Source organism: Rana temporaria, chromosome 6, assembly GCF_905171775.1.
Source record: "Rana temporaria chromosome 6, aRanTem1.1, whole genome shotgun sequence".
NCBI classification, from domain to species: domain Eukaryota; kingdom Metazoa; phylum Chordata; class Amphibia; order Anura; family Ranidae; genus Rana; species Rana temporaria.
Window position 1 is genome coordinate 37,631,596 of NC_053494.1, and position 72,089 is coordinate 37,703,684.

Here is a 72,089-nt window from a genome sequence, read left to right on the forward strand (position 1 = left end):
GAAACATGGATTCATGAGTATACCTTTCTGAAGAGTAGGCTGTCAGGAAAAATTGTCACTCTATTTTGCATCCGACAAGCTTTGGCCAACAACTAAAAAGCTGCCAGGAACATAATGCCAACCGATTTCCTTTGATTCCTGGTCAAAGTTAGTATTGGCTTGTACAATAGAGCATCCCATGGGTTTTCAGGCCAAAGTTTCATTCAGTAAAGCCATGATCATAGTCTAAATCTGAATCCAAATTGAATTGATTTGGGGCATGTCCACCACTACTCTACTTTGAATTGGCAAAGAAACAGTGTCACTTTAAAGTAAACCTATGCTTACACACTTAGGGCAAAGCAACAGGTTTGCTTTAATCCCCTCATTCCAAGCAGCACACGCTTGCCTTTCCATTGCTCCCCCCACCACTATGTTTAGCTTCAGAAACCATGGGAAATACCTCATACTTTGGGGTTGGAGAAGCATGTAACTTACTAATGTGACCGTGCTGAGTTAGTGGCACTGTTACAAGGAAGTCCATAGCACTCTGAGTTTTCATTTTAGTGACTCCTAGCTTACACAGGACTTTTCTTACACTCCTGGCTACTGAAAGGAGCAAAGGCAGAGCAGAAGGAAGGTAAGTACTGTGTATGCATCTGTGGAGGTCTGCTTGGACAAAACACAGATTAGCTTTAAAGTCTCTTAGAACAAACCATGAGCTTTTCATCCTTCAGTGAACCTTTCTACTTGGCACTTCCAAAGCATAGGGCCAGGGCTTGATATTGGCAGGTACCACCGACATTCTGGCTATAAGGTTGGCTCATGAAGTGTCCAGGTACTGTTCGGCAGAGGAGATCATGTAATACAGAGTTGGTGAGAGCTCTTGTTGATGTTCACCATTTTTGATCCCCAGGGAACAGTCCTAAAGATTCCCAAACTGTTGAAAAAGTATTGATTGTCTGTTGATAGTTTATTTTAGACTAAATGTAATAAAATCTGTTTGATTTTAAATCTGGTAAGAAATAATTGCTTGTGTGCATGTGTAGTATTTAACGTCAAAAAGAAAGCACTCTAAGTTTTACTCTTGTCTGCATGTATTCAGTCCAAATAAGTGGCAACTGGGACAGTTGTCCCAGTCTACTATACTATCCTAACGCAATGTATTCCTGGAGGTTTCAAAATGGTAATGAAAGTCTATAAAGCGCTGGCCGACATCCAGGGCTGAAGCGAGGCTACCTAATCAAAATGAGCTGGGGACTCAAATACTGCAACAGAAGAGGGGAGGAAGGGAAAGGTGCCAAGCGACTACTGGTGTAGCACAGTTTAATGTAACAAATTGAATCGCAACATAAGATAGACTCACAATTAAAATTAAGGTAACAGGCAGTCTGGTGCCATTATAGTCTCTCTGGGGAGTCCAGAGACTGGCAGAGCCGTCGGTCAGCGCGGTCACTTTGCTGAATGCCTCAGAGAAGGAGCTGATGACGCTTTATGCCCAATCTCCTGCAATCACTGTAGAGTAAGCCTGGGGTCCTAATTGCCTCATTTGGCTTATAAAGCAGGTTTCTCTATCTGATGTCACTCCTCCTTCTGGCTGAGTTTCAAAGTTTTCTCTAACTTCCTGTTCTAACTTCCTGATACAGGACTGGTAAAGGAAGGAAACAGGAAGCCAGAGAGGAAGAGTGACATCACAGAAACTTGTTTTTTAAAGCTAAATGAGGCAATCCGGATCCCAAAGTTACTCATCGGCTCCCTCTCTATGGTGTCCACCGGCAGGATCATCCAGCATAGTGGCCCCTGCAGGTGTGCTGACGGCTCCGTCATTCTCTGGACTATACCGACACCAGACCGCCTGTTACCTTACTTTGATTTATGAGTGTATCTTATGTTGTGATTCAATTTGTTACTGTGCTACACCAGTTGTTGCTTGGCTCCTTTCTCACCCTAGTATTTAACGTCTCTTGGAATCTGGTTTGAAAAGAAAACTTTCACGAGCAAGTCTACCTTTTTGGTAGGTACTGGCAGGTTGAAAAACTTCAAATACTTCCTCACCTTCCCCCACCTCTTGTGCTTCGAGCGTAGACTGCGTGGCTTCATTTTTATCAATGTTATAGTTCCCTTGTGTATCTTCCAAGTGGAAAAAATAGAGGATCCTGTACCCAGCAGCTAATGCCTTCCCTTTGGTCCCCTTCCCTCCATTGTGCCACCAGGGCAAAGACAAATCCTCCATGTTCAGAGGAGTATGTGATTGACTCTGCTTTCTCCCATGTGACAGGTCTGGTGTTTTGGCAGTTGGCTTATCAGGCACCCAGTGCTGCCACTTTGGGGTGAGAGCTCAGCTCTTTGTAAGGTCCAAGTCGCTGAGTTGTTTTTCATAAATTGGGGCTCTGTACATCTAATACCTAGTCATTTGTTTTGTTGAATTGTTTAAAATATGGATCAGTACAAGGAGCTGAACAACCCACTGACGTCTTAAGTCACTAGGTGCCTCTCCGCTGATTTATCACCCTAGTTGTTCCAGATTTTCCATTCTACGCCATGGAGTCTCTAAGCTGCCCAGTTTCTATAATAAATCCATATTTTCCAGTGGGCAGACCTTGGAACTCTAAAGGTGATATCTCATCCACAAAGATTAGTTCAAAACCTCAACATCTAGCCAAAACAGAAATGGCAATTTTCAGTGGCTTGACCTGTTAAATGCAGATGAGGATTTCTGTAGGATGCGGCAATTTATAATATATTTAAAAGGCTTGCTAGACAGTACTAAGATGCAAAAGTTATTTCACTATGATTTTTCCTTTTAGTGGCTTGTGTTTGGTGGAGAGAAAGGGGAGGTTAAATCAAATGTATGTCTCTAATTTTTTTTTTGTGTTCTGTCTTTTTCCAGTACACCTCCAGCATGCGAGCAAAGTATTTGGCCACTAACCGCCCAGAAACAGACCCTGCCCACTAAGTGTGGAATCCAACAGTCTTCGGATAGATCTCAACCTGCTGTGTTCCTAAAGTGTGGGTCAATGCGTCTCTAAATAAATGTCGCCAATCCCAGACACCCCCAGCCTTTGAGCCTTGCCTTCAAGCCCCACCTCCTTTTGTGCAAACTGCTTGGAAGAGTCAAACACAAGTGTCTTGGGATATCACAAATTGTTGACCTCAACATGGAATTCAACCTTTGTTTTACACGCAGAAATCTCATTGCAACCTTTTAATCACCTGAATTTGACATCAGGCCCTTCAAATTGCTGTGGTTCGTTGCCATAAAGTCACTTTCGGTTTTTTTTTCGTTTTTTTGTAACTTTTTTTCTTTCTGTCTGAATTTATGAAAAGACGTCACATTTTTTTAATGTCTTTGTCTAAAATGTGCAATTTGTTTTAATAATGCAGCGGAATACATAACATTATTTTTTTTTCTACTCTTATTTTGCGGCTGCCTATTATATTCAGTCAATGTTGTATAATGCAGATATTTTGATGTCAGTGTTATGTATATCCTTTTTAAAACCAAGGACTTGTGATATTGTAAATTATGGGCAAGGAGATGTAAATTGCAGATTAGGCAAAATGTAAAAGAGCATTTAGAGGGTAGTCCTACCCAAAGCAGATTTTGTTTTGACTGGGTCAAGGCTTAATCACCTGTTGGATATTCAGTGCTGCTTAGTACCTGTGCAAGAAGGTCTACTCCAATGCCAGGAAGTATCTGACCCAAACAATGTTTTTATTTTTTGGCCTCTGAATAAGAATACTTGCAAAACTCAAGCTCATGAGAAACCCAAACCTAGCCTTCCACTACAATGCAAAGGGATGGAAGATGTGTTTTTTTTTTTTTCTAAGGTCCTGAACAGTACTGAAGTCCTGTCAGGGAAACCATCCTCCTTAACCTACCTAAAAAGGAATAATGCTAAACAAAATAATTTTTTAAATTTTAAATTTATGATCAGAACAGCTTTCGATTTAAAATACATTTTTGCCATGTTTCCTTCAGACTGCTAATTTCCCATACTAAAATATACTGCAGGCAACCTGTGCTAAACCTAGATAAAAATGGATGATTAAAAATAAGCCACACTTCATCCTAAGAAAAGTGAATTTAGTGCCAATTCTCTTAAGTTCTTGATGGCTATAGGAACTTTTACTTACTTATGTGTAATTGCTGTGATAAGCTCCTTTACATAATTATAGCCCATATATTGGGTTGACCGAAATTATTTCTAATAAATAACCAAAAATTGCAGCTAACCTTAAAGCTCTGTTACCCATTGATGGAGCTACTAGGACATTCCAAAACAAACCGCGTTATTCTATTTTACTTTTCTTTTTCTGTTGGTTTAAGACCAATGTTATTGATTTTTATTCTGATAGGATCCAACTTCTTGCCATAACTGGATCTACTTTACGTTATGGTATTTTAAGATGGACAAGATAAGATTCTTGCTAGTTTCTTCAAACCAAATATCACTTTGGTTTTCAGTCTTAAGCGGAGGATTTAGGCTTTATTTATTTTTTAATTGCCACTTGTTTCGTTTTCTTAGGTTATAATACTTTGACAATGAAAATGACCACTTTAGCCCTTATATTGGGCAGCAAGTTAGTTAGAGGAAAAATCTACCTTAAACTGAAAAATTAGCTATGGGTGGATACTTTTATAATATGAGCGGAGTTGCTTCTTAGCCATATGACTGCAACAAGGAGGTTTTGGCAGCTTGAGCTGTCTGGCTGTCTACTCCCACACAAGTCATTTCTATAGGGCAGAGGAACTCAAGTCTGTTCGGTCCATGGTTACAGTTTTCATTTTGTGGGTCCCCTCACCAGAGCACATGGGAAATCTGGTTAAAGGAAACTGACATAATATGGCAGCTGTTAATGTTGACTTGATTTTTTAACATGTATGGTTCAGGGGTGACGTTCTTATGGTGAGTCACTGACCTGGAACATCTGCTCATTCCTGGTCCATGTTTCCTAAAAGTGGACCTGTGCTTTGTCCATACAAGGAAACGCAACAGATTTGTTTCAATGCTCCCCTTCTGTACAACACAGCACCCTTAATTCCCCAAATATTCTGTTGTAGAGTGAGCAAAAAGTCTTGTTTGCTCCAAATCGTAGTAACAGCTGACCCAAGACTAGGAGTGGGAGGAATAATGTTGGGAAAGGAAAGGTGAGTGTATTCAGGCCGTACACAGGGCCTGACTATTGGGTGGCACCAGCCAGTTAAATGGAAACTGGCCAATATTCAACCCATGTGTACGGTAGCCACTCCAGCTTTTGTTGAAGGGGCATGACCGAAAAAGGTCTGTCCAGTGGTTGACTGCACTGACGGGTCTTTTCTGGCGGGGCTAATGTGTACCAGGCTTTAGTTTCCAGTAAACAAAGCTGGGAAAGCTAGGAATCTCAGCCTTGAAACTCACATGTTTACAAAAAAATAAAAAATTGTCAGCAATGGCAGGCCCCATATTTCTTCCTTTTGAAGGTTACCATTAGTTCACCTGTGTTCCATAGAAGAAAGCCATAATACCCTATGTTTTCCCTCACTTTCTACTATTTGATGGGTGTGAGGCCAGCAGTTAAGCAGAAATCTCTGCAATGCGCCCACATACACCAATCAAAACCATTGAAGCTGAGCTGTCTGTTGTGATGGAGGAGAATTCCTTCTTAATCCATGTGGTGAGTGTAGGACAGAACAGGAAGTGAGGGGAATTGTCTCCCATAGGAACACAGTCGGTGTTTAAACCCTATTCAAAACTAGAAAAGAGTTTTGACGCCATTGGGCACCAAGGAATGATCAATTTCATGTATCTGTATTCCATTAGGTGGGAAGTCCTATGGCTCAACTGCCAAAGATCTATAAACATCAACCTGTTTTATTTTAAGGTGTCCTTGTCTACCTAGAGCCTATTTTTCATGTTTTAGTAGAATTAGTTTTCATAGGCAAATATTTACACCATACATGATGGCGTATATTCCAGCATGTTTCCCTGTGTATCCCTCCATGGTATACCCCTGTATTTCAGATACCATTTTCCAGCTGACGAGTATCTTATGGTATAAACCCCCATGTATATTGTGCAAACATCTTGCATGATGCATGACCACTTTCCTATGTGATTATGGATACTGTACATGGCACTTGAAGCAATGGCCTTATTTAAGGACATCATGCAAAGCTCACTAACAGCCAGTCAAGTTTGATCCCTTTAGTGATATCTGATTTAAAGATTTTACTGTAGGTTACTCCACACTATGGCTTTTTTTGCACGGTTATTAAATAAGGTCACGTCTTTTTTTGCTTGGCTACATGGATAGGGTTAAGAGTTGCATTTAATTTGAAGCCTGTAAATTGATTGCATTGATTAATTCTTAAAGTTTACTACCTCCTGTAACCAACATACTGCATTTACTCCCCTGTCTCTGCTGTATGTAGCTATAGGATTATAATCATTTTTTGTTATTAAGGCGACATACTTGTTTTAAAGTGTTTTAATTTGTATTTTATTGTTTATTGTAAAACCTGTGATTCTTACTGCATTTTAACATTTCACAACTTAACCTAGTGCTGGTGGTGACATTCTGAAAACTTTAGGGGCCAGTACATTTACAGTTTTTAAAAAATAGAGTGGGGGTGGGTTAGACTCTGTCATGTTTTTATTCCGTTCCAATGGGGAGATTTAACCCTCTATTTATCCCTAAGAAAACAATAGCAATCGTCATCAGAGCAAGAAGTGAGGGGAAATCCTTCAATTTGGACTCATATTTCTATGACAACTCTCTACAATGGCAATTCGGTTTAATTTAGACAAGTTCCTAGCATTACTTATATTGTTTTCAGGGAAAGAATTAAAGTGGTGTTCTGGGAAAAAAAATGAAAAGCCAGCAGCTACACATACTGCAGCTGCTGGCTTTTAATGAATGGTCACTTACCTGTCCTGGAGTCCCTTGATGTCGGCATCGCAGCTGATGTTTCCATCAGCTGTCGGGTGCTGCCGCCTCCATTGCGGGTAAGGGTACCCGGCAGTGTAGCCTTTCGGCTTCACGCCGGGAACCCCTACTGTGCATTCGCGAGGCCCCGCTCCTCTCTCCTATTGGCCTGGCGGCCGGTGAAGTTTGAGGACAGAGCCCCTCGGTGACGTCACTGGCCGTGGCTGGACTCCTGGAAGTGGGAAAGGATACCAGTCAAAGACCGGTATCCTGTCCCCCCTCCCTGGAACCCCAGGTTCCACTTTAGGGTGGAACTCTGCTTTAAAGTCTCCCCAACAGGATACAGACAGCAAGAAAATGGGCGGGGGGGAGGAGGAGAGAACAACCCAATTCTACCCCACACAACCCAACCCTATATATATATATATATATATATATATATATATATATATATATATAAATTATACTTTCAGAAATTGGAAAACACTTCACTGGAAGAATTTTAATATAGCATATGCAATTACTTTGTATATGTATATAAGTAATTTTATGCTACTATAAATGATATTTCCAATTCAATCTTTAGCATCCAATAAATTCCGTGACCAAAAAAAAAAAATGTTGTTTTTCATGTAACTATAGCAACAGTATTACTTATAGACTGGTTATCTCTGGAATCCTTGTCCTCTAGTATCTTAATTGTCTGACCGTGTATTTCGGCCTACTTTACAGAACTTGAGGTCAAATTATATGTAGATTTTTGCAAAAAGTATAACATTCCTTGCAATGTCCATCTCTACTTTAGATGTTGGTTGGTGAGAGCAATGCCCGGGCTAAGTGGGTACATCATTTAATGCAACACTCTTTAATGCAAAACTAATCATGGGATTATAGTAAAAGTAGAACCTCCCACTTAATCATCAAAAGCATTGTTTAAATAACAGAAGCAGGTAAGAATCTATAGTAAAGTTTTCTAAATACTTGCAATATATTGTATTTTTCTCAAAAAAATCATTTTCAGTTTAATTCCATATTCCAACAGAATTCCCTTCTTTAATTTGAAACACCTTTAAGTTTACTGGCCCTTAAAGTATGTCATTACCTCTATGCACTAATGATGGAATATAATTTTATACCACAATTAAACTATTTTACCACTTACAGCATGTTTTTTTTCTTTCATTGGAGGAAATACCACTCCTATGTATTATGGATTATTTATTTTTCAGCCCTTAATCTCATGAACATACGTGAACCACAATATGAGGACACCTTGTAAAATCTGGAGTGCACTGAAGCCTCATGATCTACAAAGCATCTATAACTGGAGATTTTAGACTTAAATCACTGGTGCTAAAGATATTGAGTCTAACCATAGCATTGCCGACTGTCAGGTCCCGATCACTCTATGGATTAGCAGTGTGATTTTTTGTACAGTGATTGTCTTACTACATGGGAAATTATATATCATCAACGTATCTGACTTCTCTTCTCTTTCATCATGATGACTTCCTTTTAATAATAAAAGCAGAACTTAAAATTCCACCTGAGAATTCAGATTTTCTGTCTTGCTTCTGTTCTTAATGGTTTGGACCACAAAAAGTAAAACTGAGCCATGTTGACCCACCAAGGCCATCAAAGAAAAATCTATCTGTCATTCATCATAACATCTTTTTTGGAAGCACAATGTTTGCACCTTGATTTTGGCTTCAATATTTTTTTATTTGTGTACTTTATTCATAAAGAGAACAGCTGGGATGAATTGAAAAAAACAAACTTTCAGAAAAGACATCTCCAAAATGTGAATTGTAAATAGCATGTTGGACTTTGTGTCCAGTCTCAAAGACTGCCTTGTTATTGTAAAAGAAGTCCAACTCAAGACACAACAATCTTGAGAATTACTGTTGTGTTTGTATCCTGTGCGTGATATTAATAGGTTTAAATTGCTTGCCATTTATAGAAGCTTTCACTTAAGTCTTGTCTTTTCACATGGATTTTGCTCATAAACTCTTAAAATGCATCAGAAAAAATGAAAAAGGGTTGGAGCTACAACATAGGTCAGGCTACCTTTAGCTGTTGAAGACCTATGTGAGTCTGTGCACATAAAGTTTGGCCAATCAATTTTCTGTCTGCTCGACAGACAAAAAGCATACACGCCATCAGTACTTCAAGCAGACATGTTATTTTTAGTAGAGAGACTGCTGCAAAGGAAGAATATAGGGAACTATAGTCACTGTGCCTTTGTATTTTATAATATTTTTAGAATGGTTTAGAAGAGTGGACATCGGGACTTAAGTGCAGTCTTACAGTATATGCATCATTTCATGGTAGTTCTGTGATGTCAAAGTTGGCCCTATCCTGTCCATTTAACAACGGCCTTCTGATGACAGACTTGGTTTGAACATTTGGCACCCATGCTGTGTGTTTATACTGGAGGATGTTGTGACCATAAAGTACCATGTTGGAGCTAGCCCATCCATGACTCAGTTATTTGATGAATAGGCCTAAAATAAACTTTCTTGATTGGTCAGTTTTCAGCCTGTGTATGTGCACCCAAAGAACTGACTGTGGTGTACTATTGCATAGTTTGTGCCGATATATTTTTGCAGAAAGAATAAATTGGAGAGCGAAACTAAACAAGGTGTAACATCTACCAAACAATAAACTTCTAGCTTTCCTATCTGCAGTTGCATCTTTTATCCCACCTGCTTCTCAGAGACCTAGGGGTGGCAATGGTGCCCAACTCTCCCCTCACCTAGCACTGCCAAGATAATATGTAATAAATTCACATTTTAGTAATGCCTGAACAAACCTGTGTCTAACCTTCTCTACCTTCTTCCATTGCAGCATTGTGTCTACTGCAAAGTAATTGGTCAACTTTAAGAGTAAGTGCCTGAGTGGGAGAACATGGAAAGAGGCTGTCTAATGTCTTAGTTTTTTTGAGACTTTTGTTAGAAAGTTATAGGACCATCAAAAGCCAGAATGGAATGCTGGTGGGTCAACTTTATCAGTGTGCTTGTTTACTTGGTCTTATTGACCCTTTGTAACCAGTTTTCTGTAAAGTGTTTTGTACTGGCCAGTATGACCGACTTGTCTATAAATAATACTTTGTAATAAGTTTTTCAAGCCCCCCCCCCCCAGTGGTGGAAAATGATAGACCCAGCATGGAATGGGGGGGGGGGGTGACTAAACATGAACCCATCAAGAATGGTTAGTTAGGTTTGTCTGCAAGAGTTGAACGATGCTGTCAATAGTCAAAGCTATTACTCCTAATCAGGCAAAAAATTGGCTGATAGGCCTTGAATTGGTCACCTAACAATAGGTTCTATATTATTTTTATGGAGCTCACTATGCAATTCTTAGTCATGTATTTTACAGGTTAGAAGTGTTGGCTATACACTTACACTCCTTTAGGCCCCTTTCTCACTGCCGAGACTTGAAAGTCATAAGATTTTGCCACAATTTCAGGGAATGCCTGTGTAAAAATGAGGTCTATGGACCTCAACTCACATCAAAGTTTGACCAAAGTAGTACAGGGACAACTTTTGAAGTCACACAGATATGAATGGTTATCATTGATGTCCAAAGTCTTACCTCAAATGCCTTACCTGCACACTTAGGCCCCTTTTACACTGTGCAACTTGGGACTGCAAAGTCGGATGAAAAGTCATACCCAATGATTTCCAATGCATACAATTCATATCTGCAACTTCAAGTCGCGGCGACTTCAAAAGTAGTCCCTGCACTACTTTGGTCCACCTTTTGCTGTGATTTGAGGTCCATAGACCTCAAGATTACACAGGCATTGCTTAGAGATGTATCATCACAAGGCTTTCAGGTCACACAAGTGTGAAAGGGGCCTTAAAGTGATTGTATACCTTGTATCCTACTTGCCCTCCACTGTGCGGTTCGGTTTGCACAGTGTGTCCCGAACCTCGTCTTCTGGGGTCCCCCGGCGGCTCTTGCCGCTCCTCCTCGCATCGGTTAACTCCCTGGGAGAAGCGCTCTCCTGGGGGGGTTACATTGCGGGCGAGCTCCCGAGTCCAGCATTTGCGTCCATACACACAGAATGACGGACACGGCTCAGCCCCCCAGCACCCACGTCATTGGATTTGATTAACAGCAGCGGGAGCCAATGGCTGTGCTGCTACCAATCTATCCAATCAAGAGCCAAGAACCCTGGGCAGAGAGGTGGAATGCGTCCACCGTGGGAATTACAGGGCTCAAGTGAGTAAAATGGGGGGCTAGGGGGCAGGTCACTGTCTGAAGTTTTTTTCACCTTAATGCATAGTATGTATTAAGGAGAAAAAAACACAAGAGTTTACAACCCCTTTAACGTTTCCTTATTAATTAAAACGTGAGAGCGGTAAAAGTGTCTGTGTTCAGTAACCTAATTCTAGCCATCATTGTACATGTGCAAACATACAAAGTTCATTGACTGGTGTGGGCAACAATAATTACATGATACTCATTGTTAGAGTGCAGTCTAGTACGCCAACATATTTGCCTCTTGAAGAATGTCAAATGAAGAAAAATAAATGCGAATGCCTGCTGTAGGTTTTACACACAAGTTCAGATATATTATGTTTCTTTTGTACATGTTCTGCATTACAACAGGGCATTGTAACCAAGATTACTCTTGAAGGTGGCAAGGCTTAGTTCCTCAAGACACAGCGTTTTTACAAATCTCTACACCTCGAGTGCGCTGCCATTTTTGTACAAGGCACATTTGCTTGTCCTTTGGGCCTATTGCAGTTAATAGATTTTGCTTTGGTATATTAATTAATGATCGTTTTACCACCACAACTATAGACGGATGTCAGTAGTTAGTAGATGGACCTGATAATGCTTGATAGGCTTAATATCTAACTGGGGACTGTTGCAGACTTCATATAAGCAAAACTCCCAGGCAAACAACTGTGCGCTTGAAATAAATGTGAAAGGTTGTACTTGCCAAGGAATTTGTAATTCTGTCCAGGAGGGGATGCAATTCATTCAACGCTGTCTCCACTATTTTGCAGTTTAGATGTACACCTTACTCTCTCACATCATTACTATTCATTGGATAATGTGTTGCTGATTTATTGCCCAATGGGTATTCAGAAGGGGGAGAAGTGACTTGGGAATATGCAAAAGCTCAGCCAGGTAAATGGGGATGTCACCTGTCTGCCTGTGCTGTTGTTATTTTTTCTGTGTCCCATTGGGGAGATTTACCTTCACTTCCTGTCCCATTGCCATAACTGAAAGTGAGAGGAAATACCAGGAAATTAAGGGAATCTGTGGGGACCCCCAGGTCACCCAAACAAGTGTCTCCATTGGAAGAGTTCCCCTCTATTACTTTTTCTGGGACAACCCAAGATTTGGGATTTTCTTTTCCTTTCACTTTTAATAATAATGGTGAACAGGACAAATGGAGAGGGTGAATTACGCTAACGAGGCCAAAGACCAAATAAAAACTGACAGGCTTTCGATAGGCGGCTCTTTGAACCACAAAAACATGGCTGCAATTGAAAGAGGTTTTTAATAAAACCAGCTACTGGACTTCCTACTTGTACATGAACTACACTAGTGACTGAACAGAATTGGAAATATGTTGGCAGATAAGATAATTCTTATGTGTTTCAACCATGTATTTAGCTGTTTGCCTGGAGTTTGGCTTTAGATATAGCCAGATGCAGCAGTCTGCGTTCATAGTTTTGCAACACAGAGTCAACTAACACTTTGCTGATTGCTCATGCATATTGAGACTTTCCACCTAACTAACCATTGTTGCCTTTGGGGTCAAGGAGTGCTCAGCAGGTGCTATTATAAGCTGCTTATAGGCCAAGATTTTCAGTCACCAGGTCCATTATCAAAAGGATTAATCTTGGAGAAGTTTGGATGCATACATAGATTTGAAAACATTAACAACTGGCCAGCAGGTCAAGTGTGGGCTGGATTGTCTATGGAGGCATATTCCAAAATACTCATGTAAAATTTGTAAATTTCACAAACTGTGGTTTTCTATCATAGAAGCCTATCTTGTGTTAATTTACTGGTGTTCCCAGCATACTTTCGGGCCCTGAAGCCAGACATTAACGCTGACCATTCTTACCAAGTATTTTCTTGAGTAAGGCTGGCCATGCATTCTGCATAATTTTTTTTTTTTTCGTTTTTGGTTGAATGAAAGAAAATGTCTCATGCTGTGGTACTGTATTCTGATAGTAGGGAGCCTTCCCCACGTCAGAATACAGTAATCGGTGTTGCCGGTTGGAACAGGTGGCACAGATCATTCAGAAAAAAACCCTACAGGCTAGTTGTTGCTCCAAAATATATCCCAGTAAAGCCTCGTACACACAATCCAACTTTATGGCCATAATTGTCTGATGGACGCGTTGTGTCGGATAATCCGACAATGTGTATGCTCCATCAGACAATTATTGGCTGAATTAATGACAACAAAAGTTGGCTGTTAATTCTCACCAATTGTTGGGCAATAAATCTGTTACGCTGGTTTATCCGATCGTGTGTACGCAAGTCCGTCCAACTAAAATCCGATGTACAAACATGCATGCTCAGAACCAATGTTAGACATCAGCCAACAATAGCAAAAGTTGCCCAAAGTGTGGCGGTAAAGATCTGAAAACACACGTGGGTTGGTGAATGTTGGCTGAAAATGTGCCGTGTGTATGCAGAACAAGTTCTCGACCAACGCCCTTCGGTCCAAAATCCACGGAAAAGTTGGTTGGAGGTCCAATCGTGTGTACAAGGCTTAAGAGTCTAGTCTGCCCATACATGGAAAAAAATATGGCCAGTCCCTGCTGAACCTGCCAAATTTCGATCCATGTATGGCCAGCTTAACTTATCTTGGGATATAATGTGGCGCTGCGCTTCCACCTTCACCACTGTTTTGTACATGGACGATAATGACTACAATCAAACTCTATTCCTCACCCTTCTCAATAATTCTGTATTGAAAGCCACACACCAGAATGCAGTGCATAGGTCTTAGGGCCCTTTCACACGGGGCGGATCAGTAATGATCCGCCTCCGTGCGTCCGTCAAGCTCAGCGGGGATCCTCCGTAAAATCCCTGCTGAGCCGTCGGCTGACAGGGCGGTCCCCGCACACTGTGCAGGGACCGCCCTGTCTTTCCTCCGCTCTCCCCTATGGGGGGATCGGATGAACATGGACCATATGTCCGTGTTCACCCGATCCGATCCGCCAGACGGAAGAAAAATAGGATTTTCTTCCGTCCGAAAAATCGGATCTTTGCGGAGGCGGGTGATTACAGGTGTCAGCGGATAGTCATCCGCTGACACCCGCAATCACATAGGGACCAATGTATGTCCAGTTTTCATCCGCAACGGATGTATGAAAATGCGGACATACGGTCCGCACATGTGAAAGGGGCCTTACATGCAGTTTAGTGAAATTCCAAAATAAAATACTTGTATTTCCTAGAATTCATGAAGACAGACACAGACGGATTTTGCAAATGCGTCTCACATGTGTTCTAAAAGTGGCATAGCATGCGCCAAGTTCATGTACAAGTTCTAAACAGGTTCTTGAATTTGATGCATACTGTGGAACTTTTGGAATGCATGCGAGAAACTTTTGCAAAATCTGTCTTGGTATCTTATGAAAGTGGATCTAATTAGGACCACCTTTCATTTGGTGTACAAACTGGGTATTTAATTTTGATTTTGGTGCACGATGGCAATGTAGAACTGGAGCAAGTGAGAACTACCTAAATTTGTCGCAGATGTTTTTTATTTGACACAAGAGCAATGAGTGGTAGAAAAGTGGCGCAGCAGCTTTATTGAATCCCCCTGGATCTTTTGAACCTTGTTTTTATTTTTTTAGCAAGATGTTTTTCTCAGTCGTCGTCATGTTTGATTCCTAAAACTCGAGACATCAGAGATGAGTGCACTGCCCTCCACAGCCTAGTCTTCCGAAACTTTGACTCAACGCCAATCAATGTGGTTCCCTGCTGCTATCTATATTCCATCTGGGAAAATTTACAGAAAACGGTTAAAGCCAAGTGACCAGATTGCTTGGTATAGAGTCAAATGAGATGGCATGTGGTCATGCTGATGGCCGAATAAAACCAAAATTTGCTCTTTGGGGTCCGACGAATTTTAAAGTCTTCCTACCAGGATAGACATATGAAAGATTACTTATTTTTAAATATTTTCTCCCTTCTCAAACTTTTACCCTCATCCTTGATTTACTATTTAGTGAGTCTCTTACCGAAGTGGAAATGTGTGATATTGTAATGCTATATCTAGATCAGCGACTTACCAAGTAGAAAGGGAAATGTGAGGGTGACCTTGGACCATGCACCTTTTAAAGGCATTGTACGCTTTTTCAAAGGTTTTTAGCTGGGTTTTAATGTAGTTCTTCCCTGTTCTGTTTTGCCTTGTAATGATGGGCTCATGTGTTGTGGCTGAAGTTTTAGTGCCATGGTTGATCAATTCCCCCATGTCCATGCATTAATCCACCTAATGCCCCTTACACACGATTGGAATTTCCAATGGAAAAAGTCCGACTGACTTTTTCCATCGGAAGTTCTGACCGTGGGTATGCCCCATCTTTTCCATTGGCTATTCCGAGGAATTCCATCGGAGTTTAGATAGAGAACACGTTCTCATTTACTCCGATGGAATTCCGATGTAAGTTTGGCCGGGCAAAAGCCTGATCGTGTGTAGGGGGCTTAACGTGTCCTTATTCCCCAGGGGGAGAAGCAACTTCATGTTCCGGGTGATGTAGCATCCAATGCATACCTAGTCATTTCTCTGTGCTACATCACAAATCAGTGAGTGCTAATGTGATGCATCAAACACATCTCTTCCAGCATGGTAAGCTCTGTTTTTGGCTCTCACCTGCCCCAACCCTAGACTAAGAGACCCAGGGATTGTGAGATATATAGTTTCTTCATAGAAAGTGTCAGTTCTCAGACTACAGACAGATCATGCATTAACCCGTGCAGTGCCATACCACATGCCTCATGTTTTAAACAAATTTCTGAAACTAGAATGTGAAGATTTACCCTACTATAGGCTGTCCGTACAGGGCAACAAATGACACCATGAAACTACGTGATCAACGCAGTCAATATCAGCATGACTAACGTGTTCCTGACAGGTCATTGTGGATGATAGAGGTACACTCAAATCTGAGATGACCATCTAATCAAAACTGACACATTTGTTTGGTTGCACTTACCACCTAGTATGTGTAATGTGAAAATGGGTATATTCATCCAATTCTGGTATCTCCATTGTGGGTGGATGGTGGCGAGTGTAAACATCCAGTGGCTTTTTAGAATTCTTTAGAACATAATCGAAAACTGTGCTAATGTAGGCTAAACCAACATTTTACCCTCCTCAGCAGAACATACTCATTTTATCACCCCATTTAGCTGGCAGGAGCAGGAAAAGCCGCCCTGCATAAGCTATGAGTCGCTTACATCATGGCTTATATTGGGGTATGGATTCTTTATGTGTTAGGCCTTGTACACACGATCGGTTAATCAGAAGACAACGATCTGATGGACTGTTTTCATTGGTCAAAACCGATCGTGTGTGGGCCCCATAGGTTATTTTAACCATCGGTTAAAAAAAGCCAACTTGCTTTAAATTTAATCGGTTAAAAATCCATGCATGCTTAGAATCAAGTCTACGCATGCTCGGAAGCATTGAACATCATTTTTTTCAGCACGTCGTTGTGTTTTACGTCACCGCGTTCTGACACGATCGGTTATTTAACCGATGGTGTGTGGGCGCGACGGATCATCAGTCAGCTTCATCGGTTTACCGATGACACTGGTCCTTCAGACCGTTCTCATCGGATGGACTGATCGTGTGTACGCGGCTTTATAGAACTGGTGATTGCTGATTGGCCCAACCACATGCCTCTATATACTTCGAGGCATCTGGTATTTTATTTGCTCCCAAGGGTTGAATGGAACAATGGGAGAGCAAAGTAAAGATGAGAGATGGGAGTTAAAATAAAACTTGTTACTTTGAACTGTGTTAGTTTTAGTTGTTTTAAGTAGAAAAACTACTTCTTGAGTTCCCAAACCTGTCCCCCCACTCCCCTCCTTACTCCTTAATAAAATTTCAAAAGTTAAATTTGAAAGAGGTGGACCTCTCTAGTGGCTGCTGGAAGTAGGCAGAGATGGGAACCCAGGTGATCATTCCTTGAACCATCCAATTTGAACAGTGTGTGTGGTCCGACCTGCTGCCATATACCCGGACATAAAAAGAATTCTGAATGCTTAAAGCGGGGGTTCACCCTGTTAAAAAAAAAAAAATGTTTTTTTTTTATTAGACCATTACATTCGGCATCGTAGCGCGAGCTACGGTATGCCGGTCTTACATTTTTTATCCCCGTACTCACTGTGCTATCTCTCATTGAAGATTCCGGGGAATGGGCGTTCCTATGGTGAGAGAAGGTGATTGACGGCCGGCCCTGGCACGTCACGCTTCTCCGGAAATAGCCGAAATAGGCTTGGCTATTCACGGCGCATGCGCATAGCCTGTGCGCAGGCGCCGTGAAGAACCGAGACCTACTCCGGCTGTCTTCGGGGAGCGTGACGTGCCAGAGCCGGCCGTCAATCATCCTCCCTCTCCATAGGCACGCCCATTCCCCGCGGGAGTCGGATTCTTCAATGAGAGATAGCACAGTGAGTACTGGGATTAAAAATTTAAGACCGGCATACCGTAGCTCGCGCTACGATGCCGAATGTAATGGTCTAATGATGGAAAGGAGGGTGAACTACCGCTTTAAGAAAATGACAGCCATACTTGTGTTTTAACATTTACTTAGAGCAAACAAAAAACACAATTTTCTAGTTTGTTTCTAACTTTTGTTAAAAAGAAATTGCTTATGTCCTGTTGCATTAACTTCTACAAATGTATTTTGAAAATTGGTTTCTACTTTTGTTAAAATTTCCCTGCACTGAACACTTTTTTTTTTTACTTTCTGCATACTATGAAGACATGTACAGACACCCTTTGTCTCCTCTGTTAACGAATAGCATCCTTGGTTATGATTTTACCCCTTCTGTGCCAAGTGCAAGGGTTCATAGCGATTTTTACTGTGCTTTATTTTGCAAGCAAAAAAAATTACAAATGTTGGATCATAAACTGTAATTTCTGTGGTTTCCATTCAACTTGGATATCATGTTTTAAAATAAAATGTTTGAAAAAAAAACAGGGCTGCATTCATTATTAAATGCTTCAAAATGTTCATTTTGATTGAATACATACTTTAACCACTTAAGCCACGGACAATTTTGTTGCTAAAGGACCAGGCCCCTTGTGCGATTCGGCACTGCGTCGCACAATTGCGACGTGGCTCCCAAACAAAATTGACATCCTTTTTTCCCCACAAATAGAGCTTCCTTCTGGTGGTATTCGATCACCTCTGCGGTTTTTATTTTTTGCGCTATAAACAGAAATAGAGCGACAATTTTGGAAAAAAAAAACGCAATATTGTTTACTTTTTGCTATAATAGCCCCAAAATGTGTATATATATATATATATATATATATATATATATATATATATATATATATATATATATATATATATATATATATATATATATATATATATATATATATATATATGTATATATTAAAAATCAAATGTTTTCCTCAGTTTAGGCCAATACGTATTCTTCTACATATTTTTGGTAAAAAAAATTGCAATAAGCGTTTATTGATTGGTTAGCGTCTACAAAATAAGGGATAGTTTATGGCATTTTTATAAATCTTTTTTTTTTTAACTAGTAATGGTGGCGATCAGCGATTTTTATCATGACTGCAACATTATGGCGGACACAACGGACACTTTTGACACCATTGCCATTTTTACAGCAAACAGTGCTATAAAAATGCACTGATTACTGTAAAAATGGCAGTGAAGGGGTTAACCTGTAGGGGGCGCTGAAGGTGTTGAGTGTGGCCTAAAGAGTGATTCTTACTGTTGGGGGGCGTGGCTTGGCGTGACACGTCACTGATCGTTATTCCCTATGACAGGGAACAGACGATCACTGACAGTGCCACTAGGAAGAACGGGGAAAGGTTTGTTTACACTTGCCTCTTCCTGTTCTTCAGCTCTGTGACCCGATCGCGGGACACCAGCGGCGATCGGGTCCCATGGAGGCGGTCACGGAGTTCCCGACAGGGTCGTGAGTGAGCTGCCGGAAGCGCGTGCGCGACCCACGGCTCGCACATTAAAGGGCACGTACCTGTACGCCAATGTGCGCAGCCGTGCCATTCTGTCGACGTACATCGGCGGTCGACAAGTGGTTAACTGGGTTAGCTTCCGAGCCATTTCACTTTTTAGCTATATGTCTATTATTTAACACTACTTATGATATCAAAATGAGGCATATATTTTTTTCGGTGGGACATATAGGGATTACTTTTGGTAGTGTTTCTAAGCATTCTATGTATTAGGACAGGGATCTCAAACTGGCGGCCCTCCAGCTGTTGCAAAACTACAAGTCCCATCATGCCTCTGCCTGTGGGAGTCATGCTTGCAATGTCTCATAGTTTCGCAATAGCTGGAGGGCCGCCAGTTTGAGACCCCTGTATTAGGATAAAAAGCCTTCTGTGTGCAGCAGTACCCCTTGGCCCCCCTAATACTTATCTGAGCCCCATCTCGATCCAGTGATGTCTTGGCCGTCTGGGACTTTCCCTCCTTATTGGTTACATTGGCTCTTGCTACTGTCATTCAAATTTAGTGAGCCAATGAGGGGGGAAAGGGACGGGCCAAGCCACGGCTCTGGGTCTGAAAGGACATACACAGCAGCGGCTCTGCTCAGGTGACCCCATAGCAAACTACTTGTTGGGGCACTGAGCAGGAGGGAGGGGCCAGGAGTGCCAGCGAGAGACCCGAGAAGAGGAGGATCTGCACAGAGCAGGTTAGTATGACATGTTTGTTATTTTTACATTTAAAAAAACAAGCCTTTAACCACTTAACCCCGGACCATATTGCTGCCCAAAGACCAGAGCACTTTTTGCGATTCGGGACTGCGTCGCTTTAACTGACAATTGCACGGTCGTGCGACGTGGCTCCAAAACAAAATTGGCGTCCTTTTTTCCCCACAAATAGAGCTTTCTTTTGATGGTATTTGATCACCTCTGCGGTTTTTATTTGTTGCGCTATAAACAAAAATAGAGCGACAATTTTGAGAAAAAATCATATTTTTTACTTTTTGCTGTAATAAATATCCCCCAAAAATATATAAAAAAATATTTTTTTTCCTCAGTTTAGGCCGATACGTATTCTTCTACGTATTTTTCATTAAAAAAAAATCGCAATAAGCGTTTATTGATTGGTTTGCGCAAAAGTTATAGCGTTTACAAAATAGGGGGCATTTTTATGGCATTTTTATTAATATATTTGTTTTACTAGTAATGGCGACGATCAGCGATTTTTTTTCGGTACTGCGACATTATGGCGGACACTTCGGACACTTTTGACACATTTTTGGGACCATTGGCATTTTTATAGCGATCAGTGCTATAAAAATGCATTGGATTACTATAAAAATGCCACTGGCAGTGAAGGGGTTAACACTAGGGGGCGGGAAAGGGGTGAAGTATGTCCCTGGGTGTGTTCTTACTGTGGGGGGCGGGTGGCCTCACTAGGGGAAACACTGATCCTCTGTTCACACCCTAGTGGCCGCTCTAAGAGCCGACGTTATACTACGGGCTCTCGCCCAGGGGAGCCGACCAGCCGCCGTAGAATGACGGCGGCTGGTCGGCTACTAGTTAATGTCACTCTGACTCATTTTCTACACCATTTTAAAGCAAAGTAAAAAAAAAAAATTCTTAAAATAAAATGTGGTACCTTTAGATATGAAATCATAATCTTATTATGCAATTTTCCCATTCATTTTGATGCTAAAAAAAAATTTGTAAAAACACTAATTAGGAGCAGAAAGAGGAAGAAATTGATGAGGGCGATCAGTGTTCACATTTTAACAGACATTGCTTAGTAAGAGCTACTTTTGCCAAAATTGGCTGCTAAGGGTAGCTATGATCTACAGAGCAGGACCCTGGCTGTCAAACTGATAGCTATCGGCAGCTTCATGTGTCCCGGAAGGAAGGACTCTGAGGCAAATGAAGTGCACCTTAAAGGGGTTGTAAAGGTAAACGTTTTTTCACCTTAATGCATTCTACCGTCCATTTACTTACCTGACACCACAAAAGTCCCACGCCGTGAACGTGCTGGCATCTTGGTCGGCTTCCCAGCTCATTCATTGGTCAATTGAAGCAGCGCAGTTATTGGCTTGCACTGCTGTCAATTGCAACCAATGACGCACTGCGCCAGGGGGGTGGGGGCCGAGACATACAGTCGGCGGCTATGGCCGTCGGCTGTATCACGGAATCCACACCATGCAAGCTCTCTCGCATGAATGTGTGGAGTTCTTGTGGGGAGGACCAGAGACAGCCACCGAGGGACCCCAGAAGACATGGATCCGGGCCACTCTGTGCAAAACGAGCTGCACAGTGGAGGTAAGTATAACATACAGTATTTGTTATTTTTTCCTTTACAAACCCTTTAAGTGGTTGTTGTTATACATAAAAGTATATCTTAATCATACTGTAGAGACCACAGGCTAGATATTCACATACCCTGGGTTATAGGCTGGTGGCTTCGGGGGAATGGACACTGGCAAATCTTTGCTGGACATAATGGACTTCTATTTCAACAATCTCGGCAGGGGAAGGAGCCAGGACCGCTGGATAAGGAACCCAAAAAGAAGAGGATAGGGGCTGCTCTGTGCAAAACCATTGCACAGAGCAGTAACTGTAAAATTGTTATTTTTGTTTTAAATAGTTCCTTTAGATCAGTGTTTCTCAATTCCAGTCCTCAGGCCCCCCCAACAGGTCAGGTTTTCAGGATTTCCATTATTTTGCACAGGTGATTTGATCAGTTTCACTGCCTTAGTAATCACCACAGCCTTTTCATCTGAGGGAAATCCTGAAAACCTGACCTGTTGGGGGGGCCCGAGGACTGGAATTGAGAAACACTGCTTTAGATTCACTTTAAGAACTGTCTTCAGCATAAAGAAGATCAAGGAGTGCTGGAAGTAGATGTTAATTGTGTGGCCTCCACAGAGCCCTGATCTCAACATCATTGAGTCTGTCTGGGATTACATGAAGAGAAAGGAGGAGGAATTTCTCTGACGACCACCAAGGAAGGGGGAATTTCTCCACTGACCACCAATGTAATGGGGGCATCTCTCCACTGACCACCGATGTAATGGGGCATCTCTTCACTGACCACCAAGGAAAGGGGGAATTTCTCTACTGACCACCGATGTAAAGAAGCATCTCTCCACTGACCACTGATGTAATGGGGGCATCTCTCCACTGACCACCGATGTAATGGGGCATCTCTCCACTGACCACCGATGTAATGGGGCATCTCTCCACTGACCACCAAGGAAAGGTGGAATTCCTCTACTGACCACCGATGTAATGGGGGCATCTCTTCACTGACCACTGATGTAATGGGGGCATCTCTTCACTGACCACTGATGTAATGGGGGCATCTCTCCACTGACCACCGATGTAATGGGGCATCTCTCCACTGGCCACCGATGTAAAGGAGCATCTCTTCACTGACCACCGATGTAATGGGGGCATCTCTCCACTGACCACCGATGTTATGGGGCATCTCTCCACTGACTACCAAGGAAAGGGGGAATTTCTCTACTGACCACCGATGTAAAGGAGCATCTCTTCACTGACCACCAATGTAAGTCTGTGGGATTTCTCTTCTGTTCAGTTACTTTCCATTTTGCTAATTATTAAAAATAAACTATTAACACTTTTATTTCTGAAAGCATTATTAATGTACAGCATTGTTTCACACCTGCCTAAAACTTTTGCACAGTACTGTACATCTACACAGTAATAATAATAATAAATTAGGCATAAATAATCTGATTCTTGTATAATGCCAATTCCAACTGTTCCATGTTTCTGTTCCATGTGCACACTAAGAAATGCATTAAAAATCCAGCAGATGGCAGTACATGCATAGAAATCCATGTGCTCAAAGCCGATTTAAACAACATTGTTTTTGAAATTGGGACCAAAGTTTCTATTTATTTTTGCAAATATTAAAATATTTTACAAATGTTTAAGTATAATTAATAGGGTGGTAATAAAATGTGTAAACATTTTTTTTTTAATTATGCTTTATTATTCCAAATATTTTTCTGCGTTGTTAGAACACGGCTACATTTCATTGCATGCTGCGTTACGTTGTTGGTTCAAGGTGGGGCTTAGAGTGTATTTTTTTTTTTTGCAGCCAAATTGGCATTATGCCTGCCTAATATTTGTCACCTGCCACTCACAAACTTTAAAAAAAAGTTTAAAATTGCTGCTTACCCTTTTACTTGCTCATAAAATCCTAACAAGCTTTACCCAAGCTTTCTACATAAAGTTCAAGTGGTTATAAGGATTAAATATTTTTTACTTGAAAAATGTTAAGCAGCTCTTCTCACCCCTCACTTTCTGGACTCGCAGGCTTTGCTGAGACATTGGCACGAAGGGCGGAGTCAAGCCTCACTGTCTGTAGATGCAGATAGCGTGGCTTGGAAGCAAGCCTGTGCGAGTGCCCCCATAGCAAGCGGCATTTTTTGGACGCACTTTGACAGAGAAGAGGAGCCAGAATTCCCGGGGAACCCGAGAAGAGAAAGTTCGGGGCCACTTGTTATTTTTAAATAAAATGTATTTACAATCACTTTAGGGAGGGGTGCACATACTGTCTGTCCTAACAAATGGCTAAAGATCTCAAGGCTTAAACAAAAAAAAAAGATCTCAAGGCTTGGGTGGTACATTGTATGTTAACTACTTCCATACCGGGCACTTACGCACCTTCCTGCCCAAGCCAATTTTCAGCTTTCAGCGCTCTCGCACTTTGAATGACAATTGCGCGGTCATGCTACACTGTACCCAAACAATTTTTTTTATCATTTTGTTCCCACAAATAGAGCTTTCTTTTGGTGGCATTTGATCACCTCTGCGATTTTTATTTTTTGCACAACAACTAAAAAAAGACCGAAAATTTTGAAAAAAATAAAGTTTTTATTTTTTTCTGTTATTTTTTTTGTGAATAAGTACGTTTTCTTCTTCGATTACGGGCACTGATATAGCGGGACTGATAGGCGGCACTCATAGGCGGCACTGAGGGGCACGCATAGGCGGCACTGGGCACTCATAGGCTACACTGTGGGGCACTCATGGGTGGCACAGATGGGCGGGCACTAGGCATGGGTGGGCAATGAGAGGTGGCACTGATGGACACTGAGGGGTGGCACCGATTGCATTGCTGGGCATCACGTGTGCCCATGTTGCCAGTCAGTGCCCATTTGTGAGCACTGATTGGCATCTTTCTCTTTTTTTTTACAGCACCCTTCCCTGGTGGTCCAGTGTGGGCTTCCCTGGTGGTCCAGTGTGGGCATCCGAGGGGGGGCTGCGCTGATAAACAATGAGCGCGAATCCCCCTGTCAGGAGAGCCGCCGATCGGCTATCCTCTACTCGCATCTGTCAGACGCGAGTGAGGAAGAGCCATCAACGGCTCTTCCTGTTTACATCGTGATCAGCCGTGATTGGACACGGCTGATGACATGGTAAAGAGCCTCCGCCGGAGGCTCTATACCGAGATCGGAGATGCAGGGTGTCAGACTGACACCCCGCATTGCCGCGCTGCGTGCCCCCACGGGTGCACGCCGGCATGAAATCCTGCAGGACGTCAATAGACGTCCAGTCAAGATTTCACAACCACTTCCTGGACGTCAATTGTATATTGACCGGGCGGGAAGTGGTTAATGAACTTTTAAACTAATCTTTCCCTTGATGGCACTTTATAATTGTTCAGAGTAGCTTTAGTGTAACTAAAGGCAAAACTTTTTTTATTTCGGATAAAGTAATGCAGGCAAGACATGGAGTCAATTTCTTTCCTGCAACCATGGACAGTGTTGATGCGGGAATCCCTCCTTCCGACTCCGAGGCCATTGTCTTTTCCCGGTGGGATTCATAAATGGATCTATCAAGCAGGTTATATCCAAGTTGATTGATCAACCAGCTTTGGTTGCTGCAGCTCTACACTGCATGCTATTGCTCAGTCTGTCGTCTACTAGGACCCCTAGATCCTTCTTCATCCTAGAATCCCCAAGGGGTTCTCCCCCTAATGAGTAATTTGCATTTATATTTTTACCCCCCAAGTGCATTGTAGTAGTAGTTTACTCCATTCATTTATTAAGGTCCTCTTGTAACGTGTCTATATCCTGCTGTGATGTTATTGCCCAACATTTTTTTGTCATCGACAAACACAGAGATCAAGCTATTTATCCCATCCCCTATATCATTTATAAATACTTTTAACAGAGTTGGTCCCTGGACAGAGCCTTGGGGTCCCCTACTCGCCTCTCTAGACCATTCTGAGTATACGTTATTTATCACAATCCTTTGAACACGCCTCGCAGACAGTTTTCAATTCAGGTACATATCCTATGGTCTAAACCAAACGACATCAGTTTGTAGATTAAGAGTTTGTGAAGGGCTTTATCAAATGCTTTTGCAAAATCCAGATACACCATCTCCACTGGCCTACCCCTGTCCAGATGGCAGCTCACTTCACTTCTTTGTAGAATGTTAATAGGTTGGTTTGGCAAGAGTGACCTTTCTTAAACCCGTGCTGATTACTGCTAATGATACAGTTTTCGTCAGCAAATTTTTGGATATGGTCCCTTATCATCCCCTCAAATAGTTTACATACTACCGATGTTAGACTGACAGGCCTGTAGTTTCCAGCAATACATTTTTTTAATATTGGTACCACTTAGGCTTTTTGCCAATCAGCTGGTACCAATCCTGTCAGCATGCTGTCCATAAAGATTAGGAATAGCAGTCTGACTATTACCTGACTCAGTTCTTTAAGGACTCTCGGGTGTAAGCCATCTTGTCCTGGTGATTTATTTGTTATGCTGCTCTCATCCTTTCCGAACTCCGGCCTCTGTTAGCCACAAGGATACATCCTGTGACTGGTTGCTAACAATATGGTTATGGTTGTTATACCCCTCCCTTTCCTGTGTGAATACTGAGAAGAAGAAAGCATTTAGTACAGCTGCCTTCTCCTTGTCCTTTGAAACCATCTTCCCTTCCTCATCCTTTATGGGGCCTATGTGTTCTGACCTCGCATTTTTACTGTTAATATGTTTAAAAAAGTTCTTGGGATTATTTTTACTCACTTCCGCTATGTGTCTCTCATAGTCTTTTTTAGCTGCCGTGATTGCATTCTTACACTTCTTATTGCATTCTTTGTAGTGTTGGAATGCTGACAATGACCCCTCTGCTTTGTACATTTTAAAGGCCATTTTTTTGTCCTTAATATGACATTTTACATTTTGGTTCAGCCACCCAGGTTTAACCTTTGTTCTTCTATATTTATTACCCCTTGGAATGCACTTGTGATATTTTTTATTTTATATGTTCCTAAAGCACTCCTATTTTTCCTCCAAGTTCACAGGTGATGGGGAGGGAGCCTCCAGCACACAGCCTGTGATTGACCTCCTCAACTGTGCATGTTTCCCTACATGCTTTGTGGAGGGGGGGTGTCCTTTCCCTCCACTCAGGTCTCAGATTACACCCAGCTCACCTCACCTCTCTGAGCAGTGCAGTGTGTGATTGATATCAGATCCCTGACCCCTACACCTCTGTAAGCTTTGGAAATTTGTGTAAATTCAGGTCTTTAAATGGCTGTAGCAAAGAGATGGCTGCAGATAAACGGTTATAATTTATGCATAGCTCACAACTGTCCCTGATTTGGAGCAATGTCCCTCTTCCCCCCCTCATTTGTCCCTCATTTTGGTCTGATCTATATAGTTGTATACAAAATGCACTTTTTATCTTTCAGAATGTGTTTTCCAGTGCTAAGCCTTTCATCCAAATTCTAAATTGTACATTTTAAAAGCCAATATAAAGGAATAGAAGTGGTAAAAAAAAGCCCTTGTGGATTTAATTAACTTTTTTTTGTTAAAGTGGTTGTAAAACCACTTTTTTGACTTTTACCTACAGGTAAGCCTATAACAAGGCTTACCTGTAGGTAAGGAGAATATCTCCTAAACCTGCACGATTTAGGAGATATTCGCAGGGGGGATCTACGGCGAAAGGAACAGCAGCCGCCGGACCTTGCCGAATTTAAATCTCCCGCGCATAGGCGCGGGAGTGACGTCATCGCCGCTCCAGCCAATCACAGCGCTGGAGCGGCGATACCCGGAAGACACGCCGAGTCAAGGTGATATCTCGCTCGGCATGGACCAGGTAAGTTCTACACACCTCGTTCCGAGGTAAGTATTTCATAATGAGCTAATATGCGGTGCATATAAGTTCATTATGACTTTTGCCTTGCAGGAGAAAAAATAAATACATTTTTTGATGCGGGTTTACTTTAATTCTCCTTTAAGGGGGTGTGTCCTAAGCCTACATACATTTGCTGGTAGGTGTCCCTCATTCCCATCTCAAAATGTTGGGAGGTATGATTTATGTAGGAGGATTTGTTTAATCTCTGTGTATCACCTGAGGCCAGTCACTTCATTGGGTCCATGTAAGGGTTTACAACCACTTTAAGCTACTTGTTTCTTTTGATTTTAGCAGAGCCCATATAATGCAACTAAAACACATTGCATTAAGGCAGCTCATTCATTTTAATGGGCTGCTTAATGCACCAAAAACATGTTCAAACACTGTTTTTAGCATTGCAGCCCAGCCCAACTCTCGCCAGTACAGTGCTTTGTGATGCACTTCAATGAAGGTGCATTGGTTGCACTAACATGCATTTCTGCAGTGCAACACAGTGAATCTGGCTTATTGTATTGACATGCGTTTTAAACTAAGTTATGAGTAGATTCTTTGGCGCTCAGCACAGACCTCTCCGTTCAGCATGTCTAGCCTCTTCTAGTGTCCCATTAGAGGCATGTTGGCACAGTGTCCCTGGGGGTTTAACAGAGCTGACTTAAAGAGGAGTTCCACCCAAATTTGGAACTTCCTCTTAACCCACTCCTCTCCCCCTTACATGCCACATTTGCTTAGTCGCCTTCAGGAAGTGGCTGCTGTTGGCGATCGCCTAGGACACGTCACAGGTCCTAGGCGATCTCCTGGCCAATTACACGGCGCGGCGCCGGGCCGCGCCGCTCGCGCATGCGCAGTGCCGCGCCGCTCGCGCTCGCGCATGCGCAGTGGGTGCCCGGCCGTGAAGCCGAAAGCTGTCACGGCCGGGTGCCCACACTGAAGATGAAGACGCCGGCCGGGGAGGGGGGGAGAGGAGCGGAGCCCCGGCCGGCGCGTCGCTGGAGCGCTGGAGCAGGTAAGTGCCTGTTTATTAAAAGCCAGCAGCTACACTTTTTGTTGCTGCTGACTTTTAATAAACACACAAATGGCTGGAACTCCCCTTTAAGACTGATGAAGCACTCAATAAAAAATATATATATATATATATACAGTATATACTTTTGGTTGTTTGATTGTTATAGCATCCTCATCTGATAGGAGGCTGCCTGCCAACACACTTATAATTATGTTCTGTTAATACTTGTCTCCTATTAGCATACAATAGAAATACAGGCCTTCATGTTACACCCATTTCAATTATCTTTAACGGATTCCCATCCTCAAAAAAGGCTAAAAAGTTTGTGATCTGTTATTAAAATGTAATACTGAGCAGAACCCTGTCTAGAAAAGAAAAATATGTTTTATAGTTAAAGTGGAACTCAAGGCAAATGGCTAAATCCACAATTGATCTTCGTATACTGCATTGATTTGTTCTACCTGTCAGGGGATTTTTTTAGTATTCTGTTCAGAAAGCCTTGTGATTTGCACACTTGTAGCACAATGCATAGCATGGAAGCTATGTAACACCACTACCTACCTCAATAGAACTATTGCTTTCTGGATCCCTTCTCTGACAGTAGGACCCATGTAATGATGCAGATGTGTCTAATGTACAAGATAGAGGTGAAGAGGTGACATTGGAAACTCACTTAGGGCCCTTTAACAGCACGACTGTTGGGCTGGGTTGTTCAATGCATGAATTTCAGGTTGGCATTGCGGCTGCGCTCAGTGCCAACCTGAAATTCATTGTTTGCAAAAGGTCTGAGTCACACCAAGGGCCTGTTCACACTGCTGTGCAGTACAAACCACTAATGCCTGCACAGTGTTTTGGGTTGCAGAGCTCTGCGGCAGAAGATGGTGTGATGCTTGTTTTATTGCATCGGACTGCTCCCTTTTTTTTTATTAACTTTATTTGAAGTGTACAAAATGACACATGGACATGTTGTAGAATATTACACAGCTCTGGAATACAGTGTCAATACTGTGTTCTGGTCTAAACCCTTGGTGTGACTCAGATAGGGTGACCACATCTCCAGGTAGTTAGTGGAGAGACGAGGAAGAGGAGTGCAATACCACCTCCTGATACTCTGTTAGCCAATGCTATACCACCTTGGTGGTGGGGCACTCCGAAGGATGTAAGGGGGCACTCTGGAGGCACACAGATAGTACCTCCAGAGTGCCCCCTGCCGAGAGTCCCGAGGAGTGATGGCCATTAATCCATGCCAGGTGAATGTTAGGAAAAGTAGAGTACACCACCCACCTCATGGCTGCCCTATTCCACTACTGCTTGCTCTCTCCCTGCCACAGCCCTGTAGAGGCTGCAGAGTGGTCAGAGGGGCAGTGGGATGGACAGGGGGACTGTGGGATGGACAGGGGGGCCGTGAGATGGACAGGGGGGCCGTGAGATGGACAGTGGGGCCGTGAGATGGACAGTGGGGCCGTGAGATAGACAGTGGGGCCGTGAGATGGACAGTGGGACCGTGGGATGGACAGGGGGACCGTGGGATGGACAGGGGGACCGTGGGACGGACAGAGGGACAGTGGGGTGGATAGAGGCACTGTATTGTCCCAGAATGAAGCTACCGGGGACAAATATGCAAATTGCGGGATAATCCCGGGCAATCTGGGACACGTGGGCACCCTAGAATCAGACCTTTTGCAAACAATGAATTTCAGAAGGAAAGGTCGGCCAAAGCAAACCTTTGCAGGAGTCAGAACAAGAGGTGGAACTCACAATGCCTAAACCAAGTTCCCCACCAGATCCTGCTGAACTGCCTGAAGTCAGAAGATCCACTCAGACTACAAAGGGGATACCACCCATCAAACTGTCATACACTGTCAAAACATACAGCATACTTGAACCAACATCCTGGCAATACATAGAAAAACTGCCAAAACATGAAGCCAATAAATTGAGAAAAGCAGCAGAAGAAGAATTAAAGTCGCTTCATGAAAATAAAACCTGGACACTCGCAGAGCTCCCTCTTAAGCGCAAAACTATAGGAAGTAAGTGGACTTTCAAAGTAAAGTCAGACTAGTTGCCAAGGGTTACTCCCAGAAATTCGGTGAAGATTACAATGAAACATTTGCTCCTGTTGTAAAACACTCCACCACAAAAATTTAAAAAAATAAATAAATAAATACTGCCACTGTCACATGACATTAAAAAAAAGTATTGGTAATCGGTATCGGCGAGTACTTGAAAAAAAGTATTGGTACTTGTACTCGGTCTCAAAAAAGTGGTATCGGGAGTCAAGACAACCTTAGTTATATCCAGAAGAAGCTGAATATAATATGACAAAGCACATGCTGTTGAGAAGGGGTGTTGGAAAGGACAACAGCATGATTGCTAATAAACTGACAATACTAAATGCATTGTACTTATCTATGCAGCAGGTGGTGATGTAGTATTATAGTGTAATGCCCCATACACACGATCGGAAATTCTGACAGCAAAAGTCCGATGTGAGTTTTTGAATGGAAATTCCGACCATGTGTATGCTCTATCGGACTTTTGCTGTCGGATTTTCCGCCAACAAAAGATAGCTGGTTCTCAAATTTTCAGACAAAAAAATTCCTATCGTCTGTAGCAATTCCTACACCCAAAATTCCGACGCATGCTCAGAAACAATTTAACGCTTACTCTGAAGCATTGAACTTAATTTTCTCCGCTCTTCGTAGTGTTGTACGTCACTGCATTTTGACGGACGAAAGTTCAGAGAACTTTTGTGTGATCGTGTTTATGCAAGCCAAGCTTGAGCAGAATTCCGTTGTAAAAACCATCCAAGGATTTTCCAACGGAAAATCCGATCGTGTGTATGGCATTATAGCATGTAGTCTATGATATAACAGGATGTGTTGTCTATTTATGTTCAATGCACTTGTTTGTGTTCAGTTCCTGTTCCTGTCTCCATGATGGAAATACATGTTCTGATATTTCTCCATGAAAGTAAAGTTAATTGCTGAAACAAGAAGCTTCCAGCGCATTAACTGCAATACTTTGCACAACAACATCAACAGTGCAATAATCTAAAGCAGCGGTCTCCAAACTGGCCCTGGGGCCGAATGCGGCACTTTGCGTGCTTTTATCCGGCCCTTGGGGAACTTTTCCTTTCAATGATACAAGATACTATTCTTCCCTCTGATACCAATGATGGGGCATTATTTATTCCATTGACGCCAGCGATGGGGCACTATTAATCCTACTAACCCCAACGATAGGGGACTAATCCTCCCATTGACACCAATGATGGGGCTCTGTTCCTCAAACTGACACCAACAATGGGGCACTATTAATCACACTAACACCAGTGAAGGGGCACTATTCCTCCCAATGACACCAGCAAGAGGGCACTATTTCTCCCCCAATAACAAAAATGCATTGTTTACTCCCAGTGATGCCAGGATACTTTTTACTCCAGATGACCACAGTTCAGCCCTCCTAAAGTCTGGAGGATATTAAACTGACCCTTTGTTTAGAAAGTTTGGAGACCCCTGATCTAAAGGAAGTTTAGTGCAATATTAACCACCATGGCAATTAAACAGAACACTTATTTAAGCAGATAAATTCACCAGACTACAAGGAGGACATTCAATGAGGAATGAAGGACAGAAGAAGTTGCTTCCATTGCCCTTCCAAATAAAAAACAGTTGGGAGCTATGTAATCACAATAGTCTAAGCCAGTTTAGAAGCAGTAATACAAGGAAAGATTTAGTAAAAAATAAACTTTAATTGCAGGTGAGTGTAACATTGGACACCAAAGGCTATGGGCCTCTAGACTCCAATGATGAAAACCTGTCACTGCGAAAAAGGCTCAGTTCCCATTCTACATACTTGATTCAATAGTTCATGATGCCAGGATGAAGATATCAAAATCAGAGCCTGAACCCATTTATTAATCGTCGCACATTGTGATTTTATCACGGTATGTTCTCAATGTAAAGCATTGGAGGCTATTTGGCTGCATTGCTTTCGGACATAACGCGCACTTTTTTCCCCTTAAAATCAGGGGGAAATCGTGGGTGCGCGTTATGCGCCGATCCTGTCTTTGTCGGCTGTCTCAGAGTGCCGCCGACAAAGACCGAGCCGAGTGTACTGGGCACTCGGCTAGGCTCGGCCACGCTCGTCTCTGCCCGCAGCCAGGCGAGAGGAGCCGAGAGAAGCCGAACACACTGGAAATCCGGCTCTGCAGAGCTCGACTGGGGCGCCAAACTCAAACAGACGGATGCCAGAAAAGGCCGCCGATGGACGGCGGGCAAGACAGCAGACGGACACCGACAAGGCTGGACGGACCCCGTGCAAGGCCGCAGACGGACGCCGGACAAGGCCGCCGATGGACGCCGGGCAAGACAGCAGATGGACACCGACAATGCTGGACGGACCCCGCGCAAGGTCGCAGACGAACGCCGGACAAGGCCGCTATGCCGGGCAAGACATCCAAAATGTAATTTTTTTCCTTAAACTTCCCTTCTAAACTTGGGGTGCGCGTTATACGCCGGCGCGCACTATACCCCGATAAATACGGTACTTTAAAATGAAAAGATTTTGCTATAGAGTCCTTCTTGACATATTTATATCAGTTGGGGAGACGTAAGATTTTCATCCTATTCACAGTATGCAAATATTTAACCACAGTTAGAACAAAGTATGAAGTGTTATCAGATGGTTGAAGGTTTGCATGCCAAGAAAATTACTTTGATACAGAGCATTGTTTTCATTGCCCAATATAGCAGTTCTTTTGCAGTCCTTAATTTATTCCATACAGAGAGCCAAGATCTAAACGAACAATTTATGTTAAAAACAAAGGGTTGTATTTGCATACATTTGCAAAAATATGCTTTAAGCTGCCGTGCCCACGTCAAGGGTCCTCTGCAAACTGCAGTCCCAACTCTATAAATGACTTATGCCCCGTACACACGATCGGTTTTCGTGACAGGAAAAGTACAATGTGAGGTTTTTGTCAGGAAAACCGACCGTGCGTATGCTCCATCACACTTTTTCTGTCAGTTTTCCTGCCAAGAAAAGATTGAGAGCAGGATCTCAATTTTCGTGACAGGAAAAATTCCTATCGCGAATTGCGTTCGTCTGTATGCAATTACAACACGCAAAAAAAAACCATGCATGCTCAGAATCAAGCAGAAGAGCCGAACTGCCTATTGAACTTCACTGATCTCGGCTCATCGTACGTGTTGTACGTCACCGCGTTCTTGACGTTTGGATTTTCAGCCAAGATTAGTGTGACCGTGTGTATGCATGACAAATTTCAGCCGTTTTCCTGCTAAAAAAAAAACCCGGTTTTCTTGTTGGAAATCACGATCGTGTGTACGAGGCGTTAGTCTCATAAGTAGGAGCACATACTGCAGTTTACAGAGGAGCCTTGACATGGGCACTGCATATATTTGCAAATGTGTGCAAAGAAAATTCTCTGTTTTTAATGTACCGTATTTATCGGGGTATACAGCGCGCCGGCGTATAACGCGCACCCCAAGCTTAGAAAGGTAAAAAAGAAAAAAAAGAAAACTTACATTTTTGCCCTGCGTCCATCGGCGGCCTTGTCCGGCGTCCGTCTGCGGCCTTGCGCAGGGTCCCTCCAGCCTTGTGGGTGTCCGTCTGTGGCTTCCTTGCGTGGGGTCCGTCTGCGGCTTTGCAGGTGTCCGTCGGCGGGCAAAGCCGAGCGTGGCCAAGCCCAGGGCCGGTGCAAGGATTTCTGCCTACACAAGCGAAGCTCCATTTTGGCGCCCCCCCCCCCCCAACGGCCACCCACCTCCCTTGCAAAAATGTTTCTTTCAATAATTACCCCCCTTCACATATCCCCCCACACAGTATTGCCCCCCCTTCACATATCCCCCCACACAGTATTGCCCCCTTTCACATATCCCCCCACACAGTATTGCCCCCCCTTCACATATCCCCCCACACAGTAATGCCCCCCTTCACATATCCCCCCACACAGACAGTAATGCCCCCCTTCACATATCCCCCCACACAGTATTGCCCCCCCTTCACATATCCCCCCACACAGTATTGCCCCCTTTCACATATCCCCCCACACAGTATTGCCCCCCCTTCACATATCCCCCCACACAGTAATGCCCCCCTTCACATATCCCCCCACACAGTATTGCCCCCCTTCACATATCCCCCCACAGTATTGCCCCCCCTTCACATATCCCCCCACAGTATTGCCCCCCCTTCACATATCCCCCCACACAGTATTGCCCCCCTTTCACATATCCCCCCATCACATACCCCCCACACAGTATTTCCCCATCACACATCCCCCCCCCCCACACACACACAGCACTGCCCCCCACACACAGCACTGTCCCCCCACAGCGCTAATCCCCCCCCCCACACACAGCACTGCCCCACACACACAGCACTGTCCCCCCACAGCGTGTGTGTAGTAAATGTACTTACCTGCTCCTCGCCTCGGTGACTTGGTTCCCTACTTGCAGCAGAAGAAGCAACATGTGACATTCTCCCTCTCTCTGAGTGCCCTGCAGTGCAATCTGGGAGTTGTAGTCACTGCAGAGCACAGGCACCAGAGGGCCAAGTGAAGTCTGTGTGCCTGTGCTCTGTTGGAGAACTACAACTCCCGCCATGCTCTGGGGCTGCCGTCGCCTTCTTTAGGGGAAAGGCTAGGAGGACGGCGCCGCAGCGGTGGAGCCTGCTATTGGATGCAGGCAGCCTGAGCCGTGCCCACCACCACTATGAATGGTAAAGTCTTGTCCCTCGTCCGCCGCCGCGGACCGGACTCTGCGGCTGTGTGCAGCGCGCCCGCCGCTTGCGAGTCCCACACAACATACACCTCTGCTCCGGACAATAAAAAAAAAAAAAAGTAATCTTTCCGCCCCATCCCAGGCTGCGGACCTGCCCGCCCCAAGCGGCCGCTTGGTCCGCCTGGTGGTTGCGCCGGCCCTGACCGGGTGGTACTTGCAGGGCCACCTATGGCTTAACTTTCAGTTGAATTGGTAGGTTCACATCAGGAGAGACACATTTCTAGTTTAATTTGCAGGTACTGTGTTTCAGGAGTGCTGACACTGGTATCAGTATGAATGAGGGTACCCTGTGCTGCTCTCTTGGGATTAGCCTTAAGCCACCATGCTAGAAATGCCGCCTTTTGAAAACAAAAATTGTTCGTTAACAAGTTATTGTAGTACCCTGAAGTTTAGACACAAATTTACTTGCCAGGAGTAGTTCTCCTGGTTGATTGTTAGAGATCCATTTATTTCTCTCTAAGTTTGGCCTGGTTGCACTTTCCTCTTCTACCACTAGGTGGGTGGGTAATTGGTGGTACTAGATAAGAGAAGGGCAACCCAAGGTCAGGTTATGTGTATATGGGGTATCTCAGCCAATGGGCAGGGGTTTTCTTGAATCCGTTGGCCTGTTGGGAGAGCCTATATATTTGGATGAGGTCAGGTAAACTGGGTTCTGTGCCACCTGTACAGCTGTCTGGGTGGACGTGTGTTGTACTGCCCGGGCTGCTAGGCCAGAGATTGGGCCTATCCCAGGAACATGTGGCTGCTAGGCTGTCTGAGGGTATATCCAGAAGCAAGAGAGCAGCACAGGGTACCCTCATTCATACTGATACCAGTGTCAGCACTCCTGAAACACAGTACCTGCAAATTAAACTAGAAATGTGTCTCTCCTGATGTGAACCTACCAATTCAACTGAAAGTTAAGCCATAGGTGGCCCTGCAAGTACCACCCGGTCAGGGCCGGCGCAACCACCAGGCGGACCAAGCGGCCGCTTGGGGCGGGCAGGTCCGCAGCCTGGGATGGGGCGGAAAGATTACTTTTTTTTTTTTTTATTGTCCGGAGCAGAGGTGTATGTTGTGTGGGACTCGCAAGCGGCGGGCGCGCTGCACACAGCCGCAGAGTCCGGTCCGCGGCGGCGGACGAGGGACAAGACTTTACCATTCATAGTGGTGGTGGGCACGGCTCAGGCTGCCTGCATCCAATAGCAGGCTCCACCGCTGCGGCGCCGTCCTCCTAGCCTTTCCCCTAAAGAAGGCGACGGCAGCCCCAGAGCATGGCGGGAGTTGTAGTTCTCCAACAGAGCACAGGCACACAGACTTCACTTGGCCCTCTGGTGCCTGTGCTCTGCAGTGACTACAACTCCCAGATTGCACTGCAGGGCACTCAGAGAGAGGGAGAACGTCACATGTTGCTTCTTCTGCTGCAAGTAGGGAACCAAGTCACCGAGGCGAGGAGCAGGTAAGTACATTTACTACACACACGCTGTGGGGGGACAGTGCTGTGTGTGGGGGGCAGTGCTGTGTGTGGGGGGGGGGGATTAGCGCTGTGGGGGGACAGTGCTGTGTGTGGGGGGCAGTGCTGTGTGTGTGTGGGGGGGGGGGGATGTGTGATGGGGAAATACTGTGTGGGGGGTATGTGATGGGGGGATATGTGAAAGGGGGGCAATACTGTGTGGGGGGATATGTGAAGGGGGGGCAATACTGTGGGGGGATATGTGAAGGGGGGGCAATACTGTGGGGGGATATGTGAAGGGGGGCAATACTGTGTGGGGGGATATGTGAAGGGGGGCATTACTGTGTGGGGGGATATGTGAAGGGGGGGCAATACTGTGTGGGGGGATATGTGAAAGGGGGCAATACTGTGTGGGGGATATGTGAAGGGGGGGCAATACTGTGTGGGGGGATATGTGAAGGGGGGCATTACTGTCTGTGTGGGGGGATATGTGAAGGGGGGCATTACTGTGTGGGGGGATATGTGAAGGGGGGGCAATACTGTGTGGGGGGATATGTGAAAGGGGGCAATACTGTGTGGGGGGATATGTGAAGGGGGGGCAATACTGTGTGGGGGGATATGTGAAGGGGGGTAATTATTGAAAGAAACATTTTTGCAAGGGAGGTGGGTGGCCGTTGGGGGGGGGGGGGGGCGCCAAAATGGAGCTTCGCTTGTGTAGGCAGAAATCCTTGCACCGGCCCTGCACCCGGTTTGATAAAAGTTCACTTAAAAAATTTGACTGAGCGTGGTTTTAAAATGATTGGCTGAACAGTTTTTGCAACCTAGCAGTTACTGGATACTTATGCAGCCATGCCCACTCCCTGGGTAGAGGTGCCCAGATGGTGGCTGGGAAGGAGCATAAATACTCTGAGATGAAAAGAAGAAAGATTCTTGTCCTAGAGGAGGAGATCCCAGCCTGAAAGGCTTGCCATGTGTTTGTTGTTCATCAAGGTGCCAGCTAGGCTAGCTGGAGGACCTATTCTGCCCAAAAAGTTGTCGGAGGGGACTTTCGTCTTGCTGTCTTGGGATCGGATCTGGTATCACTGGAGTGGTGTCTGGAAGATATTGGAACGAGGCATCCAATTATCCAAGGCCATTAGTGAGTGCAGACTAGAGTGAGAGATTCCTGAGACTGTGTGCTGCTAAAGTTAGAGTTGCTCAAATGAGATATTGTGCCTGTTGTCCTGGTATTGCTCAGTCCACTATCTGCTCACAGTAATAGGAGAACGATTAGTGTCCTCAAGTTGCTGCTACAGCTAGTGGAGAATCCCACAGTTACCCTACTCCTATCAAAGTTCTGAAATAAAGCATCATTAAAGAATACCCCCAGTGATGGCGAACCTTTTTGAGCCTGAGTACCCAAACTGCAACACAAAAACATATTTATTTAAACGCGCCAAAACACTGGTGATGATCGGCCACACCAAGAGGGTGTGCAGTCAGTTCAGCACTCACCCAGCTTCGGTGTCCAGTGTCGGTGTGCCTGGCAGCAGCTTCTCCTTTTGTTGGTGCCTGTGATTGCCCTCCTCACTCTCGATTGTGTCCTCTCAGCACCTCTCAGCATCATCCTCTCACTCCTCTCTGGCTGGTTCAACTCCAGAAGCTGTTGTGGCTTGGGCTCTCTCATTTTTTAGAACCACCTCCGCCTCCTCTCACTCTTGTCTCCACATTCCTCTCACTCAGCCTTTTTTTCCCCCGGGCTCCAGGCTGTCCCTCCTCTTTTTGCAGGGCATGCCGGGGCTGTAGTTTTCTTTAATTAAAATAGAGCCATAGTCTTCTGGGACTACATGTCCCATGGTGCACTTGTCCTGGCTCCTCATTGGTCCCTGGCTGCAGCCAACCAGGAGCCCTTTCATCAGCTCCTTCCTCTACTGGAGAGCAGAGGCTTGTATTAAGTTGCTATGGGCAACCAGTCAGCTTTTCCCCCACATTCCAAGCAGCCTTACTGGGCCACAGCCAGAACTTTGGGAAACTTCTGCTCCCATGACTGACACCTGCACTGGCCAATTGCCTCCTTGAAAGGGACCTACCCAGCCCACCCACTGAGCCAACGCAGAGCTGCAGATTGGCTGAAGCAGCAGACGCACGCATCAGCCCAGCTCCCATGACTGACACCTGCTTGGCCAATTGCCTCCTTGCACGGGACCTGGGCATCTCGGGGAAGCCAACAGGCGAGATGCATCGAGGGCGGGAGAGATGCCTAGAGGGCGGGCAGGAGGGGGCAGGACTGCAAGAGGCCGTGCGTGTGCTGCTGGTAAAGCCTGAGCTGAGTCGATAGACCGAGCACCAGCATATTTTTAATGGGCAGTCGGGCACTTCTGTTACGGACAAGAGAAAAGATGGCGGCCCTGCCCGTGCCCACAGAGAGGGCTCTGCGTGCCGGCTGTGGCACGTGTGCCATAGGTTTGCCATCACTGCCCTAGACTGTTCATTGAGCCAAAGGAGTGACTATGTGTGCCTGGTTGCAGGTATACCTATGGGAAAATACCTTAAAGCGGGGGTTCACCCAAAAAACAAGTATATAACATTAGATTCAGTATACCTCAAACATGTACAGTATGCCGTTTTTTTTTGGGGGGGTGTACAGACGTTATTATCGGTATTTTCCTCCCGGCTTCCGGGTACTTATTCCCGCGGGACTGGGCGTTCCTGTGCTGTGCCGCAATGTCATCTGGGACTTCGCCCATATGTCTGACTTGCCTGAGAAAAACTCCCACCAGCGGATAAGGCGCGTCATGACTTTCCGAAAATAGCCGAACTGCGAGTCGGCTCTATACGGCGCCTGCGCACTGACTAGGAGCCGTGTAGCGCTGACTGCACAGGCGCCGTATAGAGCCGACTCGCAGTTCGGCTATTTTCGGAAAGTCATGATGCGCCTTATCCGCCGGGGGAGTTTTTCTCAGGCACGTCAATCATATGGGCTAAGTCCCAGATGACATTGCGGCACTGCACAGGAACGCCCAGTCCCGCGGGAGTGAGTACCCGGAAGCCAGGAGGAAAATACAGATAATACCGTATGTACACCCCAAAAAAAAAAACGGCATACTGTACATGTTTGAGGTATTTTTTATTTATTTTTTCTATTGAAAAGCCTGTGGCGTGCAAAACACAACCCAAAAACTCCACCCGGTGCAGGAAAAAATGTGCACACACATAAAAAGTGAAACACAAAAAACTGCGACGGGTGCCATCGTCAATGGTCCTCAAAAGAGGACATGTCTCTGATCCCCCAGGGCGTTAGGCTCCTGACAGGGAAAAGAGTTACAGTGGTCCATACAGCCATAGCCATATGGACCCATCTTGGTCCAAGCAGCCGAAGCCACAAGGACCCAACATCCTCGGAGGGACTGCCGGAACAGAACCCTCCTCGGTGAGGCTCCCCCGAAGGGAGACCCCATGAGAGCCGGCGAACTTAGCCAGAAGGCCGGGTCCACCAACTCCCAAGACTTTCAGAGGCAGGCCCGAGGACCAGCACCCTACTCGCCACACATAAAGTGCTCAGCACCAAACAAAAAAAGTGACAAAACAAAACAAACACAGGGTAAAATAAAAAAGGAAAGTGGGGAGAAGGAATATGGGAGAGTGAGGAAAGTGACCAATGTGCAATACATTGGCCGGCCCTCCGGCCAGGAAACAAAAATTCCACTGGTCCTAGCCAAAAGGCCGGGCCCTAGCGGCAGGTGTCAAAAAGGTGTATTGTGGAGATAAGTGACCAAAAGGTGCCACACGTTGAGTGCCCCTCACACACTCAGTGCAATGTATGGCACCCCTGGACTGCCACTCCAGGGGCACTATCTCCACAGGCTTTTCAACGGTCCTTAGCCCCCGGTCCGGACCGGCAGCACCCTTCCCAGCCAGGAAGGTAGGAGAAGAGGCTGGGGAGTGCCCACCTAAGCAGGCACTACCCAAAACCCCTATCTCTCCCACCTAATCACAATCTGGAAGTACTACCCACTCCTCCCGGTAAAAAGAGGAGCAAGGGTTCCCTCCAGAACAACTGACTGGGGCAGATACCACCAAATCCAGGCCAAAGGCCAGGGACCCGGCCTCTTGGCTTCGACCTCATGCCTCTCTGTCCCGATCAGAAGGCTTTCACCTCCACGCCAACAGGCTTAGCGTCCGCCGACTGCCATCCCTTTCCCCCTCTCACAGGGTACCGGGGACAGTCAGCTTAGCACCACCTATTGGCAACTGATAAGAACAGATACTACACTTGATCTTAGCCAAAAGGCAGAGAAGCGATGTTTGAGGTATACTGAATGTAATGTTATATACTTGTTTTTTGGGTGAACCCCCGCTTTAAACTGTTGGCTCCTGCCAGAGTGAGCGCTATATAAATCATGGAGAATCCACTGATGGGGCAATATTCCATCATTTGACTTTGTGATGGGTGTTGCAGTTGGGCAGAACAGAGGATTCCAGAGTTGGCGCGGCTCATCCCTGGAATTCCCAACAGAAATATCCGTTTTGGGAGGAGCTGCCCATTAGGATGGAACCACTAGCCTGTGAGGAAGGGCCAAGAAAAACATGTTTAACAGCGTCTCCTCTTGATTTTAGTCCAGAAATAAATTGTTCTTTTACTACACTGTAAAGAAAATATGGTAACAGTAGCAGTGATAGACATTACACTGCAATATGAAAAGTCTGTTTTCTCGGCTGCCAGCTGCCTTTGTGCTCTTTATAGACATGAGCAGATGTATTCCTGAGTTTGTGGTTAACCTCACAATCCAGGACAAAAACGAGTTAACTCGGGCGGTACGCATTGCACTGTTTCTTTTTTATTCTATGTAGTAAAAGCTCATTTTATTTGAAGACAATAGTCTGCCTCTTATTTGGATCATGTTCTTGCATGCCGAGACAAACATACAATTCACTCTGCTAAAACAATGATGACAATAATGACTTGTCATAGAGTGTGATTCACATTTATCACAGTTCTTTCATTTGAACACTTCATGGTGCAAATATGTAACCTCCAGCAACCAATCACAGGTTTTTTCTTTGGCAGTGAAGTTTAATTAGTGCAATAAAGACTAATTGTTGAAGTGTAATTATTATGTCTACCTAAAGTGGACCCGAACAACAAAAAGAAAATATTAAGATTTGTTTTGTTTTAGGAAACATCTAGAAAAGTTAATTGTTCCTAAACTGTACCCTTAAAGTGGATGTAAACCCAAAAATCTTTTTTTTATGATGTCACAATGTAGAGTAAAAGATTTCCTATCATCTGTGCCCAGTCTTGCCACAAAGAGTTAATCAAGCTCTGAGCAATCCTCTTTTCTTTTTTCAGTGAGATAAATGGACAAACAGGAGAAAACTTGTGTCCGTTCTTCCCCCTTGCTGTGAGTGACAGGTTATTTACATATCTCATGCACTAGCCTGAGACGTGCATCATTGTTTAATTCCCACCCCCACTCCTTTTCTGAAGTCATGTGGTTACTTTTCTGGATTTTGACTGGATGTTAGTGATCATAGCAGAATTCAGTGTAAGGAATACACAGGAAAAAATGCATGTTGACAAGGGGAGTGTAGAGGTGGGCGGGAAGACTACTGATATGACTCCACCCACCAAGCTCCAGACCACAGATTCACCCACAGAATCTGCAGTTTTTCAGTTCTTATAACAGACAGAGGGGAGACATTTGACAGGTAAGGATACATGCAGGAGGCATCTATATCCTTATAGATCAGCACTATGGCAGTAGTTTAGAAAGGATGAGAGGGGGTTTACATCCACTTTAACAATCTATACTTTACGTTTTGCAAGACAAGCAACATTTTTTAATAAATTTTGCCTTGATATACAAGCAATGTCTTGATATAAGAGCAGCGTCATGTCACAACTGAGTATAAAAGAGAAGAGAGGCGCCTTAAATGTGCCTCTTTTAATCATCAACCATGTGAGTTGCTAAATGTTGTACCTTCATTAAATGTAACCATATTGCTACACTTAGAGGCTCCTCTCTTCTCTTTTATACTCTGGAGCTCCTGCTGGATTTAGCTTCTAATCCCCTTGTGGAGGCTGCCATTTGTGGATGGACATTTTATGGTTACACAACTTATCACATTGCTATAATCTTTTTATATGGACTATAGACTGAAGGCAGTGGCGGCTGGTGCTCAATTTTTTTTTTTGGGGGGGGGGGGGGGGCACAAACAAACGAAAAAAACAAAAAAATTGCAGCCTCACTGTGCCCATCAAACGCAGCCACTGTGCCCATCAATTGTCACCACTGTGCCATGCCATCAATTGTTGCCACTGTGCCATCAAATTCAGCCACTGTGCCATGCCATCAAACGCAGCCACTGTGCCATCATTTATCACCACTGTGCCCATCAATTGTCACCACTGTGCCATGCCATGCCATCAATTGTTGCCACTGTGCTAATCAATTGTCACCACTGTAACATGCCAAATGCAGCCACTGTGCCATCAATTGTCACCACTGTGCCCATAAATAAGCGCCACTGTGCCCATTAATAAGCGCCACTGTGCCCATAAATAAGCGCCACTGTGCCCATAAATTAGCGCCACTGTGCCCATAAATTAGCGCCACTGTGCCCTGTTAAATGCTGCCACTGTGCCCTGTAAAATGCCGCCCCCGCCCGGAACTTACCTTTCTGGGGTCAACCATCCTGCTTCCACCGTCCCTCGATGTCTTCTCCTGCCCTCGATGACGCTTCAGCCAATCAGGTTACTGGTAACCAGAACTGGTAAACCTGATTGGCTGAGACGCCTGTCAGTGTAAGCCAGGGAATCCCCCCCCCCCCCCCCGTGCGTCCCCTGGATAACTATTTGGAAGCCGATTACAGCCCGCTGGCTCTGATAGGCACTTCCAAAGCCAACCAGCTGCCGTTATTCAGATGGCCGGCGCTCACCAGGGGGCCGGCCATCTGAATAGTGGGCGGCAGCAACAATACATGGATTCATGCAATTTGGGGGCCCCTCCACAGCTTTGCGGGGCCCTAAGCAGCTTGCATAGTGAGCCTATAGGGCGGATCGGCCCTGATTTGAAGACACTTCTTTACTGACCACCAATGTAAGGAACGCTACAATTTTCCCTGTTGGTGGTTCTTTTCTGGCCATTGTAATTATTTGTACCATTTCATGATTGTTATTGCCATTCTTTTTCTTATAGACCCAGGAATGTTAAAAAAACTGCTCTGGGTGTCAAATAAATATACTAGATGCACTACATTATTTATTCTTTTAGGTATTATTATATTTACAACTTACTGATTGCAAAAATGTGCTGTAAACTTGGGATGTAATAATTTAGCAAGAGCTTTCCAAGACATAAAAAAATATTTCAAGATTTCCTGTGTATTCAAAGGGGTGAGAAAAGCTGCTTTGGATTTACTGTAAAATGTGAAATTGGTGTGCTCCATAACCCAGTACATGAGTCGGACCACTAGATGGTGCTGTTCTACTGCTGTTATTTATTGAGAGTCATTTTACCTGTATGGTGTGAACAGAGCACAGAAATAATCAAGTGTTCTCTATATTTCCTTGCATTGATCAATGCGACTCCACGGATATGGTATGGACAAAAACTAACTCTGTCTCATCCTATTAATAATAATAATTATTATTTTATTTAATCTATTAACAGTATCACACATTCTCTGTGGTCACTTATTTCATATTTAGTCATACAAAAAAAAATGATACGTTAATGGTTACATTGACTGGAACCACACCTCCCAACTTTTTGGGATGGGAATGAGGGACACCTATTAGCAAAAGTATGTAGGCATAGGACACACCCCTTGCCACGCCCCATTAAAGAATTTTATCCAAAAATAAACCTGCTTTATTTTTATTTTTTTACTACTACTATTCTTTATATTGGCTTTACAATTTCCAAATGCAGCAATTTAGAAATTGGATGAAAGGTTTAGCACTGGGAAACACTTTTTGAAAGATAAAAGGTGCATTTTATATACAGCTATATAGATCAGACCAAAATGGGGGACAAATGAGGAAAGAGGGACACTGGGCCAGATCCACAAAAGGGATACGCCAGCGTATCTACTGATACGCCGTCGTATCCCTGTTTCTATCTACGCGACTGATTCATAGAATCAGTTACGCATAGATATTCCTAAGATCCGACAGGTGTAATTGTTTTGCACTGTCGGATCTTAGGATGCAGTACCGCGGCCGCCGCTGGGGGCATTTCTCGTCGAAATTCCGCTTCGGGTATGCAAATTAGCACTTACGGAGATCCACGAATCGGTTTCCCTTCGTGAAGTCTCCGTAAATTGTTAGTTTGCAAACGCAAAGATAGGGTACCTTTTACAAAGTGTAAAGTTAGTACACCTTGTAAAAGTATACCCTTCTTTCCCGCGACGCTGCCAATTTTTTTTTTTTTTTCGCCGCATCTCTTTTTTTTCCCGACGCAACTTTTTTTACCCGGCGCGATTCACAAAACTCGAGCGCAACGTAACTTTGCGCAAAGCATGTCGGGAAAATCACGTCGGGAGCATGCCTAATTTAAATGGGACTGGCCCCATTAGATTGGGCCCGCCTTGCGCCGGACGGATTTAAGTTACACCGCTGAAAATTTCTAGGTAAGTGCTTTGTGGATCGGGCACTTAGGTAGAGATTTTGCGGTGGTGTAACTTAAATAGGAAAAGTTAATTTACGGCCGCTCGTTGTGGATCTGGCCCTTTGTTCCAAATCAGGGACAGTTAATTGTTCTGTGCACATAGAAGCTTTATTTTGTAGTTCAGGTTAACCAGTAATTACAATTCAATGTGGGTGGGGCAAGGACACAGGAAAGTCAAAACTACAAAGAAAGAGATATAATTAAGTTGGTGTTCCACCACCATACTAGTAAAAGAAACCATTGCATTGCATGAAAGTTATTGGTCAGTATCCCACTTATATTCCTTTATATTGGATTTTTGAATTTACAAATGCAGCAATTTAGAAATCAGATGAAAGGTTTAGCGCTGGGAAACACTTTTTGATAAATAAAAAGTGGGCCGGATTCAGATACATTGGCGTATCTGTCCGGCCCGCGCAACGTATCTCTGATACGTTACGCCGCTCTAACTTTGGGCGCGAGTTCTTTATTCACAAAGAACTTGCGCCCTTAGTTAGAGCGGCGTAGCGTATGTGTTGCGGCGTAATTCAAATGGGGATGTAGGGGGCGTGTTTTATTTAAACTTCCCTTGACCCCGCGGTTTTTATGTTTTACAAGAACAGCGCATGCGCCGTCCGTAAAATCTCCCAGTGTGCATTGCTCTAAATGACGTCGCAAGAACGTCATTGCTTTCGACGTGAGCGTAAATTACGTCCAGCCGTATTCGCGAACGACTTACGCAAACAACGTAAAAAATTCAAAACTTGGCGCGGGAACGACGGCCATACTTAACATTGGCTGCGCCTCATAGACCCAGGGGTAACTATACGCCGGAAAAAGCTGAACGCAAACGACGTAAAAAAAAAGCGCCGGGCGGTCGTTCGTTTCTGAATCGGCGTAACTCCTCATTTGCATATTCCTTGCGTAAACAAATGGAAACACCACCTAGTGGCCAGCGTGAGATTGCAGCCTAAGATCCGACGGTGTAAGTCACTTACACCTGTCGGATCTTAGGGAGATCTATGCGGAACCTGATTCTATGAATCAGGCGCATAGATACGACGGCCGGACTCAGAGATACGACGGCGTATCAGGAGATACGCCGTCGTATCTCTTTCTGAATCTGGCCCAGTGTATTTTATATACTATGGGCCAGATTCACAAAGAGATACGACGGTGTATCTACAGATACACCATCGTATCTCTGACTTACACTGGTCCTATCTATGCGCCTGATTCATAGAATCAGTTACGCATAGATAGGGCTAGATCCGACAGTGTTACAATGTGTTACACTGTCGGATCTTTTTTTCAATTTAAAAATGGCGCCGGGGGCGTTCCCGCTGATTTACGATAAATAATATGTAAATCAGCGAGATACACAAATTCACGAACGTACGCGGACCCGTCGCAGTGTTCTTACGTCGTTTCCGTAGCGGTTTTCCGTCGTATACTTACCCCTTCTTTTATCAGGCGCAGCCAATGTTAAGTATAGCCGGCGTTCCCGCGTCGAATTTGAATTTTCCTACATCGTTTGCGTACGCCGATTCATGAACACGCGCGTCGCAAGTGCCGCTCACGTCGCAACCACTGACGTCCTAGGCCCCGTACACACGACCAAACATGTATGCTGAAACTGGTCCGCGGACCAGTTTCAGCATACATGTTCGGTCGTGTGTAGGCGCGAGCGGGCCGAATTCCAGCAAACGTTTGCCCGCCGGGCCTTTTCCCAGCGGGCAAATATTCCTGGACGTGTTTTAAAACCGTCCGCTGGAATCCTGCCCGCTCGGACATGTACGGTCGTCAGTACAGACCTACCGTACATGTCCAGGCGCCCGCCGTCCCTCGCATGCGTCGAATGACTTCGACGCATGCGTGGAAGCCTTTAAATGGCAGGCCCGCCCACGTCTCCGCGTCATCGCTGCGGCGACGACGCGGACACGCCCCGCGTATTGTTTACGCGCGGACTTCTGTACGATGGTTAGTACAACCATCGTACAGAAGCCCTCTGGCAGGCATGTACGGTGAAAACGGTCCGACGGACCGGTTTCACCGTACATGTTTGTTCGTGTGTACCCGGCCCTAGTGACGTCAGTGGGAGCAATGCACGCCGGGAAATTCCCCGGACGGCGCATGCGCATTTAAATCGGCGCGGGAACGCGCCTGATTTAAATATGACACTCCCCTAGTCGCGGAATTTGAATTCCGCCGGGGGATTTAGGATCCGCCATCGCAAGTTTGGAGGTAAGTGGTTTGTGAATTAGCCACTTGCCTCCTAAACTTGCGGGAGCGGATCTTAATTCACGTAGATCGAGTGGATCTATAGATCCGCTGAGCTACGTGAATCTGGCCCTATATCTATATAGATCAGACCAAAATGAGGGACAAATGAGGAGGAATAAGGGGCAGAGGGACATTGCTCCAAATCAGGGACAGTTGGCAGCAATTTTTCAGGTGATTGGAAGGCACGCACCCTTTAAATGCTGTATCCAAAAGTGTGCACTGAGTCAAATATGTGAGTTCACTATGTAATCCTGGGGGATTCCAGTACAGCATGGTGCTCTGAAAGATATCCGCCTCTGCAGCCAGCGACTCGCTGAGTAATAAAGGATCAGGGGGACAGCTCATCTGTAAAATGAATGGCAGCTCCCATATTTTGATCTTTAGGAGTTGTAGCCTGCTGTGCTTTTATTATATCTCTGCAGACTGCTTGTCCAGTGTCCCTGATGTAAGTAGGAGTCATTAGGAGGCAGGAATCCTGCAGTCAGTGGAGTGTGTCAGATGCCTGAGATAATGTCTAGAGGACTCCTTACTGTGTAAATGTTTTACCAAGTTTACTGCATCACTAAAGACTGACAGTCATCCTATGTGACACACACTGACCTCCTGGGAGAATGGAGGATTCTCAGGGAAGCACCAACACACCGCCATTTCCCTCCACAGTCCGCAAAGCGCATCTCTTTTTTTTTAGCATTGCATTGAGTGTCCTCTCAAGTTTTTATTGCTTTCCATGTCTACATTGTCATCTATTTGTACTTGTGATCATTGTCAGCCAAGACAGAATGTGAGGGCAAATCCAACAATTTAGAGTTGTCCCCAGAACAATAGGTGAGGGGAAATCTTGCAATGGGGACAACTCATAGGTGTGCGCAGCCTATTGCATTAGGGTGTGCACCCCAAAGCCCAAACACACACTACCGATCACTCACGAAGTTCATTCAGAATGGTAAGGGGCCTGTAAGTTACATATTCACTGGCCCCTTGCCCACTCCTAAAACATTAAAACATCCCAGCAGCAACAGCCGATAGAGGAGGGAAGCTGGCAGCGCTGCGGGGGGAAAGATGGGAGCCAGAGCAGTAGGGGCAATCTGTGCTGCTCAGGGTGATTAGGGTGTGCCTGGGCAACCCTGGCACATCCTGTGTGTACACCTATATAGGGTTGCCACCTGTCCAGGATTCACCCGGACAGTTCGGGTTTGGAATCATGTGTCCGGGTTTCAGAAAGCCTGAAACCCGGACACATTATTTAGCCTGGACTATGGCTTGCCAGCAGGGTTTATGGCTGCAGTTGTCTCTTTCACACTGCCTGAGAGAGGGCTCGATCTATACCTATACCCCCCCCCCCCACACTGTCCCCTCTGTGTCTGCCCACACTCCAATCCTCAGTGCTGTGCCTCAGAAAAGGAAAGTTGGGGCTGGAAATTTTAAGTCCAGCAGCCTCAGATACATCTGGATGAGAGGTGCTGACTGCCAGGGGGTGAGTGAGCTCACCATCCATCTCTGTCTGTGAATGTCTCCCCCCCCTCTCCCTTTTCTCTCCTGCCTCTGATTGAGTACACAAAGGTGAGTCAGGGTTCTCAGAGCACCCCTTACATCGGAGTTCCCCTTTACACCAGAGGCCACAGCTTTCCCCCTTACATCAGAGTCTTCTCCGTACATCAGAGTTCTCAGTGTTCCCCCTTACATCAGAGTTCCCCTTTACACCAGAGGCCACATTTTTCCCCTTACATCAGAGTCTTCTCCGTACATCAGAGTTCTCAGTGTTTCACCTTACATCAGAGTTCCCCTTTACACCAGAGGCCACAGTGTTTCCCCTTACATCAAAGTTCTCCTGTATATCAGAGTTCCCAGTGTTCCCCCTTAGATCATGGTTTCCAGAGCATCCCTTATGTTAGAGCCCCCAGAGTTCCCCCTTACATCAGAGTCTGCAGAGTCCCCCCTTACAGTGAAAGGGAACTCTGCGAGTTCAGATGTAAAGGGGAACTCTGTGGATTCAGATTTAAAAGGGGAACCCTGAGGACTCTGATGTAAAGGGGAACTCTTGGTATTAACTTCATATGATCAGAAATGGTGTTTAATAGCAAAATATATGTATAGGTTATACTATAAAAAAAATTGCCGTGGGCCGCTAAAGTGTTCGGGTTTGACTTGAAGAAAAGGTGGCAACCCTACACCTATAGGACAATGGTTCCGGGGACAACAGTGTCTAATTGGGGAACGTTTAGGGCAATGTCCTCAATGGAACACAGACAGCATAGAAAGCTGTCAGGTTAGCTTTGGATGAACCTAAAATATTGATATAGCATCACTAGAAAGGAGCCTAATGTTCGGACCAAACCTTGGCTTTTCAGGCTCTCAGACAAAAGCCTGAACATTTATTTGTTTGGTGGGAGCTGAACGGCATGTATACTACCACTACCAAAACCGCTATTGTCTATAACAGCTTCCTCCTGTCAATGGCTGCTAGGGACATGGCAGGCGAAGGCACTTCTGGGTCCTTAACAAGCCATAATGTCACCGGTCCCGTTCACTTGGAATGACCAGACGTGCCTCAGTGGTTGGTGGGCATCGTGATTGCTGTATATCTACATTTTTAACATCTAAATCAGACTCTCATCTAGGATAGGCGTCTGGTATAGATGAATAGCCATTACTGTTTACAGATGAACTGGTATAAACGAACAGCCACTTATTGGCTTCAATAGGGCTCAGATTCAGCACCCAAACTTTAGTACGGCAAACCTTGCTGAAACTGAATGCGGGTACATTCGGCTCATCGCTAACAATCACACAGTGATTGTACATCTTCTCATAGGCCCTTGCTGCAGACAACCCGTCTTAACGTTGTGCACTGTTTCAATGGGCATTCAGCATTTACCATTTCCCCTTTTGCAGTTGTGTCCCCTCGTCCCATGGCCCTTAAATCTCTGGTATGTTGTATTTTCTTAGCAAGGTGCTCATCACAGAAAAAAAAGCAATATATTGAGTTAAAACCAGCCATTAACGCTAGTCAAAATGTTTTTTGTAACGTGACAAAAAGCCATTAAAGGGAATTAGACAAAAAGGGTCATATACAGTACCACAAGATGTGTCTAGACACACAAAGATGTGCAAGAGGATGCTGTAAATGTTTTCTACTGAAACTCGAAAGTGAACAAAGACACAACGTTATAAGCTGAGGAGACTGATGCAATATAGCACTAAGGTGCTAACTGCTGCTTTTACTGACCTATCACTGATAGGCTGGTTAATACGACTTATGAGCTTATTTCAGAGGATGGTTATGCTGCCTGTAACATCGTTCAGCATGACCAGTTTGGTGGTGGTGGGTCAGTGATGGTCTGGGGAGGCATATCCATGGAGGGACGCACAGACCTCTACAAGCTACACAATGACACCCTGACTGCCATTAGGTACCGGGATAAAATCCTTGGACAGACCCTACGCTGGTGCAGTGTGTTCTGGATTCCTCCTGGTGCATGACAATGCCCGGCCTTGTGTGGTAAGACTATGCAGCCAGTTCCTGGAGGATGAAGAAATTGATACCATTGAATGGCCCCCACGCTCACCTGACCTAAATCCAAAAGAACACCTCTGGGACTTTATGTTTTGGTCCATCCGGTGCCGCCAGGTTGCACCTCAGTCTATTCAGGAGTTCAGTGATGCTCTGGTCCAGATCTGGGAGGAAATACCCCAGGACACCATTCGTCGTCTCATTAGGAGCATGCCCTGACGTTGTCAGGCATGCATACAAGCACTTGGGGACCATACAAACTACTAAGGACCATTTTGAGTTGTTGCAATGAAATTTCAGCAAAATGGACTAGCTTGGTGCATAATTTTTGTACTTTGATTTTCTTTGAATTCAGCCCTCTGTAGATCGATAATTGTCATTTCCATCAAAGATGTGCCATCCTTTCATTCCTAACACATTACCCAGTCCATATCAGTATAGATATCCAGCATGAGAGTTTTCCCTATTGAGATTTGATAAGTTTTTAAAGTGTTCCTTTAATTTTTTTGTGCAGTGTATGTTTATGTAGGACGGGTGCTCAACCTGGGGCCCCCCAGCTGATGTTGAACTGCAAGTCCCATTAAGGGCTTTGCAAGCTGCTAACAGTTACAAGCATGACACCCAAAGGTAGGGGCATGATGGGAGTTGTAGTTCCGCAACAGCTGGAGGGCCACAGGTTGAGCACCCATGATGTAGGTTGTGTGGTAGGGACCTTAAGCTGTCCATAGACATGTATTTTTTAGGGTTGCATCGATACCGTTCTTTTTACTGGCGAGTATGAGTACTGATACTTTTGGTCAAGTACTTACCGATACTGAGTACCAAAAACGTTGTGGTACGATTGGAGCCCATTCATTTTGTAGGCTGTTTTTTTTTTTTTTTTCTTATTCAGGCCCCTGGTTAAATGGAAAAAAAAAAAAATACTAGGGTTGCCCACTGTCCAGGATTCACCTGCACAGTCTGGGTTTTGAATCATGTGTCTGGGTTTCAGTCCAAAAAGGTATCGGTTTTAGGTATCTGAGCATTTTCACGAGTACTGGAGAACATACTCTGTATCCGTGCAACCCTAGTATTTTTTTTTTATTCAAGGGCCTGAACGACAACAACAACAACAACAAAAAAAATATTCCTCCATCCAAATTTTGGAGGATCGAGGAATCTCCATATGGAGCATCATATTCTAACAATGGGACCCGGCGCTGTTAGAAGACACTGATCAGCGACTGCAGCTTCTGACTGGCCAAAGGTTTTCCAGCTTGCCCCCCAACAGGAGTCGATCAAAGAATCCACTTCTGTGAAGCAGGGATGTCCACATTCTGATCAAAATTCTTCTAGTCCCTGCTGAGTCAGCCAAATTCTGATCAGCGTATGGCCAGCTTTAGATTGTAAGCTCCTTAGTGCCTGTAATTAAGAAATACATACATTTCAATCATTTTGGAACGGTCTGGAGTTAGGATTTGATAATCAAGGCTTATGCCGCGTACACGCGGTCGTTTTATGTGATGAAAAAAAATGACGTTTTTAAAAACGTCACTTTAATTGACCGTGTGTGGGGGGAAAACGTTGTTTTATGTCTTCTAAAAAACGACCAAAAAAAATTGAAGCATGCTTCAATTTTATGTGTCGTTTTTCAAAACGTCAACTTTTACTTCACAGAAATTGACCGTGTGTAGCAAAAACGTTGTTTAAAACGAAGTTTTTTCATCCGCGCATGCCCAGAAGCTACTTATGAAGCGAGCTTCAATGGAAAAAAGTGGTGAGAACGTAACCTCGCTTTGCTAGAACATTGTGAGAAAAACGATGGTGTGTAGGCAACTTCGTCTTTGAAAATTGAAGTTTCAAAAACGTCGTTTTTTACTTCACAGAAAATGTCGTTTTTTTTCATCACATAAAGTGATGGTGTGTATGCGGCATTAGGCCTCGTACACACGACCGAGTTTCTCGTCAAAAACCAGCAAGAAACTTGCTGGGAGATATGTTTTTGCTGAGGAAACCGGTCGTGTGTACATTTTCGTTGAGGAAACTGTCGAGAAACTCGACGAACCAAAAAGAGAGCAAGTTCTCTATTTCCTCGACGGGAATGGAAAAACTTGCCTTGTCGAGTTCCTCGACAGCCTAACAAGGAACTCGACGAGGAAAACGATGTGTTTCGCCCGTCGAGTTCCTCGGTCGTGTGTACGAGGTTTCAGTCAGGAAAAGACATTGGAGGTTATTTACGAGAGGCAAATCCACTTTGCAAAGTGCACTTGAAATTGCAGTGAAAGTGCACTCACTGTAAATATGAGGGGTAGATCTGAAATGAGGAGAAGCTCTGCTGATTTTATCATCCAATCATGTGCAAGCTAAAATGCTGTTTTTTCTTTCCCCCCTCAGACTTTATGTCCCCCTCAGATTTACAGCGACTGCACTTCCAAGTAAACTTTCACTGCAATTTCAATTGCACTTTGCACTTGTAGTGCAAAGTGGATTTGCCTTTTGTAAATAACTCCCCATTGCCTTGTGCTATGTAAGATCCAATGGCCCAGATTCACAGAAAGCAAGGCGCACATTACGCCGCCGTAGAGCAACCACCGTACACCACGCCAACGTAGCGCGGAGAAGCAAGCATTGCATTCAGCAAGCCAGTGCTCCCAACGCTGCGCCAGCGTGGCGTGGGTTTCAAAGGCGTACGCCGGCGTAGATGGAAGTGGGCGTGACCCCATGCAAATGAGGCGTGACCCCATGCAAATGATGGGCCGAGCGCCAGACAGCTACTGTACGTATCAAGAACTGCGCATGCTCCGTGACGTGGACGCATGCACAGCACACCCCCCCTGCGCCTGCTCACAACCACGCCAGCACAACTGCCTAAGCTACGCGGGATCACTGCGTACGCCGTGAACATAACGTACGCCCAGCCAGACACATGTCCAACGCACAATACGCCAGCTTGTGTTCCCTGGTGCAGACATGTGCATGTCTGTTGCTGGGTTACACCTCATTTATGGGTAATAACTTAACGCCGGACGTACAACTTACGCGCATCTCGCGTAGCATGCGCCGGGCACACGCATGTTCGTGAATCGCCGTATTTCCCTCATTTGCATGTTTGAATGGCTAATCAATGGGAGCGGCACCATGCGCCCAGCCTAAATGTGCGCCCACCCTACGCCGGCGTGAGCAAGCTACGTCGGCGGGGTGTAGCCTGTTTTTAGGCACATTTCTGTTCGTGGGTCTGGCGCACAGATATGACGGCGCACATTTGCACTTACGTCGGCGTAACTTGTAGTACGTTGGCGTAAGTGCTTTGTGAATCTGGGCTATAATCTGTCAATTTCCAAATGATTGTAGGACACTGTACTATCACCACACTCGGGTAAGGGTCCCGGAGCTGCAAGGTAGGAATGTCAATCACTGTACCACCATGCATGTAATGCAAATATTATTAGACTGCTAATGAGTGTCAGGTGTCTAGTGAGTATATGAACATTCCCAGGGGGGCAAACAGAGTTCACATGACACAAAATGGATAAACCAGCCATTCTGCAAACTGTGTGTAAGGAAAATAGGAATATTTGGAGGTTGCGAGAAAGGCTGCACACTTCTTTCCCACCAGACACACACACTTAGCACCTACGTGCTAAACTAGAATACAGAAAGGAAGTGTCACCACAGGACTAGGTGTAAAGTGTGTCCATTACTTTTTGTTTATTAGCACTCTTTGAAATTCACAGAGGTCACCTCATCAAAGAGAAGCTCCTACAGCTATGTGTTGTATTCACACTGGGCCAGGCACCCTTATTTTCACAAGTGTGCTACTCATTTTAGTGTTAGGAGACATAGACACCATGGAAGAGAAGTGTATTGGAGGGAAAACAAATGGTATAAAGTCAACATAGCTAATATACAATTCAGCCTTATCACTGAATTTGGTTCAACTTATAACTTCAGCCAAAAGCGTTGGATAGGCTATGGGTTAATATCGCTGTCACCGTCATTTGGAGAGAAGATGGGGGGGATCCAAAATGCTATAGTTGTCAAAGGCGTACAGGAACAGAGAGGACATTTTCCAATGGGGTTACTTTTCCTTGTGACAATTTCCGATGGTCAGTACGGCTCATCGGACATGTCCGCTGGGCCGAGAACCCGCGCATCGCGTCAAAGTGATTAGACGCATGCGTGGAAGCATTAAACTTCCGGGTTCGCGCACGTCGCCACGTCATCGTCGCCGTCATGTCGCCGCGTCGTCACCTCGTATTCTGTCCGTGCGTAATTTGGGCTGATGGTGTGTACAGCCATCAGACCAAATTCTCACAGCGGACATGTTCGATGAAAACGGTCCGGCGGACCGTTTTCATCGGACAGTCCCGTCGTCTGTACGAGGCCTGAGTGTATTCTCAAACTGAGATACACTTAAACCTATCTAAGATACGACCACTTGCGCCGTCCTATCTTAGGTTGCAATATTTAGGCTGGCCACTAGGTGGCGCTTCCATTGCGTTCGGCGTAGAATATGTAAATCACTAGATACGCCTATTCACGAACGTACGTGCGCCCGTCGCAGTAAAGATACGCCGTTTACGGAAGGCATTTTCAGGCGTAAAGTTATTCCATCAAATAGCTGGACTAGTAATGTTAAGTATGGCCGTCGTTCCCGCATCAAAATTTAAAAATGTTACGTAAGTCGTCCGTGAATAGGGCTGGACGTAATTTACGTCCACGTCGAAACCAATACGTCCTTGCGGCGTACTTTGCCGAAATGCACACTGGGATATGTACACGGACGGCGCATGCGCCGTTCGTAAAAAACGTCAATCACGCCGGGTCACAGTTAATCTACATAAAACACGCCCCCCACATCCTCATTTGAATTTGGCGCGCTTGCGCCGGCCTATTCACGCTACGCCGCCGTAACTTAGCAAGCAAGTATTTTGTGAATACAGTACTTGCCTAGCTAACTTACGGCGGCGTAGTGTAAATACGATACGCTACGCAGCCGCAAAGATGAGGCGGTCTATTTGAATCTAGCTACAGGAGTGCAGTTTGTTCTGCACTCCTGTGACCCGTTTTCAACAGACAGCAGGGTGAAGCCTGCTGTCAGCTGATGTCACAGAGCCAGTCCAGGCTCGGGAAGGATCATGACCATATGGTCGGGATCTGCCCGCATGCATGGGCTGGCACTTGGCTCAGCCTCTCTGAAAGCTGCTGAGAGCCTGTGCCAGACGCTCCCACCCCCTCTGCAGCCCAGTGCTTCAGTAAGCATGGGGGGGCAGAGCAGAGAGCCAGTGACTGACAGTCATCAGCTCTCTGCTCATGGAGCTCTGAGAACCGAGCGATTGGTGGTGTTTGATTGCTCGGTTCTCAGTGTTAGAGCCAGCAAAACAAAATCCCGTACTTCTCTTTTAAGCCCAGTGCATGCGGGACAAATATCAGCTGGTTCAACAGAAATGTGTGTATGGCAGCCTATCCAATAGAAGCCAGCCGAACGTCTGGCTTCTGTCGAAGGGACGTGCCCGAAAAAGATCTGCTGATCTGCATCTGATCAGTGCTCTCAACCAATGGCTGCGAGCACTGACCAGTGTGTTCTGGCGGGGAAGGGTAGTCCCCCTGTCAGAACACAATAACTCAGTGGGGAAATTGCTGTACTAATACCCGGTAGTTAGTACAACAAGCTCCTCTTGAGCTTTTTCTTTTTGTTCAGTCCACTGGGTTGAACGAAAAAAACTGATAGTGTGTACCTAGGTTAACTCACATTCATACTAACACATACTAGGGTCAATTCATCTACCAGCATGTCTTTGGAATGTGGGAGGAAACCGGTGCCCCTGGAGAAACCCGCACAGGAAGAACAAGCAAAAAGTGTTTTGGTTGGGATTCAAACCGAAGACCCTAGTGCTGCTAGGCGGAAGTGTTAACCACTTAGCCACGGTGCTTTCCATTTACAAGTAAGGCTGTAAGGCACTATTCACATCTCAGCATTTTGAATCGTGGGCAGATTTGCCATGATTCTGCCCTCGCTTTTAAAGGTGTGAATGACAAATCACAGAAAGCACATATGAGATGCTATTCATTTATGCCATTTTATAATGGCACCTAAAATCGCAATGTGGTTCTGCCGCAATTATCACGCTTCCATCATTGCAACCTGCATCGCATGAAGCTTGTCGCCCAAAAAAGTTCAGGAGCTACTTTTGGGCGCGATGCGGATTGCAGTGCCATTTATTGTGCGACAATCGCGGAAGAACCGCACCGCGATTTTAGGTGCCATGCAAATGAAAGGAATCTCAAATGTGCTTTCTGCGATTTGTCATTCACACCTCGGCGCTTTGAAATCACGGGCAGAATCGTGGCAAATTTGCCCACGATTCATAATGCCAAGATGTCCAAACAGCCTAATGCCTCGTACACACGATCAGGCTTTTGCCCGACCAAACTCACTCCGACGGAATTCCATTGGAGGAAAAGAGTTCTGAGGAATGGAATTCCTCGGAATTTCTGATGGAAAAACTCTGATGGGCATACATACAGTCAGAATTTCCGATGGACTTTTTTCATCGGAAATTCCGATCGTGTGTACGAGGCATAAGAGTCCGCAATGGCAGCCTCCATGTATCTCTCAAGGTTTCCCCTTTTCTTTATTAAAGAAAACTGGTAAAGAAATATGTAGGCTGCCATTACCAACCTCCTTCTAGAAATGATTGACACATGGCCTCTGGCTTTAGTATTTTCTGAGGCAATTACCTAAATAATCTTCAAGTAAAGTCAGAACCTCTGACCTGCAGGGCTTTGTCTCCTAGCACTATTCCTAATATTAGTACAAGGCACCCTGTAGGAGTTTTCAGTTGGGTCCCTCTATTACATGACGTGACGATGCTGTCCCCGGAGTGGAGTGTGTCACCTTTCCTGGCACACTTGTTTCTCACTGTAATGTTAATAAGGGACAAAAGGGATTGTGACATGAGGACTGGGAGTAAAGTGTGCCCAGGAATCCCGCACAAGTCACTTCCATCAAAGAAAGTCCTGTTCAGTGCTGGGTGTGAGTATTAACACATTGGCAGGAAGCTTCAGACCATTCATCCCCCCTGCACGTGTATAGAGCACAGCTGGCCAATGCTTACTCTCTGTCTGAGAAATGTCAAAAGAAAAGCAAGTGTTCAAAAAAAATAATCCAGTTCTCCATCATGAGAAAAAGGTAGGCTGCCACAGAGAAAGCAGCTGATAATTTCAACATAGCAACTACTACGCGTTTCGGACAGTCATGACCTTTGTCAATAGTCATGTCCTTTCAGTTCCCTATTATTCTCTGTTGTCAGCACATAGATAAGTCAGTTCCATTTTTTCATAGCCCTTGGGAAACATACTGTATTTAAACTTGTGCAAAGGACATGTTAGTGTTAGGCAGCGTACACACGATCGGTTAAACCGATGAAAACTGTCTGATGGACCGTTTTCATCGGTCCAAACCGATCGTGTGTGGGCGCCATAGGTTATTTAACCTTAGGTTAAAAAAAAGCAAACTTGCTTTAAAATTTAACCGATGGATTGCTAACCGATAGGTCAAAACCGAACGTTAGTAGGCAAAACCATCGGTTAAAAACCCACGTATGCTCAGAATCAAGTAGACGCATGCTTGGAAGCATTGAAATTTGTTTTTTTCAGCACGTCGTTGTGTTTTATGTCACCGCGTTCTGACACGATCAGTTTTTTAACTGATGGTGTGTATGCACGACGGACCATCAGTCAGCTTCATAGGTTAACCTAGGACAACGGTCCTTCAGACCGTTCTAGGCATGTGCAAAAGGAAAAAATTTGTTTAGTTTTGTTTCATTTTAATTCGTTATTTAATTAATTTCGTTAAGTTAGATTCGTTACATGTGTTAAATTTGTTCGTTTTCGACCGAATTTCAAAAAATCCGGTCGAATTCGAAAATATTTTGACCGGATTCGATAATATTTCAATCGGATTCGAAAACAAATTCTATTCGAATCGAATTCGAAAACAATTTGATTCGAAAACAAATTCGAATGAAAATTGAAAGCAAATTTGAATCAAAATCTAAAAAATATAAATCGATTTCTAAAAAAGAATACAATAAAATAGAATATAAAATAATAAAACAATAGAATGAAAATCAAAGAATTATAAAGAACAGAATGGAATTTAATAGAATGTAATCAAATACAATAGAATATGACCTGGCGGCTTCTTCTATCTATCTTCTATCTATCTTCCATTTTCTGAAATTCGAAATTCATCTAGAATGAACTCAAATTCGAATAGAAATATATTAGAAGAGTAGAATAATAATTAATATATATATATATATATACATATAAATATATTGTATTCTACTCTATTCTAATATGTTTCTATTCGAATTTGAGTTCATTCTATATGAATTTCGAATTTCAGAAGATGGTTATATATATATAAATGTAATTAAATGTAAATGTATTAGGTAGAAGAAGCCAGGTCATATTCTATTGTATTTGATTACATTATATTAAATTCCATTCTGTTCTTTACTATTCTTTGATTTTCATTCTATTGTTTTATTATTTTATATTCTATTTTATTGTATTCTTTTTTAGAAATCGATTTATATTTTTTAGATTTTGATTCAAATTTGCTTTCAATTTTCATTCAAATTTGTTTTCGAATCAAATTGTTTTCGAATTCGAGTCTAATTTCGTCCGCGGGTTTTCGATTTGAAAACGTTTGTTCGGATTCGGTTAAATTCGTTAATATTACAATTCGGGAATTCGTATGCATCCGAATGTCCGAATAATGAAAAATTTGTCCGAATTTCGATTCGGAACTAAACGAAATGCACATGCCTAGACCGTTCTCATCGGATGGACTGATCGTGTGTACGAGGCTTTAAAGGTTCAGTTTAATTGTCAGGTTAAAGTGGTAACCACCAAAACCCAAATTTTATATATTTCAGTCTACCAATTCTTAGATGTGATGGCTGCATTCGTTTACTTATTTTAGGCTTTTTCCCCTGTTTTCACCTGTTGATCTGGCCAATAACACACCTCTTGTATTCGTGCCAACACTCTAGATAAGTGGTTTCCAAATTGCGGCCCGAGGGCAATATGCGGCCCTTTACTTGCCCTTGAAGCACTATTCTATCCACTGATACCAACAATGGAGCATAATTCCCCCACTGACACCAGTGAAGGGGCACAGTACCTCCCAGTGACACCAATGATGGGGGGACAATTTCTCCCAATGACACCAATGATGGGACATAATTCCTCCCAAGGACACCAATGGTGGAACACAATTTCCTTCAATGACGCCAATGATGGGACACAATTCCTCCTAATGACACCAATGATGGGGCACAATTTCTCCCAATGACACCAACAATGGGGCACAATTTCTCCCAATGACACCAATGATAGAACACAATTCCTCCCAATAACGCCAATGATGGAACACAATTCCTCCCAATGACACCAATTATGGGGCACAATTTCTCCCAATTACATCAACAATTGGGCCAAATGACACCAATAATGGGACACAATTCCTCACACTGACACCAAGGATAGGGCATTGTCTTTTCATTTGTCTCCGTCAAAATGAGCGGTTTACAAAAAATCCGACCGTGTGTACGCTCTATCGGACAAACTTTTTCGGTTTCAAAAGTCCGGCCAACTCCCTTCAGACAAAAATCCACGGAAAAGTTTGTTTGAAGTCCGATCGTGTGTACGAGGCTTTACACTGTACAATGTGACTCAGCGCAAAAGAGATAAGCTGATTGGCTAAGATATTACGTAATCACTCACTAACTACACTGCCCAGTGCCCATTCGAAAGAATGATACAAGTACACAAATTTACGAACAGACAAAGAAATGGATTTACAAAACACACAAATGAAAATACGAACATACGAATGAAAATACAAACAGACAAAGGATTTAAAATACGGAATGCAAATCGTTCGTTATAAATGTCATTTTCGTTCTTTTGCTTTTTCGGTGTTTCGTATTTTAGTAAGATTGTCCAATCATACGCTCATATTTTCGCTTGTTCGTTATTTTGCTTATTCGTAATTCCGTAATTTTCGTATTTTGGGTCTTTCAGCTTTTCGGATGTTCGAATTGATACGAATGTACGAAAACTAACAAATTTGTAAGAAAATCCATTCGTTATGAACCGGAACGCACATGTCTAGAATAAATGTTGTTTTACAAAAATGTGAGGGGTGTACTCACTTTTGTAAGATTCTGTATGTCATTTTTTTACTTAACCACTTCCCGACCACTGCATGTATATGTACGTCCACAGAATGGCACGTACAGGCAAATGGGCGTACAGGTACGTCCTTGCCTTCTAGCGGGTGGGGGGTCCGATCGGGGCCCCCCCCCGCGATATGCGGCGGTCGGGTTCCCTCGGGGAGCGATCCGGGACGACGGCGCGGCTATTTGTTTATAGCCGCTCCGTCGCGATCGCTCCCCGGGGGTGAAGAACGGGGAGAGCCGTATGTAAACACGGCTTCCCCGTGCTTCACTGTGGCGGCGTATCGATCGAGTGATCCCTTATATAAGGGAGACTCGATCGATGACGTCAGTCCTACAGCCATACCCCCCTACAGTTGTAAACACACACTAGGTGTACCCTAACTCCTACAGCGCCCCCCGTGGTTAACTCCCAAACTGCAACTGTCATTTTCACAATAAAGAATGCAATTTAAATGCATTTTTTGCTGTGAAAATGACAATGGTCCCAAAAATGTGTCAAAATTGTCCGAAGTGTCCGCCATAATGTCGCAGTCACGAAAAAAACCGCTGATCGCCGCCATTAGTAGTAAAAAAATAATAATTAATAAAAATGCAATAAAACTATCTCCTATTTTGTAAACGCTATAAATTTTGCGCAAACCAATCGATAAACGCTTATTGCGATTTTTTTTACTAAAAATAGGTCGAAGAATACGTATCGGCCTAAACTGAGGGAAAAAAAAATCTTTAGATATGTTTTTGGGGGATATTTATTATAACAAAAAGTAAAAAATATTGCATTTTTTTCAAAATTGTCGCTCTATTTTTGTTTATAGCGCAAAAAATAAAAACCGCAGAGGTGATCAAATACCACCAAAAGAAAGCTCTTGGGAGCCACGTCGCACGACCGCGCAATTGTCTGTTAAAGCGACGCAGTGCCGAATCGCAAAACCTGGCCTGGGCATTTAGCTACCTAAAGGTCCGGGGCTTAAGTGGTTAAACTAGGGGACATGAAATATCAGAGCACAAGTCCTCTTGAGTTTCTTTCTGTGGATCCTTATGATGACCCAGCAGTCTGAGTGACAGGTCGGTGTCTTGTGCCATCTGCATTGGGAAGCCACACAATGTAGCCAACATGCTTGGTCAGGACGACTTTCTTTGTGACCTGGACAAAAGGAGGGCAGCTACATGACCCCGATGGCTCCGTCCATCAAGACATAGAGGTACTGTGCAAGCAGCTGTCCAAGGTCGTGTCACTCACCACAAACCTGCCCATTCAATGGGGGTTTCTCTTCACAAAGTGCAAGGCACAGGTGCAGGGCGGCTGTTTACAAAGCAGATGACAGGCCATTGTGAACCACAATAACTCTTATGCATTGCAAATTTTACCAGGCATAAGAAGAGTGGGCCAAGAGCTGCATTTGTATATTCACTAATATCATTTGCAAACTGGTTATTTGCATAGCGCCTCAGACTCTTATTACAGCGTTGATCGACAGATGGCGCGTCTCAAGAATTCTGATGTTTTGAAACCAAATCCTAAACTACAGACTCAAGCTGTCATATTTATACAGATGTAGGCGACTTTGCGAGACGGGAAATCCAAAGAGAATATTGATTTTCTGTTACAGATGTGGCCCACCTGCCTCAGTATAGGAAGGTGGAATATGATCCTATTTTGTTTATTTTTTTTTCAGCACATGCATTTGTGTGTTGCAATAAACTGTAACGCAGGTGCATTGCAGATCACTGTAGATGTGTGTGGAGGTGAAGTGAACCTTCAATCGCAGTGCTTAAAAATGCACATCTACAGTGCATTACCGTGTGTTATACAGTGTAATCATACTATATATAGCATTTAATTACTGTATTTATTGGGGTATAGCGCGCTCCCGCGTATAGCGCGCACCCCTAAAGTTGCCCCGAAATTCCTGTGGAAAAAATAATTTTGTACTTACAGTTTTGGTGTCTTGCGCGGCGTCCATCGGCGGCCTCGTCGGGTCCGGCGTCCGTCTGCGGCTTCGGGTGTCCTCTTCGTCGGGTCCGGCGTCCTTCTTCGGTGTCCTCCCCGCTCGTTTCCCGCACCGAGATATACCGAGCGCAGTACACTCGTGTATAGTCGGACAGGCTTGGCTACTCTCGCGCTCACGTCCTGTACGTCCAGGACGTCAGCGCGAGAGGAGCCGAGACTGCCCGACTATACACGAGTGTACTGCGCTCGGTATATGCCGGTGCAGTATTCAAACTTGGCGCGGGAAAGCGGGTATCGGCGTATATCACGCACCCACGATTTTGCCCTGATTTTCAGGGCAAAAAAGTGCGCGGTATACGCCGATAAATACGGTAAACAGTGACAGATAGATATAACAAATGTGATAATTGGACAGCACAGGGACTTAAGCCGCGTACACACGATCAGTCCATCCGATGAGAACGGACCGATGGTGTCAGAACGCGGTGACGTAAAACACATACAACGGCAGGGGAAGTTTGATTCCACTGGCTAAACTCTTGGCTGAGACCAGCCCATCGAGGAACTTGACGAGCCAATTTAAGACTCCCGTCGAGGAAATAGAGAACTCGCTCTCTTTTTGGCTCGTAAAGTTTCTCGACAGTTTGCCGAGAAACTCGGTCGTGTGTACGAGGCCTAAGACGGGCATCAGTCCAGGCACCTGGCAGATCCAGACTTATTGTCGTGATGATGCGGTGCCTGGACTGATCTTGGTGACGTCGCCAGAGACTTTAGCTCTCTGCTAAAAATGGGTCAAAGGAGTGCAAAACAAATTGCACTCCCATGACCCATAGGAGAAGCCCAGCCAAACAACCTTAAGCTGGACTTCTCCTTTAAGGTTTTTTTTTTTGCTATACACCAATTAGAGGGTGAACTTTTTGATTGATTTAGTCCAGGGGTGCCCAACCTTTTGAAGAGCGAGGGCCACTTAAGCAACTTGGTAACCAGTCGCGGGCCACAATGAGCGGATCGGGCGAATGACAGGTCACAGCTATTCTATAGGCCCTCCGATCTGATCCGCCCAGATGGAAGAAGGGGACAAATTCCCTTCTGTTTTTTTTTTTTGTGGATTGGAGGTAGGCGGGCATAAGCGGTCAAAAGTCTTTTTACATCTGTCGCTCTATAGAGGTGAATTGAGGATCCGATTGGGTCGGGCTGATCGTGTAAAAAGGGCCTAAGACTGCTTTCACACTGATGTGCTTCAGTTTGCCCACACCGCCGGTGCAATAGAGAAAGCATTGGCTTATGGGGCTCTGCTCTGCAGACGCTTTCTTCCTCTACCACCAGCTTCATTCACAACACTAATGCTGTGTTATGGATGGTCGGCAACCTGTGATCTGGGCTTGCCAACCCCCATTCCAGAGCTGGAGGTCGCGGGCCACATCAGAGGGCTCCGTGGGCCACATGTGGCCCCCGGCCACTGGTTGGCCACCCCTGCTTTAGTCCTTTCTCAGCATTACCTGTATGGTTATACTGTATTGTATGTGCTGGACAGGCAAACTAATGGCGTGGATGGTTTTGAATGGAATTCCACACCGATTAACAAGTCCCCCTTTAGTAAATGGAGGCGTGGTCTTCTGGTACGCACTATGTCGGTGACTGTTCAATTTATGCAGCTGTCTGTTCTGCCGAGGAGATGATTTAAACTAAAACTTGCCGAGGAGATGATTTAAACTAAAACCAGTGAACCCTCCTGTCACCCGTGTAACGTTTCCTCAACCCTCCCTGTCCAAAATCCAAACAATTTATTTACACCCCAACAACCTCTTTACTTCAATACTTCTTTCTTTGACGGGGTGCGGGATTGGGGGGGGGGGGGGGGTGGTGAGTTATAAAAAAGACAAGGCATAAAGAATCCTCTTTTCAGGGGATGATAGAAAAGTCTCCTTGGCAACCAGGCCTACAATGTGTGCTCCAGTTTTGGGTACTGAAGGGAAGGAAAGGACGGGAGGGAAGTTGGCTTGAATGGAGAAAGAAGTGTGTGAATGGAGCCGACTCGTCATTGACATGAACAAACCAAAGGGACCTGGCAGAGAATGAAATAATTCAACAATCAGACCTCACATCCTATTTTCTCTACACCACACCAGAGACACTGTGTAGGGGGAGAGCTATTTACTCACAAATTGCGTTTACAATGGCGCAAAGGCTTTTACTGCAGACTTGTACTTTTAACCCTATAAAGACATATTAATGTTTGCAAAGTGTTAAAGTGGACCTTCCCTCTTCTTCCTCAACTGATACCATCATTGCTGTACAGTAAATATATCAATAAACTAGGGCTGTTTTGTGATTACATTTTCCTGTTCTATTAATCGATTTTTTTTTAATCGATTAATCGACTAATTTCGATTAATTATAACGCACATACAGATCCAACTACTTTTAGCTGATCTCCTTGCATCGCGGCCGCGTTCCCAGTAAAGCACTGCTTGCTTTAGCAGTGCTTTACCGCTTTACCTATATTAAGGCTTACCTGTAGGTGCTAGACCTGCACGGTCTGGGAGAAATTTGCAAATCGCTGTACAGCGATTTTTTCTGCTCATGCGCCGGAGTTAGAAAGGGCACGCTGTGCCCTTTCTAACTCGGTCATGCCGTGAGTGGCGGCTCCCACTCGCATGCACGGGAGTGATGACACAGGATGTCACGGGACTCCGGCCACTCACAGAGCCGAAGTTCACGGCCCCGGAAGGAAGAGGGGTGAAGAATGGACGCTCGCTACTAGCGAGGAAGACGGGGACATCGCGGGCTTCTCCTGCAGGTAAGTGTCACATAATGGGCTACTGTGCATTGCATAGTAGCCCATTATGCTTTACCTTTCCAGGGAAACAAAAAGGAAGTAACACCCATCAGGGTTTACTTCCTCTTTAAGCTGTGCTTTCGGACCCTAGCGGGGACCTTTTTATCCCCATAGAAGGGGTTAAAGTGGAGGTCCGCTGATTTATTTAAATTTGCAAATACTGCAGCTGCTGACTTTTAAAATAAGGACACTTACCTGTCCAGGGCGCCTGTGATGTCGGCACCTGAAGCCCATCTCTCCCTTGGCTCTCGGGTGGAGACGTCGCCATCTTCGGTACGCACGTACCCACTTGTTTCTGCTGTCTTCTGGGACCCGTGTGTCTCTCAGAAGACAGCGGGGGGGACGGAGAAGGCACCGGAAGTTGGTGGCTCGGGTATCTATGCCCGGAAGTGGGAGCAAAATACCTGTGTTACACAGGTATCTGTTCTCCCCTGAAAGGTGCCAAATGTGACACCGGAGGGGGGGGGGGGGAGAACCGGAAAAGCAAGTTCCATTTTTGGGGGGAACTCTGCTTTAAAAACTCCCGTGCTGCCCATTCATTCCAGTGGGCAGGGCGTTTTGGGAGCACTAAATACAGCGCTCCCAAACCACCCCTAAGATACTGCTTGCAGGACTTTTTGGAACGTCCCACAAGCGCACCGCCCCAGAGTGAAAAGTCACACTGGAATGATTGGGGGGTGGTTTTCAGGTGCTTAGCAGAGGCTATTTCCAGCGCTAAAGCGCCCAAAAACCGCCCCAGTGTGAAAGGGATCTAACACACTTCCTGTATCAGTGAGACAAACTCTGGATGAAGGAGCACTTAGAGAACCTTTGAACAGCAGGGGGGGGGGGGGGAGAGATTATTGGAACTGAAGCCAAATTCCAGTTCACACTTTATAAGGAGTTGCAGTTTTTTCCTTTTGGGATGAAGGTTTGACACAAATAAATAAAAACGGATTATTGTAAGCACCCCTGTCAGTGGTTAATGGTTTGTCTCATCCCTTTAACTGCTACATCTGTAAGAGCACTTGTTCTTTAGAAAAACAACAGACTTACTGGCCAGATCAACATGTAAATAAGGAAATTAAGCCTAAAAGAGAAAACGAATGCAGCCATTACATATAAATAATGCTAAGCTACAATATTATAAAATGTTAACTTTTTTGTTTAATATCACTTTAGTTTGTGTCTTTTATATTTGCCCAGAGTTCAGTTTAAAAGTTCACCATGTATGATTCGAACTTCTGACTCTGACATTTAAGTCCTACACATAACCCAACTCTTAGTTTCACATTAGCATTTGATCTGCATTTGCTATTATTAGACAAGCCCACAGAACATACCGGTTTCCGAGAAGTTAAAAGAAAAAATAATTCCATATTCTCGGTTTATGATTATTACTAGGTAAATTTAAGCATTAGGGTTTAAAACCAGCTATAAAAAATCTGTACAACATGCAAACGCAATCAACAAGTTAAATTAATCATTGATCTAATAAAACTGTCCAGAAATTACTAAACCAGTGCTAAAGACAATTTACACTTATAGTCAATGGCAGTTTAGTATTCTTTTCACAGTGTATGTAGGGGGAACTGCAGCCTCATTTTATGATTCTGTGCCCTACTCGCATGCTTCAGTGTGTGTCGATGAAAAATACTGTGTTGCCCATTGCAATCATTCTGCTTGTCAATCTCTAACTTACATCAGTGAAATATGTTTTTTTTTTTTTTTTATCTTTTTTATTGAAGTTTACATTAGAATACAAAACTAGCCCACGCAGGGGCCAAACATTTGCCCATGCAGGGGCAGTTCCTCTGTTGCGGCAACTTACTGCAACAGGGCACAACACACAACATAAACAACCTAACTTAACTTATACTATAACCCCAATGTGGGGAGGGGGTTCAGTTCAGGGGGATCCGTGCTCAAATTTGTACCGACAGGATAATGCAACATGAGAATAGTTGGGTCAATATACTAACAGACTAGAGATATAGGACCGTATTCACAAAGCACTTACGCCGACGTATCTCGAGTATGCGCCGTCGTATCTATGCGCCGTGCCCATAAACTGAGATACGCCTGAAAATAGGCTTCATCCGACCAACGTAACTTTCCTACGCCGGCGTATCGTGGGCGCATATTTACGCTGGGCGCATTTGCCGCTCCCATTAATTTTCTATGCACATATGCAAATGAGGGAGATACGCCGATTCACGAACGTACTTGGGCCCGGCGCATAATATACGCGGTTTGCGTAAGTCGTACGTCCGGCGTAAAGTTATTCCCCATATAGGAGGCGCAACCCATGCTAAGGTATGGACCAGGGAACACAAGCCGTCGTATCTTTTGTCGTTTACTTTGTACATGAATATGACTAGGCGTAGGTTACGTTCATGTCGTAGGCAGTGATCCGGCGTATCTTAGGGAGTAAGTCAGACGTGATTCTGCGCATTCACACTGGGATGTGGCCACGGGACGGCGCATGCGCCATTCATTAGAAGTACTTCTATGGCGCTTGCCCCATCATTTGCATGGGGTCACACCTCATTAGCATGGCTCACGCCCACTTCCACCTACGCTGGCTTACGCCGAGGAAACCCAGCGTATCTTTAAGAGCGAGTGGGAGCAAGTGCTTTGTGAATCCAGTGCTTGCCTCTGTGTGCTGCGTCGGCGTAGCGTATATTAGATACGCTACGACGGCATAAATATGCGCCGATGTATGTGAATCCGGGCCATAGTGTTAATCTAGGAATTGGTTACTGCATCAGTTGCCGTGGTATTATCATCTAGTCAACAGTTCCATACCTTCTCAAATTTTTTTGGACATCCCCTGCCCGAGTAGGTGGCTTTATATTGTAATAGATTTTTTCCCTGGTCCAATTCCAGGATGCTTTTCTATTTTGCCTCTGATCCAAATCTATGATGATGTGAATGCATGCATGCAAAAGAATCACACTGGGACACACTGGTTCAGTGCGAGCTCTTCCTCATCAACAGACTTTTTATTCCGGTGACTGCCCCTTATATAAACAAAATGACATAAGCAAACGTCATCACATACTGTATGTGTGTATATGATTGGTTCATCCGTATATGGTCCTTCTCCTGTCGACGTCTGTCTCCAGGGACTGAGTGCATTCCAGAGCTTCAGCAGCCATCTTTCTTTGCACGGTGGGAGGGGTAGGAAAAGGAGTGAGAGCAAGACATCTGTTTCTCGTTTTGAATATCTCTGTCATAATTTTCAGTCAAAGAAAATACTACTGTTTCTCACGTGATCACTAAGGCCTAGTACACACAAGAGGATTTATCCGCGGATACGGTCCACCAGACCGTTTCCGCGGATAAATCCTCTCGAGGATTTCCGCGGATTTGGATCCGATGGAGTGTACTCACCATAGGATCGAAATCCGCGCCGAAATCCCATCGCGATGACGTGTCGCGCCGTCGCCGCGATGATGACGCAGCGACATGCGCGACGCTGTCATATAAGCAATTCCACGCATGCGTCGAATCATTACGACGCATGCGGGGGATCCATTCGGACGGATTGATCTGGTGAGTCTGTACAGACCAGCGGATCAATCCGTTGGGATGGATTCAAGCGGATAGATTTTAAAGCATGTCTTCAAATTTTTATCCGCTTGAAATCCATCCCAGGGGATAAAAATCCGCGGAAACAGATCCACTGGATTGTACACACCAGGGGATCTATCCGCTGGAGCCGGTCCGCGGATCAATTCCAGCGGATGGATCCTCTCGTGTGTACGGGGCCTAAGAGAGAGATATATATTTATGGTCAAAGCCCTATGTCCGATACGGATATGAACAAGATAGATAGATAGATAGATAGATAGATAGACTTAACATAAGACTTACCACATGAAATAGACCTGAAGTGTGCCCTGATCTGATGGACGGTATGCCAAGATAAGGGGGCATACCCAAGATTAGAGATGAATATTTTGTGGAGAGAAATGAATTTGAGAAATGCCCTAAAAAGGGGATGGGAGGGTGGGTATCGCTCACAGGAAACCAACAATGACCACAGGTGAGTGGGCTGGTTAAATACCCCCGGGCTCCTCCCATAAATTTAGGCCAGCATACTGGCCTTATTACATATACAGTATATATATTTCTCGCAACAAGAAAGAAAATAAATAATAAAGAAGAAAAGAGAATAACAATATTTGAGTGTTTAAAAGAGAGAGATAACATAGACATAAAATAATAATTTTATCAACTCCATCACAATATAGGGGCAAACTGGCATTCACTAGGCTTTTTCAGAATCTGACAGAGGGGGAGAACATTGTTTCCAGTTCATCGTAATGGCCTTACAAGCATAATATAGTAACAGGGATATGAGTATTTTTCTGGCTCTAATCATTGACATTTGTTCCAACAGCCCCAGCAGACAATATTTAGGATCATAAGGAACACGAGTCTTAGTGACCTTAGCAATCACCTGGAGTACTTCTTTCCAATAATGTTCGATTGCCGAGCAAACCCCAAAAAATTGGAAAAAGTCACCCAGTGAAATATGTTTAATGCTTATCTAAACCCAAGAACAAAAATGCTTACTAGTTCCTTGTTTTTTTTTGTTTGTTTTTTGAGAAGAACAACGGTTTTCAAATGTTTGTGGTTTCAGAACAGAACAATGCAACGTGGCTTACAGTATACAAAGGAATAGAAATGCAGTCTTCAGTCTATTAATTAAAAACATATTTTAATGGCCTTCCAACTTAGCCATCAAGCACCAATTGTCAGCATGCCTTGTAAATACATGAGAAGTATATTACAATCATGAACAGGAACAAAATAGACAATTAAATATCATATTTGCAATTACAAGTGAAAGCGAATTGTGGTCTGAGAATTTGTTATTTAAAGAGGAAGTAAACCCATCTATAAAACCATTTAATTTCCGGTACGTGCCGGAAATGTAACACTCCCATTGGTTGCGCTCTCAACCAAACTTTCAAACCATCCAATAGCTGGTGTCTAAACTGATCACATGTGCAGCATCATGGCAGTTGTAGATTAAACAGAGGCAAAGATGGCAGCTTCCTTGGCTGAAAATGATAGGGGGGTTTACTTACACTTTAACGAGTCAAGGGTAGCAAGGGTTCTATGAAGGGAATATAAGGAGGGTGAGACAAGCTTTCTACTCCAAGAGTTATACCCTCCTAAGATAAGGTGACCAGAAATCCATGGTTTCCGGGGGCAGTCCCCTGGTTTGAGGACACTGCCCCCGGACTAAGTCTGTCCCCACTTTTGTCCCCAGATTGGATTTTAACAGGGGCTGGGGCAATTAAAAAAAAAATCTAAATTACACACCCCCACTCCGTCGCTCCTACTAGCTTGGGGGGGTTATTTTTTTCCCTTATATGTGCCCCTTTCTGAAGATCATATGCTGGTCAGAGAAGAGGGAATATTTTTTCAGTTTCGGGTGCATGCCCATTCAGCTCCGCTAGCATGTTCTTCTGCCTTGGCTCAAGTCCTGGCCAGCCGTCTTCCTGCTTATCTCCTTGCTTTGCCTGGCGGAGTGATCTTTCTCTGCACCCCACCCATAAGTAGCCGGGGCCCGGAGAGTAAGACTTGACTGGCTGTGAGGCGGGCGACGATGGGCAGAGAGTCGCTGATTGCCACCATGTCCCTGGATTTCATTTAAAAAATCTGGTCACCTTCTCCTTATGCTGCGTACACACGATCAGAAATTCTGACAAGAAAACTGTGGAATTTTTTTGACGGAATGTTGGCTAAAACTTGTGCTGCATACACACGGTCACACAAATCTTGTCGGAAATTCCAACTGTCAAGAACGCGGTGACGTACAAGAAGTACGATGAGCCGAGATCAATGAAGTGCAATAGGCAGTTTGGCTCTTCTGCTTGATTCTGAGCATGTGTTTCCAATCGTGTGTACGCGGCATAAGGGTTTTCATAGCAGCGGTACAAGCAAAGCTCTCTAACTTGGTGGCAGCATCCTTGCCTCTAGTGACGTGGGAGCTGGTGCCATCTTTGGACCCCATGGTCAGCTATGTATGGGTCTTCTCTGGGGGCCATTGTGGGCCACATGATCAGCTGTGCATGAGTATTCTCTGAGGCCTCGTACACATGACCGTTTTCCTCGGCAGAATCCATCAAGAA

At 44.6% G+C, this 72,089-nt stretch overlaps 1 protein-coding gene and 1 pseudogene across 4 annotated transcripts in view; one reads left to right on the forward strand and one right to left on the reverse strand.

Annotated features, from left to right (window-relative positions):
• Positions 1-6,833, forward strand: part of TTYH3 (tweety family member 3) — a 204,516-nt gene extending 197,683 nt beyond the window's left edge. For 2 of the 4 annotated variants that reach the window (XM_040356673.1, XM_040356672.1), the window contains exon 14: positions 2,870-6,833. In XM_040356673.1, coding sequence (XP_040212607.1) covers positions 2,870-2,907 — 38 coding nt within the window. In that variant the 3' untranslated portion in view covers positions 2,908-6,833. The remainder of the gene's footprint in view (positions 1-2,869) is intronic. The other 2 variants (XM_040356670.1, XM_040356671.1) reach the window with 1 other exon arrangement.
• A 33,827-nt stretch (positions 6,834-40,660) lies between these two features.
• LOC120944514 lies at positions 40,661-40,791 on the reverse strand (annotated as a pseudogene).
• Between the last annotated feature and the right edge of the window lie 31,298 nt (positions 40,792-72,089).